A 60,948-nucleotide genomic window follows, 5' to 3' on the forward strand; every position below is an offset into this window, starting at 1 on the left:
GATGTCCGTCTCACTGGTACTACACACTGATGTTGTTGCTATTAAGGATGCAGTTTGGAGGTAGATGGGCAGTAATACTGCCTCCTTTACAAGAAGAGTAACAGTTATTATGGCTAAGGCGTCAGCTTTTACATTTTCTATGTGGAGGACTCTCGTGACGGCCCATTCGCTTAGTTTGTTTAAGTCAGCTTGTACTTGTGAGAGGTAACGAGCCATACATTTGTCCTTAGCTTCTTATTTTCCCTGGATTTGTCCAATGATTAGTTAGGAATAACTATATATTTTCAATTTAGCTGCTGATAAAGTGAGGGCGAGGTTCAACCCGACTAGGATTGCCTCATATTTAGTTTCATTATTAGAAGTAGGAAAATCAAGCTAGATGGCTTATTCTAGTTGTTCCCCGATTGGTGATTGTAAGAGTAGGCCTATCCTGGAACCTAAGGCTTTGGACGCTTCGTCCACATGAAGAACCCACCACCCTTTTTCAGGGGATTCCTTGAAGTGGGATGACTGCTAGGAGATCTCAACTATAAAGTCAGCCATGACATATCCTTTCATCACCGGTCTAGGCTAGTATTTGATTTCATACTTACTTAACTCTATGGCTCATTTTAGAACTCTCCTAGACAGATCTGGTTTATGTAGAATGCTTCTGAGTGGTTGATTTGTGAATACAATCACTTGATGGGCTTGAAAGTATGGGCGAAGCTTCTGAGCGATGCATTTCAAGGCTAAGGTCGTCTACTCCATCTTGGAATATTGGGTCTCTACATCAACCATTGTCTTATTTACGTAGTAGACGGGCCTTTGTTCTTTGTCTTTCAGGTGATGAAATAGTACAGCGCTAACCGCGTAGTCAAACACAACTAAATACATGTAGAGTTGTTCACCAAGTTCAAGGTTACTTAGAATGGGCGGCTGGGTGAGGTAACGTTTGATTTCTTCAAATGCCCGCTCGTAATCATTCATCCATATGGTCGTGTTCGCCTCCTTCAGTGTAAGGAAGAAGAGCCTTAGTTTGTCTATGAAACGGGTTATGAAACACCCTAGTGCAGCTAAGCAGCTCGTGAGGCACTGTAGCTCCTTCTTATTACTTAGGGCAGACATTTCCATGACAGCTCTTATTTGGTCCAAATTGACTTTTATTCCTCTTTGTGTTACCATAAACCTTAGAAATTTGCCCACATTAACACCAAATGCGCATTTGGTCGGGTTGAGATTCATGTTATAAGCTCTCATTAGGTGAAATATTTATTCTAACTGCAAGGTGTGTTCACTCCTGGTTTTGCTTTTTACCACAATATCGTTGATGTAGACTTCCATGGTTTGACTGATTAGAGGTTTAAAGATCTTTGTCATTAGCCTTTGATAGATGGCTCTAACATTCTTGAGCCCAAATGGCATGACCTTGTAGCAATACAACCCATATGGCGTTACGAAGGCGGTTTTCTCTTCATCTGGTTGGAACATAGGGATCTGATGATATCCATAGAATGCGTCTATGAAATAGAGCATTCTATGTCCGACAGTGGAGTCAATTATCTGATCTATTCAGGGTAATGGAAAGCTATCCTTTGGACAAGTGTCGTTCAGGTTGGTATAACCAAAACATACTTGCCACTTTCCTCCATTCTTTGGAACGACCACCACGTTCGTCAACTAATCCGGATACTCCACTTCTCTGATGAACTCGATAGTCAGCAACTTGTCCACCTTAGACTGGATGATCTTTTGCCTGTCAGGTGGAAACGTCAGACCTTCTAGCTGATGGGTAGCGAGAAAGATATAACATTGAGCTAATGTGATGCTACCAAGGGATGGATTCCGGGCATATCAGAGTAAGTCCATGCGAAGACATTTTATTCTACTGAAGGGCACCTTCAAGTATTTTTAACTCTTTCGGTGATAGGAGGAAACTGGTGTAGGTGACATGATCACTACTATCTGAGAGACGTAAGGGTTGGAGTGGATTAGTTGTCGACAAATCTTTGTCCATCAAATTCTGTAATTACTATTGCTGATTCATATTCGTTGGTCCTATGCGCGGCTCACTGCTGTTTAGGGATCCAAACCCAAGCACCACTTGATAGCACTGGCGCGCGGCTAGCTAACTACCAAAAAGGTCGATCTGTCCATCCTCGGTGAGATAACTTACCATATGATGATATGTGGAAGGGATGACCTTCATCCTATAGAGTCATGTGCGTTTCATGATGGCATTGAAAGGGGACAAATCCTCCACCACTGAGAATTGCACATCCCGGGTAATTGGGCCAGCCTAGACAGGTAACTGATTTGTCCCTAATTGGTGTCTCAGCTGATTCGTGTCCAGCTGGTGTTCCTTGATTGAGGGAGTAATCAACAAAATTTATAACCTATTACACCATATACTAGGGTAGCAAAGACAAAGCTACTATAGCATAGTGGCTCTAGGATCGTTCACTGGGATGGGTTTTCACTTTGCAAATGATATTAATTCAAAGCTGAATTGGTGCCTTTTCATTTCAAGGTTAGCTTTAAAAGAAAACATAAAGATGAGTTGGAAAAGGTTTGGTTTTAAACTAACCACAAATAGTAACTGATTTTACTTACAAAGAAAAGTGTTTCTTGGAGTTCAGATCACTAGGCTCAGGTTCCTCATACAAAAAGGGAGTTCCGGTCACTTGTTTCTTTTCCTCGCATTAGAGAATTAACATATAGTTCCTTCTCCAACCGGTGTTGTACAGATGCTTCCCATTAATGGGTTCAAACACTAAATCCCTCTCACTGATGCATCTTGCAATGGCTCATACCTCTCACCTAGAACTTGCCATTCAAGGTGATCTTTAACCTTGGATTACCCGTCAAAAGCTCGCAAGAGATAACTAATGGATGTCTCATCGGAGTCCAAAAGTTTACCAAGTGTTGGCTATTCTAGAAAATCCTACCTTCAAACCACCTCCCAAAGGCTCGCAAGGGGTAAACTAGTGCATCTCCATGGACGGAGATCACTTGCCTTACCAAGTGTTGGCCCAGGTGATTTAAAGGCGTTTTAAGTTAACTAAAAAGATAAAAACCATTAACGGGTTACACTTTCTCTTTATTAAAAACTAAAACAACAAAACATCCAATTTATGCATATGGAAACTTACCCGGCTTTCCTCACTCCAAGAGACAAAAAGCTTAGCCTCTCATCCTCTGAGGAAAAATCCTCAAAGTTTGGTTGGCTAGAAATAAAAAGAAATGAAAAAATGAAAGAGAAGGAAAAACAGAGCAAGGCTCTGTATATTCTATATATTGATTGATGGATTACATGATTACATGATTCTCTTACAGTGGATGCAAGAGAATATATATAGAGACGTTTTTCCAACCTTCTTAACTAAGAAATCTTATGGTTGGTGGATTACAAGGAGAAGAATGGAAATTCATACAAAAATATCTGAAGAAAAATATCCCAAAGTGTCGGTCACAAATATCGGGAAGCTCCAGGGACCATTTCGCAAGAGAAAATGGTGTCTGCGAGATTTCGCAGGCACTCAAGAAGGGCTGCGAAATCATTTCGCAACAACATGCTATCTTCGCAGGGCTACGAAGTTGGCTTCCACCTTGAGGTTCTCAGCTTCCAGCGTGTCGCATATATCGGGTAACTTCAGGAGGAAATCCACAACACTGTGCAAAAAGGCTGCGAAATTCTCGCAACAAAAGGCTGATTTCGCAACAAAAGGCTGATTTCGCAACACTTTGCAAAATTCTTCCTTCAGCTTGGAGTGATCGGTTTGCAATGGTTGTAACTCCTTCATTTCAACTCCGAATTGTGTACTGTTTGAAGCATTGGATTCTTGACTTCCTGAGCTTTGAAATGGTATATAGAATGTAGAAAATGGACTTCGGGAAGTACTCCAAAAGTGCGCAAGAAGACTGCAGCTGCTGTCCTCTGTTTTCTTCACTCTGTTTTCCTCTCTCCAGTGCTCTTTCCTTGCATACTTTGAACGACTTTGGCAAAGGGCTATGGAGCTCCAAAGCTTGGTTCTTCATGAATTTGAGCTCTTCATTGCTTTGCCATGGATTCCAAATAACTCTCCTCAATCTTGGATTGTTTTGGTGATCAAATTACTAACAAAAACACCAAAACTTACACAATTTGATTAGAAATGATTGCAAGGGTCCTTAACATGTTAATTGAGTTAAAAGGCAATAACTACTACTCAAAAGTGTTTAAAAGGATTAATTACAAGCTATCAAATAGCACTTTTTGAGTAGTAATCAGTAACATGATGTCCCCTATGGAAATTATCGAGGCTCTATTGAATCCAGACAGTATACGCCTGGGGTTCTCCATTGCAGATGGTGAAAGCCCTATTTGCCTATATGTCAACATCTACAAGAGGTCATCTGAGCTGCCCGAATCAACCAAATTCTTCTCACGTCAAAATCACTTATCCCTAGTGTTAGGATCAGGGCATTTTTGTGTGGTTGTAGTACCCGATTAGGTCTATCAGAGGGAAGATGATTGTCCCGTCCACTAGCATGCACCCCTACTTGGCGAGTCGCGTTGGATGAAGCTGACCTATTCTCTTACAGAGGCTGCTTGGATCAGTCTTTGTCTTTTTCATTTGGAATTGTATTTCTCATCAACGGGGCCCCAATGGATGTAGTTGATGACAAATCTAGGAGCTGTTGAGGTTGTTGGCACTTGGGTGGCCAAATTCTAAGTTGTTTCCCTTCACTCTTCGTCAGAACGGATGTACTATTTCAGATGTCCAGCCTTGATTAGTCTTTCCACTAAGTAGTGGAGACTTCTACACTACTCTGTGGTGTGGTCATGATCTTTATGATAAGCACACTTCCTATTTCGATCCCGTTTTATCGAATCTGTCTTAATTGGCTTTGGCCACCTGAAATCGGACAGATCCCAGATTATGGAGAGAAGTTTGTGGTATGATATGCTGAGGGGAGTTAGGCCAGCTTGGCTGGGTTGTTGCTATCCGTCCCACCTTTTTTCGGCTTGCCTTAGTTGGTTTGAGGGTTTAGAGCTTCCGACATGGTCGTTTTTGGTAGGTCGACTAGTAACCAGGACCTATTGTGTGGTCGCGCGAACGTTGTCTTCGAGCATAGAGTATTTGTTTGCTTGTTTGAACAGGTCGTCCATTATTGCGGGTGGTTTTTTAGCGAGAGATTCAAAGAAAGGTGTATTGGGACATATGCATCTTTTAAAGATTTGTAAGATGACATCCATGCTACACGATTCTACTTGGAGCATGGCCTGTCCGAACCGTTTCACGAACTCTCTCAGGGATTCATTTTCCTACATCTTTATGTTTTGTAGGGTACTTATGTTCAACTTATGTCATGTCAAACATAAGTAATGTTGCACAAAGGCTTCTGATAGATCTTGAAAATTACTCATAGAATTCTTTGGGAGGCGGTGGAACCATGATAAAGTCCATCCGTGCAGGCTAGCTGGAAAGACTTTACATAACAACGCATCATTCCCTATGTCGAGGGTCATGACTTACCTGTAATGCAAGATGTGATCAAACGGATCACTTGTTTTGTCGTATGTCGTGAATTTCGGCACCATGAACCCTCTCGGGGGCTCGTAGTCAATGATGTAAGGGTTGAAAGGTGTAGAGATCATGTCATCCAACCGTCCGTTGACAAAGCCAAGTGGGCCTCGCTCTATCAGAGGCCTACATGCGGTTGTGCTGGTGGTTAGGAAGACCAGTTTGGCATGACCACTATAGCTGAGGGACCAAAGCAGACCTCTTAGGTTATTGCTACACATTGTCTTCCCTCCATGCTAGGTGTTTGAGGCCCTAACCGTGCACTCATTACGTCAAATAGCTATGACCTCCTGTCGCATCTCCTTTTCGTAGAGATGTGGGTGGAGTTAGAGCTATCATCTAGCAGAGTTGGGCAAGTTAGTGGGAGCTTCTCTTCAGGTCGTTCCTCCTGAAGAACTTTGCATTTCTGGGAAAAGACACATCTTCGTTTTGTTTGGAGTTCGTTCGCTGGCTTTTAAGCTATCGACTACGAGAGAGGCCTGATGAAGATACTTGGATACGCAACATGTTGTTCTCTTCTCGAAGTCTCCTTGTCTCACGAAGCAATCTCTCCATGTTTTCACACCAATCAAAGTAGTCTTCGCTACCCATGGCTAAAGATCAGTTTCTCGATGGCGTCAACATCCTTAACTCTTTCCCATAGATAGTGCAAATGTTGATGCAAGGTCAACTGGAGTCAGATCCTCCCTTTGTTGTGCCACTGAAAGTCTCTACTCAGCAACTGGAGACTGTTTTTTACTGCACAAAGGATGTCTGAACAGATTGTCCGGGCACACCCTTCCGAAGCTTAAGTTAGGCACAGATGGGTTAGAACCTTTTACTAGGAGAGTAAAGGGGTTCGCCCTTTTCTGCATACCTAGAATAGGTTTGAAGAGGGTTTTTATAGTGCTCAGGAGGGAGTCACTGTTGTGTTGAGTTGGCACTTTGACTTCCACTACAATGATGATTATCCTATTGATGGCAAGGTAATCATCATGATTTTAAAGCGACTGGCAGGTGTCGTCAAATGGTGTGTCATGATGCAGCTGCCCATTGTTTCAATCTGTTGGTGGTATGGGGCAGTGTATAAGAATCCATTGACATGGACGTAAGGGTTAGAGAAGGTCTCAACAGTCACTCCCATGTCAGATGGGAATGATTATATGTAGCAAGGAGGACTTAAGGATGGCTGGGAGATGATGCCCGCTCAATGTGCCTACATGGCCTGGATAGAGCGCTCCAGGCACTAAGGCAATTATCCGGACAACGCCGAAGGAAGTAGTACACGGACTGACATGTGTACCAACACGAAGGCAGACATGTGGAGGGTCTCTACAAGCAGGTTTGTCAAATTACATTCAAACCGTATTTATTTTTATATGTAGATTATTTTATTTTTATGTTTTTGAACTAATATGTCAGCATTAAAGTTTTTACATGCATAACAAATAGTATCAGAACTTTGTTGAAGATTTTCATTAGCCATACTAACTTTTTTTTTTCTACATACTTATTGTTTGAATGATTTAAATCCATGACACATTAAGAGATTGTGGTGCATGACGGGACTGTGGTGCACGAAGAGAACTGTGGCACACAAGGGGATTGCAGTGCATAGGGAAATTATGACATGGAATAAAGATCTAGTTTAGACAAGCTTGTTGTATAATAGAAAGATGTAAGATTGACTTGATGGAATGTTATCTAAGGTAAAGATTGTTGGAATGTATAACAAATTCTTAATTAGTACTTTCTTGTAAAGAATATTATGTTAGAATATTTCATATATTAATGTCATTGTAATATTAGATTTCCTTATAAGATAAAGAAAGCTAACATGAATATTTTTATAAATAATCTAAGTCATGAAAGAAAAAAATTATGAGATGAAGATGGACTTATGAAGACTATAAGTGGAATATAGAGATGTGAGGAAAAATAGGGGACACTTGATGGAGTGAAGACTCATGGTTCATGGTATAGATACAAGGAGTTGAGTAATATGGAATGTTCCAGAACTCAATACTTATATCATGTTTTTTATCCTCTATAGTATTCTCTATAATATAATGAAATGAACCCAATGGTTCATGGTAGGCATGTTGGTTGAACCATCTTAAAACTTTTTGTATCTTTGTATATGTATTATTATCTTCATATTCTTGCACTGATATGTTAGCATTAAAGCTTCTACATTCATAACAAGTAATATCAAAGTCTCAATTGAAGATTTTTGAAAAAGTTATAGAAAATAGAACACACGAGGATAACAAACGGAATTTTAGTTGAAAGCAAAGTCAATTATTCTTTTCTTAGAATGTGATACAAGACTTATGTTTTTATTATCCATAATATGTGTAGCTTCTCCTAAACTTATTAAATCTTGAAAAGTGGGAACTATGAAGTGTCTAAATGGTTTAAATCCATAGCACATAGGAAGATTGTAGCATCATAGTATAGAAGGAAACCATGGCACACAAGGAAGTTGTGGTGTGGATAAGAATTTAGTTTAAACAAATTTCTTATGTTATAGAGAAATGAGCAATTGAACTTAATGGAATTTGATCCAAAATAGAGATTGTAGAAAAGTGTCTCAAATTCCTAATTGGTATATGTTCCTTTTTTCTAAAAAAAATATGTTGCATAGAATATTTACTATATTGATTTATGATCATAATATTAGATTTCCTTATGTAATAAGGAAATTTATTAATTAGGAATATTTTTATAAATATTTTAGGTCATGAAAAGAAAAAAATTATGAGATGAAGATGTTAGACTCTTAGAAAAACTTAATACAAGCCATGGATGTCTAAAAGGGTGCATGTATTTAAGATCTTAGGCGCAACAAAAAACTAGATAAGTCATTTAAAAATCATTCTAGGGTGATAAATGATGAGAACACATATTTTGGATTTTGATGTTCCAAATCATTTTTCTAGTTAGAGTAGAATAGCATCGAAGACTCATGGATCTTCCATTCCATGGTTGTCTCCTACATCTTAGCAATGGAAAATGGTGGACTTAATTATCTCTAAAGGGATTAAGGCAAGGGTTTTTTTTTTTTTTTTTTTTTTTTTTGTAAACTATTGATCACTTAAGGTTATCAAGTAGTCATGACTTCACCACGCTACGTCATTGTGTTATCTCTCATCCTTGAGAAAATACTGAATTTGTACTAAAGTTAGTGATGACTTTAACCTACAGGTGAAATCGTCAGCTAATCATATATTCCCTACGGATTATGTTACTATTAATGCAAGTCGATAACAATAGGTATTATCAATAGAGGCACCATAATATCTCATGGGATTGAGACAAAGTGTCCTCTTGGGTGATTTTAAAGAGATGTGTTCACGTAAACTATGGTCATAATAGTTTCTTAAGTAGAACTTGACATAGACTCTTGGATAGCTAAGATATGTCAATTTAACACACAATAGGAGGATCTATAACTTAAAGATAGTAGAGGTAGTCTTGAAAACCTGATAACTTTCACCCTATTAGACTATAGACATCAATTCATGGAGAGACTAAACACAATGGATAGTAAGTCACAAATCCAAGAATTTAGTGTCTCATTATTATTTACATAGGATGTTGGAGTATAGTTGATTTTTTATAGTGCGATGTTAAATTAACTTCAAAATTGGATTTTAAGGGTGTCAATAATGTCCTATGAGTCCTAAAGGTTCCTGCTCAAGCTTATATACCTTAATGTTACAATTTATAAGGGTTGGATTGGCTTTAGGTTCACTTTATGCATAAGATGATTTTGGCAATTACTCAAGGTTGCACAAGGGTTAGTGAACAAAATCTGTAGATTAGGCTAATTGATTTATTAATTGGCCCTATTGGATTAATTAATCAATTAGGACCCATTTTAGGCCAAATTAAGTAATTCAAGCCCTTGATGGGTTCAAGTCACTTAAGCCTAGTTAAGGAACCTTTTAAATACCCCCTAAAGGGTTAGAATTCTCAAAAAAGTTATCTTCCAACTCCAGAGAAAAAGAGAACCATAGCCTTCATTGTCCCTTCATCCCCATCAATTGAGTATTAAGATCACAGAAGAGCCATCGAGTGGAAGATCTTGGGCGTACGAGACTTCTGAAGGATTCAATCTTCATTTACATTGAAAGGAATAGATTTGGGAACATTCAAATCCAAGGTAATGTTTTTATTTGCACAATGCAATTTATTATTATTTTGTGCATAGGATTTTGAAAAGCCTAGGAAAGTTTTCATGCTCCCACCCTAATCTAAGGATAGGGAATAGAGAGATTTGCGATTCCCTACACTCAAACTACTTTTATTTGAACTAATGATGATTTTGTTCTCCTTCTATCTTTCATTTTTCTTTGTCGATGGGTTTTTAGTTAGTCGGCTTTGTTTCTCATTTATTTCTTATTTATTTATGTTTTCATAAGCCTAATTTTAACATTTCTATCATGACTAGAAAAAAGAAAATAAAAATGAGGATCCCCGATTCTATTAAGGGTTTTTGGGTGGAATTTAATATTCTTTCATCAATCGGTCTTTGATTTGCAAAGGGTAATATGGACATTGTCGTTAAGAACCATATAAAATGGGAATTGTTTCTATCAAAAAGGTACTTCAAGGCTAGTTTGAGGTTACCATTGGTGCCTCTCTTTCAAAACATGATTTATTACCTTAATCTTACTCCCAACCAACTTACTATCAACACAATGTGCTTGATTATGGTATTTTAGTGAAGAAAACTCTTTATATTTACCATATGAAACGATCTTGTATTCAACTTGAGTGCTACCTTTGTCTTCAGTCTGGTATGAATAGATTCATTACCAATATGCCTTCAACCAATAAAGACCTCAATCATGACATAACGGTTATTTCTAGGAAGTAAGAGTTCGCTATTGCTAAGTCGAATGGGTTACCTAAGGTTCCCTATCGTCATAGTTTCCTAAGTGAATTTTTATAACTGACTTTGTTTTTGTTATTGATGTTAGTGTGAAGGTTCCTTCTTCATTCTTTTTTTTTTCAATTTCTAAGGAGATCAAAGTTCCAAACCTTGATCAAGTTAAGAAAGATGAGATTCTAAGCTAATTTTGAACTAACGTGGTTGTTCGAAACCAGCAATTTCTACTAAGCCTTCTTAGTTGTATGCAACTTTTTTTTTTATTACTAGGATGATCTCCCAACCCTAAGTGTTTCAATAGTTAAGATGGAAAGTTCCTTTGAGATGAAATTTGTTCTCTCTTCTTCTTCTTCAATGGAAGATTGTACTAAGAAGAGTTGGGATACAGATTCCTCGCTTCCTCATTTCTTTGAAAATAAGTCTCAAGGTACAGGATCTAGTGTGGGTGGATCTTTTAACTTGATCGTAGGTAAGTTGAACAAGGATTGTACTAGTGGAAAGGTTACTCGTTCTTCTTTTGATACTTTAAAGGGTAAACAGGTGTTTTCTTTCTCTTAGGCTCCTATTGACTTGACCTTAAGGGAAGATGTTGATGTTAGAGATCCTAGTTATCCTAAAGATGTTGGAGATTCAGGTAGACTTAATGATTTATATACAGAGGCCCCAATGAATAATTCTCACCCTCTTCTCATAGCTAATCTTGAATTAATGTTCGGTTTTCTACATCATTGTTATAGATTAGATGGCGACGCTTAACTTTTAGGCACTTTAGTTTGGCATGAAAATGAGCATGAGGTTTGTTCTTCTTCAAGCGAATGAAATTGGAACAAAAGATCAAATTAATTCTCTATTCTCCAGGGTTGGGCATTTGTCCAAGGAGTTGAGGGAGACAAGGCTTCTTTAATAGAGACCTAATTAAAGATTACTCATATTTAAGTTGAGGCAAAGGAAAAAATAAATGACAAAGTGGCCATCCAGATTGGAGGTCGTTTTAAGGGAGAAAAAAAGCTTAGCTAACCTTTTGGATGAAATGAGATATGAAAAAGTGATTTGTGAGCTTAACCTAGTCCGTCTATAGGAAAAGAAGGTTTGAAAGAAAGATGAAATCCATAACCAATTGTTCAACCAACTTACTATGGACCTATTGATGAGGGATAAACAAAACTAGAATGAAAGATATGTTAGCAACTCTGGATTACTTCGTTCTCAGGTCTTAGATCAACAGGGTGCATGCGATCTATTCCTAAGGTTCTCTAGATCTATCACAGTGAAAAAAAATGGATTTAAAAACCAAAACAAATATAGATCTAGAGCTACAACGCTCAAACCTACAATTTGGATGTTCGTGAATCAATTTCCATTCGATAAAGACTTTGAAACTGCGGTGATCATCGTAGAACTTGTCTGTCTAACGATCTTCCACTTAGTCTCTCACTCCATGGGTCTTAGCTAAGAGAAGGGTAGGCTTCTCTCTTTCTTTAGAGGGTGGCTAGGGTTTCTCTCTCTCTCTCTCTAAAAAAATGATGAAAGTGGCAAAAGCCTAAACCTTAAAACCTAAACCCCTAAGAAGGTTTATATAGGCTTCCATGTGGGTTTAAGTGACTTAAGCCTAAATTAGGCTTGGGTAACCTAATTCAGCCCACTTAGGTAACCCTAATGATCTCCAATTAATTAGTTAGTCAAATCTAGAAAGTCAATTCATAAGATTTAGTGCAACCTTGCATTTTTATCAAAATGCCCTTATCTACACATATGAATTACATATCCAAAATACCCTCAAAGCGTTCGCCACCATGAACTAGAAGCTCAAACAAGGATCATTGAAATACATAGGAAAACATTGGCTTTCTCATAATCCAATTCTGAAGTTGACTCAGCACCTTACTAAAGAGAGTAAATTGCACTCCAATATCCTATGAAATTACAACAAAACAAAGTTCAGGTATATGACCTACTATTCATTGCATGCAGAGTTCCCATGAACTAGTATCTATAATCTAATAGGGTAGTGCTATCAATCCATCAAGATTACTTATTCAATCATTGAGTTACACATCATCATATTATGTGATCAACTGACATAATCTAGCTCCAAAGAGCATATGACAAATTTCACTAAAAGAATTACAACGACCACAAATTTCATGATCACACGTTCTTTGGATCACCCAAGGGGAGACACTATCTCAATCTCATGAGATATCAACTGTCTCTATTGAAAATACGTGTTACTACCAACCTCTATTGAAAATACCTGTTGCTACCAACCTCTATCAATAATGACCAAATCTGTAGGGAATATATAACCATTTTTAGATCCCGTCCATAGGTCAAAACCTTATGTTGATTTCAACATAGGTTTTATATCCTCTCAAGGTTGAGAGTCTATGCAATATAGTAGCTTGGTGAGTCATGAAAATCTAATAGTTTTACATCATGATTCACTATAAGTCTTATTCAATATGTAACCATACAAACTAGTGCAGTCACCATGGGAAACTCATCCCAACAAACAAGATAAGTCATCCCTCCAATTAGGAAGGAGTGCACTACAATCTCTATTGGATTGCCCAAATCCATGAATCGAATTTAAATAACTTATTATCTTGCAAGGAACCTATGACTTGTATCTTCTATACAACTCCTAATGCACTTAAATCATATACAATGCAAGTGATATGAGTTAAATGTTTAACTCAATGTCAATGCATAAAAAGGATAACAAATGGATAGTTAAGTCTAACTTTGTTACATCATGTGTTACTTTTAGGGACTTAATCCCAATAAGATAGACCTTAGATTAGGTTAATGCTCATGTGAAAATGGGTGTCAAGTCTTTCAACCTACCTAAATTTGGTTGAAGTAGTCGTTTTGAAGCCTCCACATGTCAATATCTAGTGGATGACTCGACATGAGGTTTGTCTAATTTTGACTTAGAGATGCATTTTTTTTTCTCATCTTGGACCTTGTTTTTTGTTTTTTTGTTTTTTTTTTTTACTTTGGCTATGATTTATAAATATTTATGGTAATAGAAAGAGCTAAGCAATTTTGGATCACAATTAGAATTAGAGATAGATAAAGAAGGTTTGGTTATCAGTCTTAGGAATATGATAAAGATTACCCAAGAGGTGTTAAAGATAAAGGGTGTGATGGTGATTGAGCCTACCACTAAGGATAGGGAATTTTGTTGGCCCTTTTTTTTTTATGTTACTCCAACTCCTAAAGTCTTCTAAACATATGATGATTTTTTTTTTTTTTTTGTTGGTAGAACTTTTGTATGCCTTTGAAGAGCTATTTGTTGTAGTATATTTTGCTACATTCTGAAATACGGGCTTTGATGGAAAGGAAATTTTGGCACCCTTGAGTTATTTGTTTATTTATTAAGTTTGGAAAATGTGTAATTGGTTACAACCTTCTTTAATTGGTTGTAGCCTTCTGTTCTATTTGGCTAGGAGAGAAACTAAGTTGTGATTAGGGCATCTCAAGGAAGTGAACTACTGGCATTATACCAGTGGGTTCCTACCTTAGCATGTAGGAAGTGATCATAGCTTTGAGATTAATAAACCAGGTTAGTCATTCCTCGCGAGAAGTATCAGGATTACTCCTTAAGATAGGGCTTTTAGTAAAAATCCAGATGTGGTAGGAGGTTTTTCCCAGTGTTTCTAAAATGAGAGATAGAAATCATGAGACTTTATTATATTGGTACAAGCAAGAGTGTAGACCCTCAATTTTGTCCCTTGACACTTGCATTTATCCTATGAGTGTCACATATACCCATGTTTTCATATGGCACCACTAGGGCCTCCTTTTGAGCTTAGTGGGTTTTTTTTAGCCTTGTTTAGGTTCGTATGTGGTTCATTGTGGTGCGAGTATGGTTCATTTTGGAGTGCCATCGTGGCCATTTTCCTAGTTGTTGGCATCATGCCATAGGAAGGAAGTGGGGTCATCCCGAAGTTTTAGCTCAGTTGGAGTTTATCGGAGTGTGTCTGAACTCGGAGCACTCAAGTTTGTTTTGGCCATATCTCCCTCATCCGACCTCAGAATTGTGCACCATTTTTTTTCATGGACTCCTTATTCTTTAGGGAAACTTCTTTCAAAATTTCATAATTTTTCTCAACCGGCTCGACCGGTCCCCAAAGTTTCAGTTTAGGCATAATGCATGGGAGCAAGTCTGAATTCGGAGCACTCGAGCTTGTTTTGGCCATATCTCCCTCATCCGACCTCGGAATCGTGCACCATTTTTTTTTATGGACTCCTTATTCTTCAGGGAAAATTCTTTCAAAATTTCATAATTTTTCTCAACCGGTTCAACCGGTCCCCAAACTTTCAGTTTAGGCAGAATGCATGAGAGCAAGTCTGAATTCGGAGCACTCGAGCTTATTTTGGCCATATCTCCCTCATCCGACCTTGGAATCATGCACCATTTTTTTTCATGGACTCCTTATTCTTCAAGAAAAATTATATCAAAATTTCATAATTTTTCTCAACCAGTTCAACTGGTTGGCATCTGGTTCAACCGGTTCATCGAGCTAGCTTGTATGGAGCACTGGTTTTGATGATTTTGAAGCCTAATTCCTACATGGCTTGGGTCCATAAGCTCCAGATCGTTCTTGGGATAAATTGTGGGTCCATTTTGGGCCTTTTTTTGGGTTCCTTGCAGCCCACCATGAATCCATATGGATCCTTGGTGGTGAAGCAAGCTGAAAACTTAAAGGAGTCAGCTTGCATGGAGAATTAGTGAGGAGAGTTATTGGGGAGTGTGGTTTCGAGGTTGAAGGGCTGTTTTCCAGAGCCGAATGCATGGGAAAATGAATGGAAGCTGAAAGAACAAAGAGGTCTGATATAAAAGCCAAAAAAGGGGAAGAAGAGAAACACCTCTCTCTAGATTCTAGGAGGAAACTCTATCAAAATGGTGAAAGCCAAAGGAGAAGAGAGTGAGAGCTTAAAAAAGAGAGAGAGTGGGGGAAGAGTTTTGGACCTGAGAAAGTTTTGTGTGTTGGGAGAGAAATGAAAAGAAAGAAGAGAAAAAAAAATAGAAAAAATAAACAGAGGAAAGAGTGAAGGAGACGGAGATTTTAAGAGATTTTCTGGTTGTAGAGGTAGTAGTTTCTTGTTCGTGCTATTGAAGGGGAAGGCCTTGATTTCTAGAAGCGGAAATTAGACGTTTGCTACCCCAGTGACTTCATTTCTACCTCGGCATCTTCAACGCATGCATAGGTAACTCTTTGATCCTGCTTTCTGCTATTTTATATTCTCATTCTTTCTGAGGTTTGTTGCAATAATCTGTTTAGACAAGAAAATGAGTGTCTTTGTTGATTAGTCTTTGGGTCAAGTTTGTAAGTTGTCTGAGACTATGCATGTTTGATTCAACTGAGAGTGAGTTTGTTATTTTTTGAGTATTTGAAACGATCATTGGAGGTATATGAAAGATAAGGTTGGGATCCTTGCATTTTCCTTATTGCATGCCTAAGCTCCCATGTATGGTATGATTTGTTTTGTGAACAAAGCAAGTATTTCTCTCATTAGCAACCAGTTCTGGTGCTCGGATTCAGGTTTGGAATGAGGGTTCCTTAGCCCTCATTTTAGGTTTGTTTTGCTTCCTTCATAAGGTCTTCGTGGTTCCCCTTGTCATTGCATCTAAAGGACCTTTAGGGTTTTGGTGCCCATTTGTGGGTAAGGTTCTAGGTTTTAGAATTAAACTGATCTCTTGTGTGATTTGGTTGTTACTGGAGATCCTTTGTTTTTTTCCTTTATTTTTTATTTCTTTTTTTCTACTATTATTTTCTTCTATTGTTACTTGTGTGTGGTTTTCTTGGCTAACTGATCATTGATTGGGTTTCAAAGGCTGTCCAAGTTCAGTTTTTTTTATATTGGCCCCTGAGATCTTGACCTTAGTAGTTTGCAAATAAAAAGGGGATATGGTGTTCATTTCCTTTGATTGTAGGAAATACGATTAATTTTTTTGGGATGTAGGCCCTTTCATTTGTGGCCTTGACCTTTTAGGCATGCATACTAAAGGCTTATGGAAAAATTGCATCTACTAAAGCATTGGATTAAGTGGAGAATTTTAAAGAAAACAATGCATTTTGGGTGGCTCGGGTTTGGCCTTTTATGGAACACATCGCATTGTTTCAGCCGGTTCTCCCTCATCCAGGCTCAGAATTGAGTGTCGTTTGTTTTGTTGGATTCCTTATTCTCTGAGGAATACTATGGTAAAGTTTAAATTTTTTTCTCAATCGGATGGACCAGTTGGGAACCGGTTCAACAGGTGGCTTGGTGGCAGCCTTGTTTTATAAATGCTTTGCATTGTTCCGGCCGGTTCTCCCTCATCCAGGCTCGGAATTGAGTGACGTTTGTTTTTTTGGATTCCTTATTCTCTGAGTAATATTATGGTAAAGTTTCAGATTTTTTCTCAACCAGTTGAGCCAGTTAAGAACCAGTTCAACCGGTTCTTCTAGGTAGTTCCAGTTTCAGCGTGTTTTGACCCCCATTTTTGTTATGGTTTGGGCACTTAGGCTCCAAGGCACTTGTAGGCCATCTTTAGGGTCTAAATCCATATTTGGTTTGAATTAATGTGGGCCCATCTATGAGTTAAGGGTATTATTGGCTAGGAAGGTCGGGGGAGTTTATTGTGAATGTTTGGCTTGGGCACATTTTGATGTTTGTTTAAAAAATGCTTGCCACGTGTTGACTAACCCCTCATTGCAGCTCTTGGCTAGGGACCCAAGGTACGTACTTTGACCCATGGTTTGAGCTCATTTGTGGGCCTTGGTATCTATTGATTGATGTTTTGACATGTGATTGTCATGCATGCTTGTTGAGTATTTATTCCTATTGGCTAATCAATTATGCAGCGCTTGGTTGGGGACCACAGGCATGTGTTTGATTGTTGGATTTTGTATTAGTATGCCCACATGGCATTTGGATTGCGATGCTTGTTTTTTATTGATGCTTATTGACTTATCTTTTCTACAGCGCATGGCTAAAGACCTCAGGTACGTCATTTGTTGATTTATTGAGTGCCTATGCATGCTAGATATCGAGTAGGTTTGTGTGATTCGTGTTGTCTATGATTAGCCTAAGAGGCTATTTGATCCTTGACCCATATACTCCCACATGCCCAATTCAATAGTAGAGATCGAGTTCCGAGCCTAGAGGGGTGCTACCTCACATGAGGTACCTTCCCGATAGGTAACCTGATCCCCAGACCCAAACTCAAGTTTCGTAGACCGCTATTTCCATACTGGATTCATCAGGGGTTTTTGTTCTTACTTAATTTTTCCCCTATAAAAAATTAAAATAAGAAGTAAGTGGCGACTCCAAAACAAAATCGTTCCTCATCGGGGACGGGTTTTTTTTTTTCAAAACTCGAAAACCACTTTTCCATTCCATTCCACACTACTTTTTTTTTATAAAAAAAAAAGATAGCGAGTTGCGCCATCCGAGTGGATCGGGTGAGGGTCCACAAAGAGTTTATAATTAGACTATTTTTTATCTAGGTATAATACTTTTTTTAAATAGGCTTGGTTCTAAGGGCAAGTTAAGGTTGTTTTCTTATCATAAACTAGACAACATGCTCTAAATAGAATAACCTCTTTGACCTTATAATGTCCTTTTCAGTTAGGTCTAGTACTTTAAGGTTATGTTTGAACCCTTTTGTTGTAAGCTTAAGGGAACCTTTGTTGGTACGCAGCCATTTTGATTATTACCACCTTTTTTTCTTTTCGACAAAGTGAATGTGTGCTTTATGGGTGTATCATCACCATGTGGGTTGTTCTAATGTATTTGTAGTTTCAATATCCCTATTTCTACTATATGACAGTTTTAGCCATAGGTGACGGAGTATGGGGTTTCTCCCAAAGCTATATGGGGGGTAGTGTAATATGCCCATAAAACTATTGGTAATTGGTTGACCCACCATTTTTTTTTCCAATCTTTTCTTGAAGGCCTAGTAATGGTTCTATTGCTAACCTTTGTTTGTCCATTCCTTGTGGATAAGCTGACATTGAGAAGTGATGCTTGATTTTTAGTTCTTTGCATAATCATTGCACTTTGCATCTCTCGAATTGTGTCTCATTATTGGTTATAATCTCGTGCAGAATTCCAAAGCGGCAAACTAAGTTTATCCATAAGAAGTTTTTCACATTACTTCCTTTTACCTACAGAAGTGCCTCAACTTCTATCTATTTGGTGAAATAACTGGTTGCAACTGACAACAATTATTTCTACACTATGGATATAGGTGGGGGTACAATCACTTTTATTCCTTAGTACACAAAAGGTCAAACTAATGTGGTCAAATGGTATTAGGTCGTCGAGAGATAAATCGTTGGTGCATGCTTCTGACAGTGGTCACATCTTCATGCGTAGAGTGTATCACCTTTCTGCATATAAAGCTAGTAGTACCTCATGTTCATAGCTAGGTGAGCTAGGGTTCTTTTCTTAGTGTGGTTTCCACATTGTCTTTCATGTACTTCGATCGGCACATATTGACCATCATATTATGACAAGCATCATAGATAGGTTCTACTATTTGACCTTCCATTAATACCAAATACCATGTAACTCTTATTCAAATTTTGTAAGCCTTATGCTTACTCGAAAGTAGATCTTCATGCAAGAGATAATTTAGAATTGGTGTTCACCAATCTATGACATCAACCTCTTTAGTGCCCAAGCCTAGTATTATTTCGATATTGAGCTTTATGTTAGTCAATTCAGCATATTCTACTTCAATTGTCCTATTTTACTCTTGATAGTTAGTGATGGCCAGGTTAGCTAGTAAGTCTGCTATGGTGTTTTCTTCCTTAGCAATGCAAGTGATACTAAATTCAATGAAATGCTCAAGTAAGGCTTTTATAGCTCATAATTAGATTTCCATCCAATCATCCTATGCTTAGTACTGGAGTCTCACTTATCAAACCACAAATTGGGAGTTCGAGTATGCTCAAACCTTGGTGGCCCCAATGTTTTATGCCATTCTTGTTCCTTTAAGGCCTTGTACTATGCTTCATTGTTTGAGGCATCAAATCCTAAGGTTGCATATTTCTCTATCACTCCAAATAGGGTCTCTAGCATAGGGAACCTCAGATCACTATGTTCCTTATCCCAAGCTCAAGTTAAGTACATGAATGTTCCCAAGGGCTTCTAGATCCTCGCAATGGAATCAAAAAAATACATTTTTTATCATAAGGATTTAGAATAACAGTGTTTTAGAAAACTTTACTTCTAATTTGGACGTTGTCAAATCAATTCCTTTCAATGAATAGTGGTTTCGCAATAGCCAGAAGCCTCATAAAGCCAAGGTTTTTCGTCCAATGGCTTTAACTTGATCGTGGCACGCCAAAAGGTGGGTCTTTGGAAGGGAGAAAGCTATGATTCTCTCTTTATCTGGAAGTGGAAGACAACTCACACAAAAGGTGATGGAAACTTTAATACCCAAAGGGGAATTTATAGGGTTCCCTAGCTAGGTTTAAGTGACTTAAGCCCACAAAGGGCTTAGGTCACTTAATCTGGCCCAAAATATGTCCTAATTGATTAATTAACCTCAAAAGGTCATTTAATTAATCAATTAACTCAATCAAGTGAACTTGTTTATTAACCCCTATGCAACCTTGCATAGTTACCAAAACGCCCTTATGCACAAAAACGAACCTTGAGTTAATCCAACCTTTATAAATCATGTCATCAAAGTATATGAGTTCAAATGGGAACCATTAAGACCCATAAGAGTAATAAATCCCTCATAATTCAATTGTGAAGTTGATTCAACATCCTACACTCTAGTACCCTATGCAAATAAAAACAAGATGAAATTCAAGTATGTGAGCTACTATCCATTACATGCAAACTCCTCATGAACTAGTGTTTGTAATCCAATAAGGTAGTGTTATCACCTATTTAAATTACCTCTCTAATCCTTGAGTTATAAATCCTCCTTATTATGTGATCAACTAACATACTGTAACTTTAAGAAGCATATGTTTTTCACTAAGTAAAATGTTATGATCATAGTCTTCTAGATCATATGTCATTTGAATCATCTAATGGGACATACTATCTCAAAACCATGAGATATCATCTATTGTCACCAGCCTATATCAATAGTGATCCAATACATAAGGATATATGATAACTTTATGATCTCACTCATAGGTCAAAGTCTCTTATTAATTTTAGCACATGTTCAATATTCTCTCAAAGTTGAGAGTTCATGCAGTATAGTAGCTTAGTGAATCATGACAATTGATAGTTTTATGTCATGATTCACCATAGTTCCAGTCCAATGTGTAACCATATATACTAGTGCACTCATCATGTGAAACTCATCTTGATGGTCAAGACAAATCATCCCTCCAATTAGCAGGTAGTACATTATAATCTTATATGGATTGCCTAAATCCATGAATTAATTGTGAACAACTCATCATCTTATAAAAAAATCATAACTTGTACCCCATGTGCAACTCCTAATGCACTCAAGTCATATACAATGCAAGTGATACGGGTTGAATGCTTAAATCGATGTCAACATAAGACAAATTTCAACAAGTTTTTCTCGGTAAAGTACTTTGATAATTACTCAATAATAATTGAATTAATTATCACAATATACTTAATATTCAAATTTTCAAAATCTAATATTAATCATTTGATAATTAAATTTTCTTTAAATTTAAATTTAATTCTTGAATTTCTCACTCTTTAAATTCTAACATAGCAAAAAATTTAAACTATTAACTTTTTTAACCACTTTTTAAAAAATTCTCCTAATTAAACATTGACATGTGAATCTTCATCATTTTTTTTAACCATTTAACTAACAATTTGAGGAAAGCTTTTTTTTATCTCTAAATCTAACGGGTCATTAAAAAACTCGGATATTACAACTACTAGAAGGTGGTGAAGGGAAAAGGGAATCATCTAGGAGTTGGTCCCCAAGTATTGGCACATAGTGATTTCATCAACCAAACTCAATGTTGTTCCCTATAATTTCTAGTTTACCATATTTTTATTTTTGTCTTTTTTCTTTTTAAATGGGATAGGATTAAAAAAGACGGTGCTAAGGAAATTCGTAAAAGGAAACAAGATACTTGTTGTTGGGTCCAAGAGCTGAACATCGTACCATTTGCCAATAATTATTTTGATAGTACATAGTTTTTTACCTTTAATTTTTGACATAAATTCAAAATTATTGATGCTGGGGCACAAATAACACACAAAAAATCATCCAAATTTTGCAATACCATTCATTGCCAACACATTGTCCTTCCAAAATTACTTGTGACGGGGGTATGTCAAGCTACCTTCTGGTTGGCTACTTTAATTGTATTTGATTGCATTCATTTATTGGTCCTGTACATATCAGACGGTTGGTAGTTTGGTGGAATCTTCCTTTTTCTTTTTCTTTTTTGTATAATAATTAAGTATGAAAAGACAGGAAACTGAATGACGAAGATGCATGCGAACCTTAAATTTAAAATTTTAAAAAAAATATGCAATTAAAATGAATAAGGAAGAAATATTGAATCTAATCTTCACAAACATCATATCATATATGATTTTTTTATATATTTTTTAATTTATCTAAATTACATAAATTATTATTTTAGAATTAATTTTTGTCACGTATTACATATATGTTATTGTCCATCATATAAATTCTAGTATACATATATTATTTACTAAAAAGCTTATTTTATAATTTTTTTTAAAACCTTTTTTTAAATATTTTTATAAGTTTGAGTCTTTTTCCATTTCATCGAAATATTTTCTTGAAATTTAAGTACAATATTTTCATAAAATCCAACTACTAACAAATAAGATGAAAATGACATGATATGCAAAATTATATATAGAAAAATTCAATGAAATAAATCTCTCAACCAACCTACTAACCAAAAAGATATCTTTAATAAGTTTGAATTTTTTCATAAAAATTGAAGTAATATGGATTCCTCTCAACAAATTCATTTATGTATGCATGTTCAAATCATCTACTTGAACTTATCAACTAAGTGATAGTTACGTTTAGATAGTTTTAAAAAAAAAATATTTTACTTATCAAATAAAATTATTGTTCAATATCAATTACCAATAAATTAATTCTGAAATTCATCAATAAAAATTCATTTCCTAATTATTTAATATTTAAAAATTAAAAAATGTGTGTATTTTCTATTTTAGAAATAGTAAAAACAAGAGTGCATGCATGGAAATTAATCTCACTTAAATAAAATTCATCTCTTAAGAATATTTAGGTTTGGCAGCCAAAACTACACTAAAATAAAATTATCAACAAAATAAAATAAAAATTGAATTTCATGGATTGAAAATTCCATTTTTAATGTATCCACCAAATTTTCAGGAAAGTTCCAAAGATATAAATATAGGTAGAGAGGGTAGGTAGTGAGCAAATAAAAGAAGTCAACGTTCCATAATTGATGAATAATTTACATGGTAATAGTTTTATTATATAAAACAGTTAGTGGTTGGAATTAATACAACTCCCAGCTGTATCACAAATCACACACGGGTGTACGGTGTACCTTGAGCCACGTATTTTATTCCACATTTTGTATAAGCTCTACTTTTAGCTTTTATAAATGCTTTTCTACAAAAATAATGCTCCATACCTGCACTATTTATTGCTTTGGCTTGTTTATTCCTCCTAATTCATCAAAATTAATATGAGAAAGGATTAGGGTTGATATACATCTTTCGTTTATTAATTTATTAGTTTGATAATAGTAGTGTAAGTTAGCTTTAGTTTTCGTTGCATTAAATTGATGACCTAACCCTTGTACAAATATGCAAATATCACTCATTATTTAGATAGAGGAATCAAAATTATTTGAATAATAACACATTCTTCACCTCAGATGCTCAATAGTACCTCTTTGTCAGTAATTGGAAAAATCATTCTACACGTGACCGACAAAAACTGCCTAGGACGATGAAAAAGTCTATTGATGTCACATCTCTCATCCCCTGGCAATGAAGCTAGACAGGAATAATTTTCTGCTACGGCATGGCAACCATAAGAGGTCACAGTCTCCACTAGATGCCCTAACATTCACTACTCATGTTGTTTATGAAGAAGATCAAATATTGCATGTTCTTGTAGGGCTAAGTCCTGAATATGATTCATTTGTTATTTATGTCACCACAAGAACTGAACCTTCTAAGTTTGAGGACATTGCAGCTCTCCTAATGACACATGAAACGCGATTAAAACAACATCTTCACAGCTCAGTTGAAATTAATTCTTTGGATATTAACACAACCATGTCTAATCCAAACATAACAACTCATTTTGGACCAGGCAAAAGATCTTCTCCAAATGCTATGCTTCGTGGCAATCCCCAACAAACACAGTGTGGAAGAGGACAAAGTCATGGCAGGAATCATGAAAATTCAAAACCACAATGCCATATATGTTACAAAATAGGCCACACTACTGCTAAGTGTTTCTACATGTTTACTAAGAATTTCAAGCCTCAACTTACACTACCAACAATCAATCCATGACTGTCATGCTAGCCACTCCTCAAAAAACCAACACTCACCGTCACGACCCCCTCAAAAATCACAACTTATGAGGTGGGTTAATTTCTTTTGTCACATATGTGTTAGGGTAGAGATGTATTAATGGTCCTTAACCTATTGCTTGACTTTTAATTTAGGTTAAGTGTAGGCCGGCTTGATATGATATTGGAGGGCCTCGTGAGAGTTCAGACTTTACCCCTATTTACTTTTATTTATTTTTATCAGAACAACTTGTAAGTCCAAAGGAAATCATCTTCTTTTAAAGGGATCAATGTTAAGAGTTGATCATCTCAAACTAAGTCAATTTGATATACATCATTTTTCCATTACGTGCCTAATAGCACTTTGAACTTCGGATATTGGATAACCTTCAACAACTACATAAATTAAATGCTTGGGCTTCATGCATACAAATCATTCAACCGGTTTGATGGTCCTGAGAACAATACACATTTTTCTATAATTAAGTTCCATAATTGAGTAATTGCATGTCATTATACCTAATTCCTGTTTGGCTAACACACCTTGAATTTTCTTTGCATTTCTGTTCTTTATACGAGGCATGTGCCTTAATATCAATCTTGATGGTAGCCAACTCAAGAATTTACTTCCATACCATCCATCCCAAGTTACCAACTTTCCATTAACTGCATATGAACCATAGAACTAATTACATGGATTCTGTTAGCCTCTGACCGAATCCTCTAGACAGCAATTTCAACACCTCTGATCCTGAAATTCCTGCAAGCAGACCTCTTCAAGATCAATTCAGATTATATATTTGACAGATTTTTAATTTGGGGAGAGATTTTCATACTTGTTTTCTCTATCATTCTTTCTTAATTCCTATTTTATAGAGTTGAATTTTGTAACTTTCAGGTGGTTTTATGACCCCTTTAAGTCACATTTACTCCTTCGCATGACCCTAGCTATTAATGATGTGTAAGGGACCACAGCTTAAAGCTGCTTTTAAACTTCATTGGTTTGCTCCAACAATCTTTGCCTTAACAAGCAAACTCTACTCGGGGCAAGATACCGATCCGATACGCTCATTGCCCTGGTGCCCACATTATCCAAAATTCAAAGTCATAATACAAGTACGTAATAATACTTCACCTGCATACATTTGTGTAATATATTAAAATTGGTAATTTTGTTTCATTAATGCACTGATTATGATACATGATTTGCATCCCAACCTGAAGTTGTTTGAGGGTCTAATTCATTTGAGAAGCGTACATAGGGCATTATGTAAAAGTTCATATATGATTGAAAAATTCGAATATATATCACTTGAACTACCAATTCAATGCCCCCAATATCTTTGTACGTAATTAGGATCCAACTTTCATTTTAAGAAAATTTACCTAATATGCATTGGACATGGTGTAACTCTTCACACAAAATGTATATTTGTTCGAGAAGAGAAAGTTACAACCACAAACAAAGCCTTAAAAGGAAATACTAGCTAACTAGGGCCGAACCCTAATTTATTGGTGGGGTGATGCAGCGAGTTAAGACGCTGGCTTGTTGGTTCATTTATTTATGGTCTCTGTGTGGCGTCTTTCTTCCTTATATAGGGTTGCCACGGCTGTGGTAGATGAATGATCCCTTGACCACCGCCACCTCCACGAATTTGATTTGATATCGGGCGCTAGCTACTGAGTATGGAGAACCGAGAACAGGAGCATACACTGATTGAGTTGGGGGTTGTTGAAGCCCGCCAAGAACTGTTAAATGGAGGAGGAAGACAGCTTTACTTGAACAAGCTCTCGTCGCGAGAAATGGAGTCCCTCATTGCCATCAGTGACACCTTCTTGCCGTCCGTTGAGGCCCCTCACAACGCCGCCCATGCATACGTTGACAAGTTCTACCGGACTTCTGCCTCCATGGCTGGAACTCCACATATTGTAAGTGGCCCACAGATACTATTATTCAAATTAGTATCTTGATTTTGAATTTATGGTTCATTTTAATTTTGGTAGGTTGGAGGGTTGATAAGTGAGAGGCTGGAACACCCAAAGTTATGGCTGAGTAGAGTGGTGTTATGGCTGCTGTCGACATGGTTTGGAACCTTCATAATATGTGGGTTGGCAAGCATGTCAAGCCATTTTCCATACTTCCAAAGCTTCCCTCAGGTGTCTCCCCATAAACGCCATGAAATAGTGTTGTCCTGGTCCCTCAGCTACTTCTCCCTCATCAGGATGCTCTTCAGATCCTTGAAGCTTGTCACTCTCCTTGTATTTTTCACCCAGGTTGGTAAACCATTAATTTTGTGTGTGCATATCACTGATCATATATATCTATCTAAGAAGCAATCATCATGTAAAAGACTTTTACAACAAAAAAAATAAAATAAAGAAAAACTGCTATAAAAAATATGCAGAAACTAAAACTGTGCCATACATGTAGAAATACTTGACGGGAAAGATACTTGATTCATTTCTGGGTGATGAGCAGGGGGCCTTTATGAAGGGGGTCCCTTTTGTCATTTATGTCATCTGCCGTCTCATTTACACATTTGCAACTTGCATGCACATCCAAACAAAAACCTCACTACCACATGGAGTTCAAACCAGTTCTTGAAAACAAACAGATTCATAAATTGAACAACGTTATTGCCTCTTTCTGTGAATCTAATGGTTAAGGCTCTCTATCGAGCAGGTCAACAAGAGATGCCATGTATAGAATTTAAAAACCAGAGATCTAGTTGATCCAAGGAGTATATTTGATGAGGATGATAATGATAAGGGGAGAGATAGAAGAGCAAGATATATATACTAACTCCATCTTAAGGCTAACTAGCTGCTTTATGTGTCATATATGTATATGTTCCCTTCCCATAAAAAAATTCGAAGTATCCTCATGTCTATGAGGAAAAGAAAATAAAAGAAACTTGTTTATATTATGTTGGACCTTTTAATCAAACTCTTAACCATTTCTTTAAAATAGAGTATGGTTAAATGATGCAAAAATGATTTATTACCATCGTTAGAAGCAGTTTGATGTTTCTATCCGAGGAAGAGATGATTTATTATTATAGTTAGAAACAGTTCGATGTTTCCATCCAAGAAAAAGATTATTCTATTAACTCAGTAGTCAGTTGCAGTTCAATGTTTCCATCCATGAAAGATACTGTACTAATTAACTCAGTGATAGAAGCAGTTCTATGTTTCCATCCAAGAATGAGATTATTCTACTTTCTTGGAACTGAGGGGACCATGCATATGAGGAAGGAGATCAGAGAGCTAGATTTGGTTTGGACCTCTCAATCTCAAAATATTAAGATTATGTTTTAGAACAATGTAGATGTTCCTCAATAGGTAAAAACCCATCTGATAGTTTTCATTTGCATTTGGATAGATTAACCCAGAAAACCCTACACCTAATTAACTTCTTTGGCATCAAATTTAGTGAAAACTGATCAGTCCAAACCCTTTGAGTTATGTCATTTTTTTTTTTGTATTCAATCATTCATTTAATCCTGATGAGATCATATTAGTTTGGTGTGGGCATTGATAGTAACCAGAGGTATATATCCCACCTAACAGACAAATAACAAACAGGCATATATAACATCTGAAGGTCGTGTCAATTGATAATATTTACAATCTTGTATGTAGGTTGTGGGTCATACACCTTCCAATTTCTTAAACCATACCCGCTCTGCATTTAATTGCATGCTTGCTTTTCTTCATTTTTTAACTTTTTTCAAAATCATATTTAAGAACCCTAACCTACCATTTCTGTGTCACAACTGTAACATTAATCATGCCTCTAACCCAGTATCATTCTTGCATAACAGCACAAGAAATTTGAACTCCCAACCTCTCAAAATTGAAGTCCAGCCTTAAGAAATTGACGGGTGCTAGCTGGTATATAGATTGGTATATATCCTAACAATTTAAGATATCGTGTTCCGTTTGAAAAGTGTTTATGAAAAATAGTTTTGAGAACAATTTTATAATGTTTTGCATGACAAAAACCTATTTAGGAATGTGAAATATTTTTAAACTATTTTTTATGTTTTTAATTTTTTTTTAAAAATAATTTTTATGTGTAGTAATTTATTTCTAATAATTTTTCATATTTATATAATTATTTTAAAAAAAAAAAAGCTTAAAACAATAAAGCACTATTAGCTAGCTACCATTGTTGGAGAATAAAAAATAAAACAAGTTTTTCAGGTGACAATGACTTTAAGAAAGGATCATTAATGAATAGGGTTGGATGGCAAAAAGGAAACTGTGGTCTAGACATTGGTTTTTTCCTACAAGAACTGACTCACTGACACGTCTTTGGGTTCTAATTAAAGTGAAAGTGCCCCACAAATTTCAAATCTTAAATTGATAGTGAATTAAAGATCGAGTGTCAAAGGGTGCTGTTGGCGAAGGATTTATTATGGATGCTTTCTGGTTTTTTTTCCAAACATTTATTATAGAAATAAATAATAATGTCAATTGAAGGATAAGTTGTGGCTTTCATAATTTGGACTGTTAATTTCAATGTTTCAAGCTCAGAGGTTTCGACTTTTTCTGACCTCTCATGTCACTAAGAGTTGCTAACACTAGCAAGTCACGCCGACAACTTGAGCTCTGAATGAGTATTAATTAATACTGCTCGTACTCTCTGCTAGGGTTAAAGTCTATTTTTATCTCTTAGTGAAGATGTGAAGCAAAGTATACCGAAAGTGAAGATTCAAGTCTATTATTTCAATTTTTTTTTTTTTTTTTTTCATATAAAGATTATATATTTTATTCAAAAATCAAACAGGGAACCATTTTCTTTTATAATTGTTTTCGTTGCTGAATATATGTTTTGTCAGAACCAAACGTAACCTTTGTATAAGAATTGATTTACGTGCAATTTGACCTAAAGCTTCGTACCATCTTACATGAAGTACTTAAATCATTTATAGCTCTAGCACCCTGCCTTACAAGTTACAAGCAATCTGATCATTTAATAGCACCTGCCCTACAAGCAATCTATTCTAGGCTCAAATCATTTAAGGCTCTAACAAGCCTGTCTTACAAGCAATCTATTCCAGGCTCAAATCATTCCCACATACACAATATTCTCATGGTATTCATAGGATTAAGGTCCATAAACACCCTTTATAAGCTCAAATAAAATCCCAAATCAAGATCAAATATTAGCTTTAATATTATTTATAACGACTCACTCTCAGTAATATAAATAGTATTTATTTTACACCCAAAAAGATCTTCATGACTTTAAAATGTCTCTATCTAGTTAAGAGAGGTTTATACTTATATAATATTAGAAACTTTTTCCTCTATTTTACATAAGATGTCACATATAATATAAATTCTCACAAACCAAAAGTCTTGGATATTATATTAACCTGTCAATTTAACCTATGACTAAAACTCTAGTCATAATGCATTCCAATGATATAACTTTAGTCATCACTAAACATATTGAAATTCAAAACCACGGAAATAATTAAGGTTGAACTAAGGTGTTGTCTGCGTGAAAAATATACAAAATGGAAACACAACTTCCATATTATGATACGCTACCTCAAGTGTTTTTTCTTGTGAAGATACAAGCTAATATGAATCAGTTTTCAGGTAGATGAGAAGAATGAGAACCTGACATGGAAAGCTATTGGCTACTGTGGACCAGACCCAGATTTTAAAACCCTATATCGAGCCAACAAAACAGCACAACCAAATGGCTATGGAAGGTCAATATACCAGCGGGAACAAGAGGAAGAAGATGATAGAGAAGATTTCAATGGACCTCTTTACAGAGGCCTCATTAACGTAAAGCGTCCACGAGAAGTTGTTGCAGAAGCCCTAAGACTATCAGGATTTTCCATCTCAATTCATAGCCGAAAACATGAGACACCAAACTCATCTTCTCCTCTAATCATTCGTTGTGATGCAGTTGTCATTGGTTCCGGCTCCGGTGGTGGCGTTGCTGCAGGAGTTCTAGCAAAAGCAGGCTACAAAGTCCTTGTCTTAGAGAAAGGAAACTACTGCGCCAGGAGCAATCTTTCGCTTCTTGAAGGACCCACATTGGATCAAATGTACCTGTACGGAGGGATGTTAGCTACTGATGATACCGGGGTGATTATACTCGCGGGCTCTACTGTTGGTGGAGGGTCAACAATCAATTGGTCAGCTTCGATACGAACCCCTCAACATGTACGTAAGGAATGGTGTGATCAACATGAGCTGGAATTATTCGACAGCCAATTATACAAAGAAGCCATGGATGTTGTCTGTGAGAAAATGGGAGTTCAATCCGAAATTTATGAAGAAGGATTGAACAATGCAGTTTTGAGAAGAGGGTGTCAGGAATTGGGGTACCCAGTGACCGATATCCCCCGAAATTCGCAGCCCAAACACTACTGCGGTTGGTGTTGCTTTGGGTGCAAGGATGGGAGAAAGAAAGGCACTGCTGAGACGTGGCTAGTGGACATGATGAATTCCGGGAATGGTGTGATTCTCCCAGGGTGTGAAGCAATAAAAGTCCTGCACAATAGAAAGAAAGGAAGAGCTCGGAGTACAGCAACTGGGGTTGCTTTTGAATTCGAATACAAAGGCGTTAAAGAAGTATTCATGGTAGAGTCCAAGGTGACAATTGTGGCCTGTGGGGCTATTAGTACTCCAGGGCTCTTAAAGAGAAGTGGATTGAAGAACCCTAACATAGGCAAAAACCTGCATCTTCATCCTGTGGCAATGGCGTGGGGACACTTCCCTGAGCCGACGCCATTGTCACCAAGTCCTGGATGCCCAGGATTGGAGAAGAGGAGCTATGAAGGGGAAATAATGACAGTGATGTCCACTGTCGTCGCAGACTTTGAGGGCTCAGGATATGGTGCAGTTATCCAGACACCGTCTCTGCATCCGGGTATGTTCTCAGTCCTTATGCCATGGATTTCAGGCCCTGACATGAAAGATCGAATGATTCGGTATTCAAGAACTGCCCATATATTTGCACTGGCAAGGGACAAAGGGTCAGGAACCATATCGTCCCCGAGCACAATCAGCTACCAGATGGATGAAACTGATGAGGAGAATCTAAAGAGAGGGATGGAGAAGCTACTGAGGATACTAGCAGCAGCTGGTGCTGAAGAAATAGGAACTCATAACTGCAATGGGAGAAGCATAAATGTAAAGAAAGTGAGTTCACATGCATTTGAGAAGTTTGTGAAGGAGGAGAGCTCAAGGGCACTGAGAGACCTTTCAACACCAGTATGCTCAGCTCATCAAATGGGGAGTTGCAGAATGGGGGTTGATCCCAGGAGCTCAGCAGTGAATCAGATGGGGGAGACATGGGAAGTAGAGGGGCTTTATGTGGCTGATACAAGTGTGTTCCCAACTGCACTGGGTGTTAATCCAATGGTTACTGTCCAAGCCATCGCTTACTCCACTGCAAAATCTGTTGTTGAAGTTCTTAGGAGGAAGAAGAAAGAGACTTGTGCCAGCTAGCTCATGAACCCTAATCAAATTTCATGTGTTATATATATGTACTCACTCTTGAGCTTAATTTTCTTCCATGTTAGTCTGCAAGATGTTAAGTAATACAACTAAGGATATATTAAACAATAATGATCACAATTAATTCCATTTCTCCTGCCAGTCTCCCACACCCATTGATTGAATCAAAACTTGTTCAAAATTGTTCACTTTGGGCAGTAACCATTGGTTTGGCACCCAATGCTATTGGAAATATACTTGTATCAGCCACATAAAGCCCCTCTACTTCCAATGTCTCCCCCTCCTGGGATCAACCTCCATTCTCTGCAACTCTCCATTTGATGGGCTGAGCATACTGGTGTTGACAGGTATCTCAATGCCCTTGAGCTCTCCTCCTTCACAAACCTCTCAAATGCATGACTCCTTGATTGATTGGGTAGCCTTTAGGTATGACTATGGGCCCTTTGTTTGTCGGCTTCTTTTATTCTTGTTTTGGGCCTGGTTTTAAGCGTCTACTGTGGGCTATTGGTTTTTGTTTTGATTGGGCTTATTTTTAATTATTGATCGATTTTGGGCTTTCTTATGTTATGCCCTCTTATGTTATGCATGCATCCATATCATACATTTATTAGATGTCTTAAACAATTTCAATGCTAATTTTGGCTAAAACAAGATATTAAGGCTATTTTGGTTCCTAGAAAATGTTAAGAAAAGGAAAAAAAAATCATGTGGAAAATTATTTTCTTTAGTTTGGGTGACATGGAAAATATGATGGAAAAAATTAATATAAAAAAATATCATAATATTTTCCCTACTATTTTCCTTAAAAAATAATGAGGAAAATAAGAGAAAAAATGAAGGAAAAAGTTGAGGGAAATTATATCGGGCTCATGGTATCGTCTTCACCAAGTCTCTTGTTTACCTCTAACTTCTCCTTCACCGATCGCTATGGCTTCTCGCCACCATCAACCCTTTCAACAGCCACTACTATCGCTTTAACCACCTTTCAGTGCCTTTGAAAACCTGTCCTTTTTAGGTACCCAAATTCCCATGGATGAAGTGCATTCTTTAAATCGAGTTCCCATTGATGAAATGCATTCTTCAAATCTAATGAATGTGTTCAAATCCATGTCTTCAAATCAAATATGAATTGAACTCCTTTCTCTTAGTTTACGTTTGCTTCCAGGAAAGTATCAAGGAAAGAAAAAAAAATGTTAAGGAAAATGGTTTTCTCATATTTGGTTTTACTATAAAAAATACAAAAGAAAATCAAATATAATTAAAATTAGTTAGAAATGTATGTATTTTAAACTTATTTAATCTTTATATAATAAAGATAAATAAATAAAATGAATTTATAGAAACAAATAAAAATAATTTATTAACTTTGAATCTATTTTTTTTTCCTTCAATTTTTCTTTTTTTCTACTTTTCCTCCCTATTTTCTTTCCCTCACGTTTTCTTTTAAATTTTTTGGAAACCAAACATAGCCTTAACCCCACACCTTATGTTTTGTATATCTAGGTCTTTGAACTCTTTTTTTTTTTTTTTTCTCATTTTTGGAGATCTAGACACTCGAATTTTGCAAGTACAGAAAATTTGATGCTACTTTTTGTAACTCAATTTCAATTTTTCTTGTGTTTGCATTTTTTTTAATTTTCTATGCTTTCATTTGATTTTGAAAACTATAATTTAAACTTTTTATTTGCTACTACACATGTTTGAGGAATTTTAATTCTAAAACCTGATATTAATGTGCTTCTATTTTAATTCTAGAACCCACTATTTTGTTTTGTTTTAATCCACTTTTTTTTAATATCAGAGGAATGGGTGATCTATTTTTTGAAGCCAAATTAGGCATAGCTAGCTCAAGAATATTATTTGGGTTTGTGGCTTTCCAAGTGGGGTCATTCTGCTTCTTGGTCATGATCTTTTAGGTTGGGCATTTCCCCATTCTTTATCTATTTGGGATGGGATCTATGAAATGGTATTCTATGAAGAAAGAAGAAAAAACAACAAGCACCTAATGAAGTGTTGTGTCATAAAAATTCTTTGAAATTTTTAAAGAAACCTTTGAGGCATGGAAATAATTTGATGCAGACAGGTTCCACAGGATTTATAGTCACAGAAGAATGCATTGAAAGTATGCTCCATCACTCAAATGTTTATCATTCTTCTTTTAAGTCTATTTTAGCTAGGATTCTATTGACTATGTAGTAAATACATCATTATGCTCCAGTTGTTGGTGCTAGAATTCCATATGGGGTTTGTCTAATCAAATTAGATGTTGAGATTTTTCCTTATAAGAGACATCCTTATTCTGGCACATTCATTAGTTTGAGGTGATTTTTAACCTTTTAATTAATTGTATTTTGGGAGTGCTCTAATGTCAATGCAATTAGTGGTTTTTTTATGATCCTAAAATTGATTAGGAGTTGCTTACTTGTAATTTTGCTTGAACTGTTGCTTACACCAGTTGTTCAGGGTTAAACCAGCTTTGTTTCAATATTTTGCTTCGCTTAGGCCCCATATATATGCCATACATGGGTACTTTTAGGGTAATGCTGACAAGGAATTAACTAAAGGTCCTTCACTAGTTATTAACCTAATAGAAACCTTTTCCTATTTTGATGTCGTTTATCTACTCTATTAGAGATTGGAATTTTTACAATCTGTCTACTCTATGCTAAGAATAAATTTCTTAGAGCCAAATGCAAATAAATTGAATGAAGAGATCTACACTCTCACTTTCTATTTTGTTGACCGAATGCCTTTCTAAATTTGCTTCATGGTTAAGGCGATTTGCAAGATCATTTCTGAGGTGGTGGTAAATGTCCCTTGTTCCACAATTTCCATGTTTGTTTCCCCTTGATTCTAAGTTGAAGTTTAGAGTAAATGTGGTTGAGTGGGTTGTATTTGTCTTGAAATTTGCAATCTGAGATGTAATCGAACAAAATAAGGTTATTTGTGAGTATGTCAGGTTGAGCACATTAATGAACAGAAGACCCATTGCAAACATTTATATTTTTATAAACAAGATTGTTAGATTTTATTCAAGAATTAGAAAAATTGGATTAGCTCCTATACACATGGCACCAACAGTAGGCAAAGACCAAGTTACTGTAAGAAAGACTGAATCCAAATTATTTTGGTTGCAATAATACTAGAGCCTCATGGCATTGTATATACGAATTGCAATCTGCATACACATGAAGTTCTAGCACAACCATTGTCACAATCACACCCTCTTCAAATTCTAGCACCTATTTCACAAATTTGCTCTCCCAAATCTTCATAGAAAAATGTGTTGGTTCCCATAAGCTTTCTTCCTAGTCATAATACTTCAGTTCCTCTTACTTTTCCTAATGACTTTACTGAATCATTCCTCTTACGTACTTTGCTATCATTTAGACTTATAATGAAGAGTGGCAAAGACTTAGATGATGGGTTGCAACTTGTGTAGCTATGTATGCTGCATATGCAACAATTCTTGTTTCAGTTTATCATCACTCAAACTATTTGGAGAGATCAATCTCTAATGAAGGAGATTATGAATGACATGCTTTGATGGAAAGACTTACACTGACGGATAATGAAGATTGTCATAATCAACTACGTATGGGAAATGATGCATTCGCAAGACTAGTAAACATTCTTCGAGGAATAAGTCATCTTAAAAATAGTGCACATAGTAATGTAGAAGAACAAGTTGTCAAATTCCTTCACATTGTTGGTCATAATTTAAGGAATAGAACTATGAAATTTTCAAGCGTTCTAGTGAAACTGTTAGTCGTCATTTTCATCAAGTTCTAAAAGCTATAATATCTTTAGATGATGTCTTCTTAAAGTAGCTTGATGGATTAAAGTGCCCTCAAGAAATCAAGGACAATACCAAATTTTGGTCTTACTTTACATAAACTTACTTATCTAATAAATATCATTAGAATATTATTTACATTTCAAAATAAACTAATAAATTTGTTTCTTTATAGGATTGCATAATGGCGATTGATGGGTCACATTTTCATGTAAAAGTGTCAAATGATGTTGTACAAAGGTATTGAGGGCGAAAGTACTATCCAACACAAAATGCTTTAACAGCATGTTCCTTTGACTTGAAGTTCACATATGTTTTACCTAGTTGGGAAGGATCTGCGTCAAACTCAACAATCCTAGATAATGCATTAATGAAAGATTTTGATAAATTGATTGTTCCACAAGGTGATTATTGGTGATTAGATAATAACATAATTTATTAATTCAAGTGACTATTACTAATAACAAAAAATCTTTTGTCTATGCTTCTTAGGTAAATATTATTTGGCTGATGCAGGTTTCAGCTAAAAACTTGATTTCTTACCCCATATAGAAGTATTTGTTACCATTTAAAAGAGTATAGTGTTGTTCATCAACCAGAAAATACTCGAGAGGTTTTCAACCTTCGACACTCATCCTTGAGAAATGCAATTGAAAGAGCATTTGGTGTTTTGAAGAAAAGGTTTCCAATAATAGCTAGTGGGACGAAGCCACATTATCCTATTAACACACAATCTGATATTATACTAGCATGTTGTATCCTCCATAACTATCTCATGAGTGTTGATCCAAATGAAAGATGAATAGCAAAAGTCGACAAAGAGCTTTTTAGTGAAGAAGCGAAGTTTGAATCAATGGTCTTAAGTTTAGCTGAAAAATGCAAGGAATAGGAAATCTTAAGGAAGAAAATAGCCATGGATATGTAGAAAGATTACAATAGAAACCGTTGATGAGTCCTTTTATTTTATGGTTCTTTTCTTGTATAGTTTTTTGTGATTAATATTAAGTACGATGATTGTACTTAGAACTATAACTCCTTTAGTTAAAATCACATTTTGAATGAGTTACAATGAAGTTATTATTATATCCATTACTCTTGACTTTGCACTTTAAACATACATATATATATAGTGAAGGCTTTGAAGTACACAAAAGTGTAAGTGAAAAAAGAAACTTGACTTGGACTTGGATTATAATAGCATAGAAACTAATTTTGAATTCTCTATAAGAATTAAAAATCTTTTTAACATTCTATCCTCCATAAATGGACTAGGATCTAAAACATCTAATTCTATTTATTTTAAAGTCCTCCAAGCTATGTTTGATTCAAGGAAAATATTAAAAAATATATATATATATATGAAAAAAATAATAACTTTCTTTTTCATGTTTAATTTTACTACAGAAAATATTAAAAGAAATCAAACATAACTAAAATTAGTTAAAAATTTAAATATTTTTAAATTATTTAATATTTATATAATATAAATAAGTTAAACGAATTTGAAAAAACATATAAAAATAATTCATTATTTTTAATTTTTTTTTTTTATTTATTTCCTTCACTTTCTCTTTACTCTCATTTTTCCTTTCTATTTCATTTCTCTTGCTTTTTCCCAAGAATTTTTTGAAATTAAACATAACCCAAAGGTATAGTCAAATATTTTAATGACTATTCCTACAAAAGGAGGATGTTTCATTTTCTAAATTCAAATACAAATATCCCCACATAAGGATGACTTTCAATCCACGTTGGCCATATCTTCCACAAGGCCATGCCTAGGGTTTTGGTTAGTAAAATTAGGTAAGCCATCAATTCAAGGTTAATCCCTTCCAGTCTTGCTTGACGTTTTCGAGAAACTTGTGCCAAAAACGCTGAGGTAAGCCCCACCCGGCAACCTCCCAGATCATTCATTCATCTTGTTGTTATGCGTTGCCCACATGTATACAATACAATAATAAAATTATGGAAGGGATGAGAGTATTTATAAAAATATCATGATGATGAAGGATAAAATAATTAATAATATGTGGATTAAATTAGGTTTTCTTAAGAAAATAATACAAATATTAGACGATAAAAAATCAGCGTTGATGTCCATGTTCTCAAAGCTTATCTATCATCCATAAAAAAAATTACTTTGAATTTTTTTTCTATGTTATTATTCAAAACTGTAAATAACACTTGTAAAGGAAGATACTCAGATAACAAGTAAAATGATTATGGATATTTCGATGAAAATATCAAAGATATTGTGGGTATTTTCATTCCTGCATTGCAAACAGCATGTGAATCCAACCCATACACGCCATGAGATAACCCTGTGTTCAGTCTTCCATCATCAGCATCAGCATCAGCATCAGATGCAATGGATGATAGGACCCACCCCACATATCTACCTTTCCATATTCTGAAAATTTTAATAATAATAACGTAAAACAGGCCTTTCATAGTGAGCAAGCTTCCTACAAGAATCATTAAAGCATTGGCTAAGTAGAGTTGAGTTGTTTGAAGACAACGAGTGAATTTTTTTAGTATTTGTTTGAAGCCACAAATCCGTTGGGAGTGGTATCTCTCCTTCAAAGCAATGAAAGAATTGTTGGGAAGAAAGCGCCGACAACAACAGCTCAATGGAAGAGGAAAGAAGCAGACACCAGCATTTCCTTCTTTCCCTTGAGTGATCTCCAAGTCTTGCATCCTCTATTCTTCTGTTTATTGTTTCTCAATTTTCAAGCCTCCTCCACACCACGCCCTCCTATGGAGAAACACAGATTCGCTTCCCTTCTAATCCCCTCCATCATTGCCTTCCTTGGCCTCATGGCTTTTGGGTTGTGTGTCGCTGCCGAGTTCAAGAGATCGAAGGTAAGATGTTTAATGTTAGGTACATTTACACAAAGCTTGTGATGGTTTCTGAGATTTGTGTGGGTGTCGTTTTTTGTAGAAGAAGGATGTCAAGCTGAACGGGAAGTTGTGTTATTTGGCTGAGAGCGGTGCATTTCAACTGGGAGTTGCAGCTTTGATCTGTCTCTTCATCGCTCATATCCTTGGGAACATGGTGATTTGCAGAAGAATTTGCTCAGGGGAGAAGAGCAGCAGTGGCAAGGCTAAGACACCATGGATTACAAGCACTCTTCTGGTTGTGTCATGGTAGGTAATCTACTTCACTCTCCTACCTAGTTCTGTTGTTGTTTCACTTTCACAGCAACGTATGCAAATTCACAATAAAAATCTAGGATTAAGTTCATTTTTGATGCTTCTCGAAAACCACCAACCAATCGTTCTTTTTTCCGTCTTTTCTGGTGGTGATGTAATACACTGACTGGCCACAGGTGGGCAACTAGAATGGTTTTTGGAGGCGAAACAAACAGGCAGACAGCTGGAGATGCCTCAAATTTCTTAATAAACCTACTCTAGAGATTCTCGACAGCTAGCTAGAAACATTAATATGGGTCTCTAAGATCATAATATAAACAACGGTTTCAACTTATTGATGTCACAGGATCAGCTTCGGGGTTGCACTTATTTTAATGGGTACAGCCACAAGTATGAACAGACGGCAGCCCTACAGACGAGGATGGTTGGATGGGAAATGCTACATAGTCAAAGACGGGGTGTACGTTGGCTCAGCAGTGCTAGTCATGCTTACAATAGGCTCCACGCTTGGCTCAGTCATCATGACAGGAAGGAAGAGTCAGGTTGAACAAGGCCGGAGGATACACGCACAGCAGCACAAGTAGGACACAAACTGATCAGATTAGATACATATAGAGAGAGCATTTTTTGGATATAACAGCTACACACTGAAGAAGAAAGATGAAGAAAACATCAAACAAAGAAATAAAAAAATACCATTCGGGCGTATTTGGCATTGGGGGTAGGGGATGTAAGGCGGTGAATAAAGGGATGTCCCACTTGCCCACTACTTTTTCTGTTTTCTTCCTAATGACAAAAGAAATCGTTTTCAACTAAAAAAGAAAGAGACGGTTCTTTTGTACATATTCTGGGAAAGTTGGTGACTGATGTGGATAGACCCTCCAACATCATATCCACACGGTTATTGGGATTTATCTAATATGATACAACTTTACCTCATGAATAAATGAATAGATGAAAAGTGCCAAGTGGTTCTCTGGTCCCTCACCCTATTGTGAAACCATAGAAACACAAGGCCATCTACCTATTGTAAGTAGTTCACAAGCATATGGCAATTAGGAAAAATGACACCATTTTGAAATGGAAAAGATACGATGGATGCACAATTGGGTTATTCCATATTTTCCAGGGAACAAAATTGGGTTATTCCATATTTTTCCGGGAAAAAGGATACCCCCCAACGGTCCACTAGCACTTCTTTTTCCATCCTTCAATCCCCACTTGGAGCCACTCCAGAAATTGCTACACTAGACAATAAAAGTGTGACATATGTAGTAGGGAACCATTTGTTAACCTGAACCTTTTTCCTAAGGAGAAAAGTATAACATCAACATAAAAATTAGGGATCAGGGCTTGCTATGGATATAGAATAATACCACCAGGAATGAGGGTAATTGAAACCAGCCTGAGGTTAAACCTAAAAAATGATTCTATGCATGCAACAGACAAACTTATTTCAAAATACTATGATAAAATGGGAAAACTCAATAGTGCAATGTGAAGGTGTCTCAATTATTACGTTTCAATGCAACATCCAAAAATCCCTTTAGAATCTGAGCGTAGTTTCCTATAACAATTTTTGAAAAACAATATCTTCTTATTTACGGTTTAATTTTAGTTGCATACGAGTGTATGGAAGGATTGAGGAGAGTTGCACATCACAAACACGAATATTAGCTACCATAATGTTTATTTAGGTAAATCTAATATCACTACTATAAATCCATCACAACAAGAGTACTTGACACTGCTAGATGTAAGTTCTCCTTGGGGGAAAAGGGTTTTAAAATTAATCCCAATGGTTTGTTCCTGGAAAACGATTGATTAAAACAGTAAATGACAAAGGCCAGCTCATATAATAAAAAAAAACATGAACCTGCCATAACTTCCTATTTCCATGTTTCTACTCCACAAAATGAAAGCCCCAAGATAAGATATTCCAAATCACTTAATTTGAGGATTTGTGGTTCATTCTTCAAAAATCTAACAGTAGAGTTGACAGAGAAGGAATCAAAACTGGAGGGAAGATATCTGATGGACACTCGCAACCATGTACCTTCCGGAAAATTTTGAAATCCAAATGGCATCACATGGGCATGTCCCAACCACCCCCTCTCCCACCATAGGCAAATCCTCTTCCCCGGTTATATGAGCCACGGTAGTTCTCACCACGCCCAGCTCTGTAGCCACCATAACCTAGATGAGGTCTCTGCTGAAAATTGCCAAAAGTCTGAAGAAAAAAATAAGAAAGAAATCAATCCACCATTCTTTTGCATGTAAGAATGATATAAAGAATCAACAAACCTCAGTATCCATCTTCATTCGCGCAGAGAACCTGTTCTGTCCATTCCTAGTCCCGCGGGCATGAGAATTACAAGAAATTGTGTCAAAGAACTCATCCTTATTATAAGCAGGCTGCATAGAAAACAAAGGGTTATATTAAGTTAGTAGAACTACTGGCACAAGATCAGGACATGTTTTTGCACAATGTAACAGCCTGAATGATTGTGATATTGTGTGGTTATATTGTCTCACTAGAAAATATAGAAACATTTGGGACCTACTTTAGCATCCGATTTGGGTACTTGTCCATAACCCTCTCTGTCACCCAAGCCTTGACCAAGTGCATTGTCCTCCATCCCTTCCTTTTCATCCCTTTGCTTTGCCTTTCCAAGATAACCCCAAACTTCATCCTTTTTAAACCTTTCATTCATCGCTATAAAATCGAATTCTTCAGTGAACTGCACAGCAGACTTCTGAGACTGCAAAAATTCACCAGAGCAACAATTTGAAACTTCATTCAGATTTATACAGTGATTAAAATCACACCAAGCAACCTGAAACTCTGTGGATGTGTTCTTCATTTTACTTTACAATTGTAAGGAAACAAAAGTTGATAATAAAATTGAAATATATGTAAAGAATAATGAAATAATTCAGAAGCAATGAGTTAGAAAATGCACAGAAATATGAATCAAAACCCAAGCACATCGTCGAGCAATGACAATCCTATTTATCAGACCAAGAAAATGACTGTATCTGCACTCATATGGATATCAATTTCCGATAGCATGCCAAGGAGAATCATAATAACTGTATGCATCTACAATGACTTGGAAGAGTTGCATGTTGCCAAAGCATTTTTTAAAAAGAACCCATCTTAATCCCAACATTTATGCTCCTGTTCAATCTATTACATCCAAGAACTTATCATCATACTTCCAATTTCAGAATTCAGCAGGCTATAAAATGTTCACTCAAAAAGTCTACTTAAAGCTCATTTATATTTTCTTAAGCACCCATCCACGTTTTACAAGGCTATTAAGGCTTACACCTCGAGGCTCGCTCAAGACTAGGTTCTACAAATTAGCCTTGAGGTTATAGCCTGTCGAGGCTTATAGCTTTGAGGCTATAGCCTCAAGGCTGTTGAGGCCAAAGGAACAAAAATCAAAAAAACCATCATACCTTATTGAGTGGGAATAAAATGCGAAGAGATTTCATGCCTTGTAATAGCATTTGTCAGATATATAACTGTTCTTAGAAACCTTGCAGACTAACTTATGCACCCTCCTTGTTACAACCACATTTTGAATACTAACCAAAAATAAAATAATCATTTCCAACTCCTAGTCATGAAACCTTTTGACAAATTTAGGATTCCAATGATCACTAACACCTTAGGAGGTGGCTTCTATCACCTATCTTAGCATGTTAAAGTGGTCCCTCTTTCATTCATCTCATGAGGTGGAGCATACTTGTTGTACTTTGTGGCTAAAAGTGTGCTTCCTGATTTTCTACATCTGATTGTTACTGCCTTGAGGTTTGGGTTATATCTTCTGGCTATCTTTCTTTTAAATTTATCTAGCTGTATTTTTCTTCCTTTTTCTCTTTCACTAAGGACCTCTCATATTTCAGCATATTTTAACTTATTATAATTAAAATTTCTGTTTCGTATCAAAAGAAAGAAGTGGCTCAACAGATTTAAGGTATTGTTAAACCGAACAAGTAAACTTGCATGTGTTATATTTTCCTTTATGTTTACAAGGTTATATTTTCCTTTAGGCTAGTGTTTTGGCATCACTTCTTCCAACAATATTTTTTGCTTAAATATAATAGGTAAGATTGCCATTATTTAAATTGCTCAAGCTAAATCCTCTCTTAATTAAATAACATCACTTTTTCAGGGGAAACAAAAAAATCAAAGAAAAGAACCTTTTCTTATCCGCTAATTAAGCATCCTAATGAAATAAGATCCAAGCAAGATGGCTATTTCATATACATTTAAAAAGCACCAATGTAATGAAATAACAGCTTCTGAACTTTCATAGGAGACTGATTCTCAAGATTGGCATTATACATAGATGTAAAACAGATTGTAGAGTAAACTCAAAATGTAAAATTTTTGCAGAAAACAAAAACAAGCAAACAAAAAATAAGGTTATCTGACCTGTTGAGCAGAGGCTGGCAATGGCAACAATGGTGCTTGAAGTGCTGGAGTAGACATTGTGCTCAAAGTATTAGGAGATGTTGATGTTGGAGCAACCTTATCCCTCTGATCAGGGTATACTTTCTGTGAGGAAGAAAGCATGGATGACATGGGCTGTGCTAATTGATCAGGAGTTAATAAAGTTGGTGGTGGAGTCAGAAGGAGGCCAGAGGTGGAACCCCCTATTGTGGATGCAGAATGATGCAGGGGATGGATAGGAGGCACCGATACCAGATCAGAAACTATTTTACCAGTAATTGGAGCTTCAGTGGTGTTAACGTCTTGATAAGATGAAGGAAATGAAGACATGTTTATTATATTCGAATTTACAGGTGCAGAGTAGGATGGCAGAGTTGCCTTCGCAGACAAGAAGGACATTGTATCAGAAGAAGTAGAAAACTGTTCCTGAGTAAGAGAAGATGAAAATTTTGAAAGCGCAGAATTCAACGGGATAAGTGAAGGCACAGAATTAGATGGTATAAGTGAGGGTGCAGAATCAGATGCTATAAGTGAAGGTGCAGGAGCAATGCATTCCAATGTATTTGTCAAGCTCACAGATGGAGATGCCTGAATTTCAGGAGCCTGCAACTCATTCGGCAATGCTGAGGGAAATGACGTTGTGGATGTTGCCTGAGGAGAAGGCTGCTGTGGAGCATGAGAGGTACTGATTGATGTTTCATTATATCCTTGCCAATACATTGACATGGCGTGAGATGGCACACCAGCAATTTGAGTGGTTTGCGGTTGGCCCAATGGACCCACCGGCATGCCAGATTGATATGAAGGTAATGCACCAGGATAGGCTCTATGGACCAAAGCAGGGGCATCCTGGTAACCACTTGATTCTGTCAAAGCTCCACCACCAACTGAAGCTGATGCCAGAGAACTTGAAAGCCCGCCAGAGCAATGTGACTACAGAGAAAAAGAATATAAGTTGTGTTCCCCCAAACCATCACAATTTGTTTCCTTTTACATTTCAAAATGTCAATACCTGAATGATAGCAGGATCATCATGAATCTGATCTTCTTTTTGAGCAGGTGGTGTTGACTTAACTTGCAAATCCTGAAACACAGATTCATAAATATAAATATAAGGCATAGGTTAGTGAACCAAACCTGCCCAGTTGTAGTTAGCATCAAGATTGCAACATCCAAGTCATATAAACTGTTAACACGCATACTTAAAAAGAATGAGAAAGCATTCCCAGAAAAGATGATTTGGAACTCAAAAGCATCCTCTAAGGTTCGCTTTCTTGTTTGGGAATGGAGGAAATTCTGACTATTAATCATCTTATGAGGATGGGGTAGAGTCTAGCATATAGGTGTTGCCTTTGAAATGAAGAAAATGAATCCGCTGATCACATGCCCAACCACTAAAAATGGACTTACAGATTATGGTATTTGGTGTACTACTTGTTTGGTATTTTATGAGTTCTGGCTCATTTAGTCAGAGATGTTCTCCTAAGTTGGTGCAGTGAATTAATGGGAACCAGCCACAAGGCTATGTGGAGATTGATTCCTTTGTCTCTTTTGAATCCCTTCAAAAGAGCCTAATGGGAGAATCATTGAAGGTGAGGAGTAGTCAAGCCCCATGATGAAGGACACACTCCATAAGGCTTTGTTTTTTTGCTTGGGAGAGGATTTAAATCCTTGTTCATTTTTATTGGACTTTGTTCATAATAGGAATTGGTTGGCAATATAGTGTTGTTTTTTTGCTTTCTAAGTGCATGGCTTGTATACATCATATGTACAAGGGAGCCCTCTTTTTGTTAGGCACTTTAAATCCATAATTTTTATTTGCCCATCAAAAAAGTCCATTCAAAGCTTTTTAAGAAGTATACTTAAAACATATATGATATAGAAAGTGCAAGAGAGAGAGAGACCGAGAGAGAGAGGAACTCCATTCAAAGCTTTTTAAGAAGTATACTTAAAACATATATGATATAGAAAGTGGAAAAGAGAGACAGAAAGAGGAACTTAAGTGAAAGTGATGCTACTGAATCACACAAACTCCCACATATAAACTAGTTGCATACAACGCTAAAGTGTGTTTTAAAGGACAAAGATAGATATCACACTTCCACCATTCTAATATTTCATAATGTAGAGAACGGAGAAGAGTGCATTAAGACTGTTGAATATAATGAATTTATAATGTACAATCTTTCTTTTTTTTTAATATAGGTCAGATGTATGGTAGTTAGGACTCCTAACCTTGTATATATATATTTTCTCAATTGTAAGTAGACACTACATGAATGATAGATAATCAAGGTTTTCTTCTCTCTCTTAACATGGTATCAGAGCCAAGGGAGAAAACCTAATTCTTTCCAGTTTCCCCATGTCATCAATTCCGGGAAACCTTCCTGTGACCGTGTTTCATTCCGGTCACCTTCCCCAGACCCCAAAGCTTTTCGGTCGGTCGAATCGTCGTCAGAAAACATTCACCGCCGGCGACTTTTCCGGCGACGTCTTTTTCCGACACCACAAGGAGCGCCTGGAAGAGATCTCCAATTTTTCCCAAAGCACCGAAGCCAAAAAACCATCCACGAGCCGGCCACGCGCGTTTTTCCGGCTGACGACTACATCTCACGCGCTGGCACGTGAGGGCGCGTGAGCCACTTTCAGGCGACGCGCTTCCTCCTCCAGCCTCGCCTGACGCCGACTAGCCACCCTTCATACCTGTTTCTGCCATCCGAGCCCTGCACGTGCCTCTTTTGGGGTTCTTTTGCCTCCGCCGGCCCTCTAAACAGTTTTTCCGACGTCCTCCGGCTATTTTTTCTCAACCCCAATCCCTGCACGTGCCTTGGGAAGTGTTCTTCTACCTTTTCGGTGGTGTCACGGTTGTTTTTCTTTTCTATTTGGTCTCTCACACGAGCGGTTCTTCAGTTTTTCCTTCTTCAGCCACATCTGAAGCCGTATTAGGGCTCTCTTCGATCCAAATATACTTCATTCTCCAGATAAGTGGATATGGCTACTAAAACTTCCATTTTTTCCTCTATCATATCTGGATCTCCTATGATTACTTCGAAGAAATTGGTTGGTAGTGAAAATTATCTTTCTTGGTCTGCCTTTGTTGAACTTTGGTTTATGGGACAAGGATATGAGGATCACTTGGTTACACAGGAGGCAGATATCCCTGAGGTTGAGCACGTACAGTGAAGAAAGATAGATGCCCAGTTATGTAGTGTATTATGGCAATCAGTTGATCCCAAGATCCTTCTTCATCTTTGGGCCTACAAAACTTGTTTTAAATTTTGGACTCAGGCCAAAGGATTATACACGAATGATATCCAGCGTCTTTATAAGGTGGCTTCTGCTATTGTCCATATCAGCCAACAGGACTTGGATCTATCTACTTATATTGGCCAGATTGCCTCTCTTAAAGAGGAGTTCTTGACTGTGATGCCTCTTACTCCTGATGTTGGGGCTCAACAAACACAGCTTGATAAGTTCTTCAAGGTCCTTACTCTTATTGGCCTCCGTTCGGATCTTGAGCCTATCCGCGATCAAATTCTTGATAGTTCATCAGTTCCGTCCTTGGATGACGTGTTTGCTCGCCTCCTTCGCATCTCGTCCACTCAGACTTTGCCATCTGATAGCATTTCAGATTCTTCTGTGTTAGTTTCTCACACTACCTCTCGAGGAGGACGCAGTGGTAACCGAGGTAGAGGCCAATGTCCTCATTGCACCTATTGCAATAAACTTGGCCACACTCGCGATCATTGCTATCAGTTACATGGACGGCCTCCTCGCACTGCCCATGTGGCCCAGTCCTCTGATTCTCAGCTGCCTCAGCCTCCGAGCTCCTCCGCATCTCAGGCATCTCAGGCTTCTGTTGCCTCTGTTGCCCATCCTGGTAATGCTTCTGCCTGCCTTACCCACACATCTTCTCTTGGACCCTGGATTCTAGATTCTGGAGCTTCTGATCACATATCTGGTAATAAGGATCTTTTCTCCTCTATTACTACTACCTCTGCTTTACCTACTGTTACCTTAGCTAATGGTTCTCAAACTGTAGCTAAAGGTATTGGTTTGGCCCTTCCTCTGCCTTCTCTACCTCTCACTTCTGTCCTTTATACTCCTGAATGTCCTTTTAATCCTATTTCCATCAGCAAAATTACTCGTACTCTTAATTGCTCTATTACCTTTTCTAATAAATTTGTGACCTTGCAAGATCGGAGTACGGGGAAGACGATTGGCATAGGACGTGACTCTCAAGGCCTCTATCACCTCACCTCGGATTCATCTCCTGCAGTTTGCATTTCCACTGATGCTCCTCTCCTCATTCACAGTCGTTTGGGCCACCCTAGTCTCTCCAAGTTCCAAAAGATGGTCCCTCATTTTTCCACTTTGTCATCGCTTTCGTGTGAGTCATGTCAGCTTGGGAAACATACTCGTGTCTCGTTCCCAAAGCGTTTGAATAATCGGGCAAAGTCTCCTTTTGAGCTTGTCCACACTGATGTTTGGGGTCCTTGTCGGACTGCGTCTACTTTAGGATTTCAGTATTTTGTCACTTTCATTGATGACTATTCTCGATGTACTTGGTTATTTTTAATGAAAAATCGAGCTGAGTTATTCTCTATTTTCCAAAAATTTTATGTTGAAATCCAGACTCAGTTCAATATTTCTATTCGTGTGTTACGCAGTGATAATGTCAGGAAATATTTTTCAGCCCCATTTACTTTATTTATGTCTCATCATGGGATTCTTCATCAGTCTTCTTGTGCTCATACTCAACAAAATGGGGTAGCTGAACGCAAGAATCAACATCTTGTTGAGACAGCTCGTACTATCCTCCTCCATAGTAATGTTCCTTTTCATTTTTGGGGGGACGCTATTCTTACCGCTTGTTATTTGATTAATCGTATGTCCTCCTCTGGGTCATCAATCCCCAAGTTCAGTCAGCAGGTTCTAAAAAGCCCAAACCACCCCCTCCTAAATTCCATTCTCCTTTGAAAACCATGTACCATTTATTTTTATTTTGGCCAAGCAATTCCTCCTTCTATGAGCACTAGCCATATAATGGAAGAAACTAGTGTTTCTATCACCCTCCTTCAACCACACTTCTCTTAAATTTTTGTCTCTAGGAAATTTCCTCCAAAAAGACCCTTTTTTTGAAATCCTCCCTTGCCTCCTTTCTAGCCTTCACCTCCTCCACCGTTAAGGCTCTCAACTTCTCCTTCTCATCCCAAAAAGCCACTTGGTGCAAAGCCAAACTCTTTTTAACCTCAACTTTGCCAAACACTTCTTTGTTCTATATTTTCAAATTGGCCTTTAAAGCTTTTAATATAGTTTAATAAAGATTTGGATGTTCAAAGAAAAGGTAAAAAAATCTTTGCATGTTACTACAACAAAAAAAGTCACAACGCATAATTATGGTTTTGCAATTATCTTACTGTCACAACAATGTTATTTATTTATGATATTTTTATTCATTTCTCTCTAAACATACTTTTTTTTTTTTTGATAGATATTTCTCTCTAAACATACTTGTTATTACATTTCTTGAAACCTCCACATGAATTTTCATGGTGAGAACCATTATGCAATAATTGAAAGTATTCATGATTGACAATAAAACCTCTTGCAAGTTGCAACATAATAATTGACCATAGTCCACTTAGGGAAGGAAAGGGATCTGGAAATTTGCAATCTCTAAGTCTTAAACAAGGTTTCGATTGGTAAGTGAAATTGGAGGTTTGCTACTGAAATGGAATCCTTACGGAAACAAATCATAATAGGGAAGTTTATATAGGAGGAAGGAGGGTGGTGTTCTAAGGGGTGAGAGAGGGATATGAAGTTGGGGTGTGGAAAGCCATCAAAAATGAATGGGAGGGTATAAAAGGTAGGTCTTGCTTTTCAATTGGGAATAGGAGAAGGGTTAAAATTCTGGAGAGACTTATGGTGCGAGGATTTAACCTTGGAAGCAGCCTTCCTAAACTTAATTCTCTTTTGCTTCTAACAAAAATGAAGGGGTAGCAGAGGCATAGGAGCAGGTTAGGGAAGGGGTTGGTTGGAGCCCCCATGTTTTAAGGGGGTTTAATGATTAAGAGCTTGATTAAGAGGAGACTTTTTTATTTTTTTTAGGGGGAAATTACAATTATTGTCCATTAAAAGGGAAGTGGAAGACAATTGCAATAAAATGAGGCCAGGAGTAGCAATTTCTCAGTTAGATCCCATTATTTATCCTTCTCTAACGTAGATAGAAAGCCTTTCTTGGCAAGTGTAATGTGGAGCACATGGGCACCAATGAAGCTTAGTTTCTTTGCTTAGGAAGCGTTTTAGTATAGAATTCTAACTCTTGACCAGCTCAAAAGGAAGGGACACGTGGGAGAAGATCCTCACTTTGGATAGGCTCCAAAAACGGGGGTGGCACCTCCCTAGTCATTGCTTTTTGTGTGGCTATGAAGAAGAAAATGTAAATCATATTCTTTTACACTGTATAGTGGTCAGGGTCCTCTAGGAGATCGTCCTTGCCTTGTTTGGGGCTCAGTGGGTGTTCCCAAAGACAGTCAAAGAGGTGTTATTTAGTTGGAGGGGCCCTTTTGTGGGGAAAAAGAGGAAAAAGATTTGGAACTCCATCCCATTGTGTATTTTTTGGACGGTATGAAAGGAAAGAAATAGATTAGCTTTTAGGGAGGGCTCTTTAGCTATACAAAAACTCAAAAAAAAAAAATTATATATAATTTGTGGAGTTGGGTTATATGGGAGAGGAGTCATCTTCGCTTTTAGGCTTTTTGGAGTGGCTAGCGGCTCCTTAAGGGCTAGTGAGGTTGATTGTTCATGTGTTTTTTGTTTTTAGGCTGCTATGTATACTACTTGTATGCTTTGTGGCTTTTCGCCCTTTAATATATTTTGTGCTCATTTATCAAAAAAAAATAAAAGGAAGGGGTTGGCTTTGCCAAATAGGTGCAATCTGTGCAAAGGTGAGGAGGAAACAACAAATCACTTGCTTCTACAATGTTCCAAAGCAAGTATGTTGTGCCAACTAATTTTTTCTCTTTGGTGTGGTTTGGATTATGGACTCTTCAATTAGATGGAACCTTTTGAGTTAGCATGACTCTTTTGTGGGGAACAAACAAAAAAAGGCTTGGAGGGCTACTCCCTTTGTGCTTATTTTGAACTCTAGAAGGAAAGGAACATGAGGTCTTTTAATACATTGAGCAACTTGACCATGCAATCAAATCGGATTTTACATATATTTTTGTGAATTAGGTTGGGGTGTACATAGAGGATCACTAGATTAAATAAGCTTAAAGTAAGGAGAGGAGTTGTTTTAATTGTCCTTCTAGCCTACACTGGACGTGTATTGTATACTTTGTGTATACTATGTTGCACCTCCTCTTAGGTGTTTTTAATATATTTTATCATCTGCCTATAAAAAAACATAAAAATAAAGATGCAAGATATCCTTTAACCTATCCTATTGTATTTCATATTGAGAAAAAAAATGCCTATAAAAAACCTTAAATTACAACAAACACAAGCATGTTTTTGAATCCTCGTCACAAAGTATGGCAGAGGAAGCCATGAGGTATGATTCTGGTCTAAGGATAGAGAGGGAAAGGGGTTATGGGTCTTCTCATCTCATCTTGTATTCTTTTGATCGGACTCCGATGGGGGAGCCTTTCAATCACTCTGGGGTGCTAAAGGAAAGTAATGAAGTTGGTCCCGGAATGGATGACAAGGGATGCTAGGACTTGGTAGAATTCAATAAGGACCCCAATTTGGCTAGGGGGGTGGAGTGGAATTCAGAGAGGACAGAACTTCAAGAAGCCAGAAATGAGAAAGAGGATAGATGGGAAGAAAGCAGCTTGGCCAAGTTCAGTCATTTTTTGGGCTTTTCGACAGAAGGGTTGGAAAAGGAAATTTTGAACTTCTTGATCAAAATAAGAAAGAGACAGGAGAGAATTCATAGTAAAGAATTGATGGAGAAGTCAAAATTTGAAAGGGAATTGAAGAGACTGGAGTGCTCTGTTAATTATGAGAAAGGGTGTAAGCAAAAAAGTCTTTCACAGGGCAAAGGGGATCAGCTTGCAGTAGATTAATGAAGCTAAAGCTGTTAAGTTGGAATGTGAGGGGGGCAAATGACAGGTCCAAGAGGAAAATTATTAAGACCTTTATAAGGAATCAAAAAGTTGACTTACTGTGTATTCAGGAGACAAAAATTCAGCCAATGTCGGAGGGGGTGGTGAGAAGTTTAGGCTCGGGAAGATTCTTAGATTGGAGGGCTTTGGATGCGGATGGGGCGGCAGGAGGACTGTTGATATGCTGGGATAAAAGATCGTTGGAAGTTGTGGATTGGGAGGAGGGACAGTACTCCCTTTCGTGTAGATTCAAGAATGTGGAAGATGGGGCTATTTGGGTGTTTACGGGAGTCTATGGCCCATTCACCAAAGAGGAAAGAGATTGCCTGTGGGAAGAGCTTGGGGCTGTTAGAGGAATCTAGGACGAGCCTTGGTGCCTAGGGGGTGACTTTAATAGTACCCTCTATCAAAGAGAAAGAAGCCGCCAAGGGAGAATAACCCCGACCATGAGGAGGTTTGCTCATACTATTGATGATTTAGGGCTGGTAGATCTCCCGTTGCAAGGGGGAGTGTTTACTTGGAGCGGGGGCCTGAATAACCAGTCCTGGGCAAGATTGGATAGGTTCTTGGTGTCTCCTAGCTGGCTAGATAAGTTCAGTGGGGTGATTCAAAGAAGGCTGCCTCGTCCTGTTTCGGATCACTTTTTTATTCTGCTAGAAGGAGGCGGGCTAAGGAGAGGTCCATCTCCCTTCAGGTTCGAAAATATGTGGTTAAAAGTTGAGGGTTTTCTAGACCTTATCCGGAGTTGGTGGAGGGAAATTGAGGTCAAGGGCACTGCTAGCTATAGATTGGCAGCAAAGATGAAGGAGCTCAAACAGAAACTGAAAGTTTGGAATAGAGAGGTCTTTGGAAATCTGGAAGGCAACAAAAGAGCAGCCCTGCAGCAAGTGGATTATTGGGACCATGTGGAAAGCGAAAGAAGATTGTCCTTGGAAGAGACAGAATTAAAAAAGGAAGCAAAGGAAAGCTATAAAAAATGGGTCCTTTTGGAAGAAAGTCATTGGAGACAACTCTCAAGGGAGGTATGGCTTAAGGAAGGGGATAAAAATACGGGATTTTTTCATCGGATGGCGAATGCCCACCGTTACAACAACTCTTTGGACAGAATTAAAATTGATGGGGTTTAGCTGGTAGAGGAACAAGACGTAAGGGAGGGGATTGCAAATGCTTATCATCAGAGGCTCTCAGAAGACTTGGGGTGGAAGGCGGATATTGAGGGGATCCAATTAGATCAAATTAGTCAACAAGAAGCAGAGAGTCTTGAGATTCCATTCTCTGAAAATGAGATTCATTCAGCCTTAATGGAGATGAGTGGGGATAAAGCCCCTGGGCCGGATGGCTTTACGATGGCGTTTTGGCAAAGTTGTTGGGATTTTGTGAAAGAGGAGATCTTGGAGATGTTTAAGGAGTTTCATGAGCAAGGCTCCTTTCTCAAAAGCCTCAATAACACCTTCCTGGTTCTGATTCCTAAGAAAGGGGGAGCAGCTGATTTGGGAGATTTTAGACCCATTAGTCTCCTGGGGGGGCTATACAAATTGATGGCTAAAGTGTTAGCTAATAGACTCAAGAGAGTGTTAAACAAAGTGGTAGCCCCAACTCAGAATGCATTTGTGATGGGAAGACAAATCCTTGATGCTTCTCTAATTGCGAATGAGGTGATAGACTCATGGCAGAAAAGAAAAGAGAAAGGGCTCATTTGCAAGTTGGATATTGAGAAAGCGTATGACAGCATCAATTGGCAGTTCTTGTTGAAGACTCTACACAAAATGGGTTTGGCTCAAAGTGGGTGGGGTGGATATAAAGTTGTATATCTTCAGCCAAGTTTTCAGTTCTTGTTAATGGGGTTCCAGCTGGTTTCTTCCCGAGTTCTAAAGGACTTCGTCAAGGGGATCCATTATCTCCTTACCTCTTCGTCTTGGGAATGGAAGTGCTAGATGCCCTAATTAGGAGGGCGGTTGCGGGGGGCTACCTTTCAGGTTGCAGTATCGAGGGTGATAGGAGACACAATCTAAAAATCTCCCATCTCTTCTTTGCTGATGATACAATAGTGTTCTGTGAGGCTAACAAAGAGCACCTAACTCATTTGAGCTGGATTCTTTTGTGGTTTGAAGCAGCTTCAAGCTTAAGGATTAACTTGGACAAAAGTGAAATTATCCCAGTTGGTGTGGTGGAGGAGATTGAGGAGATGGCAGTGGAATTAGGATGTAGGGTGGGTTCTCTTCCTTCTCATTACTTGGGCTTGCCGTTAGGGGCTCCTAATAAAGCCTCTTCAGTTTGGGATGGGGTGGAAGAGAAAGTGAGGAGGAGACTAGCGAGGTGGAAACGTCAATATATCTCAAAAGGGGGGAGAATCACTCTTATAAGAAGAGTTTTGGCTAGCATGCCAATCTACCACATGTCTTTGTTCCGAATGCCTAAGTCAGTGGCTAGGAGATTAGATAAAGTTCAAAGAGATTTCCTTTGGGGAGGGGGAAGTGCGGAAAGGAAAGCTCATCTAATCAAGTGGGAGGCGATTTGTGAGGATAAGAGCAAGGGAGGACTAGGCTTAAGGAAGCTAGTGCTCCTGAACAAAGTTTTGCTTGGTAAATGGATGTGGAGATTTGCTTATGACAAAGATGATCTTTGGAAGCAAGTGATAACAGCGAAATATGGGCAAGAAGGTCATGGTTGGAGAGCAAAGAGGGCTTATGGGGCTATCGACGTGGGGGTATGGAAGGAAATATGGAAGGAAACTGATTGGTGCTGGGATAACATGGGGTTCATAGTTGGGAAGGGAAGTAAAATCAATTTTTGGACTGATGTTTGGTGTAAGGGTACAAGGCTGTCCCAAAACTTCCCCCACCTATATGCTATGACTTCTCATAGGAATGCGACTGTGGAGGAGATGTGGGATCAGAATTTTGGTCAAGGGGGATGGAATCTAAGATTTTTGAGGGACTTTAATGATTTGGAGATGGATATGATAGGGAACTTGTTGCATGTTCTGAGGGATTACAAGCCCTCTATGGAGGAAGATTCAGTCTGTTGGAAGGGAGGAAGGAATGGCAAATTTAGGGTCAAAGAAGCCTATAGATTGGTGGTCAGACCCAATGATATTGTTTTTCCTTCTAGATGCATTTGGGTGGATTCTGTACCAACCAAGGTTGCATTCTATGCTTGGGAGGCTACATGGGGGAGGGTGCTCACTCTTGATAGACTTCAGAAAAGAGGATGGCAACTTCCTAATTGTTGTTTTCTATGTGGTCGTGAAGAAGAAACTGTAAATCATATTCTTATTCATTGTATAGTAATCAGAGTTCTGTGGGATATTGTTCTTGGGTTATTAGGTGTGCAGTGGGTCTTTCCAGAAACTGTAAAGGAGGTCTTAACTAGCTGGAGGGGCCCTTTTGTGGGAAAGAAAAGGAAAAAGATATGGAAATCCATTCCGTTGTGTATTTTTTGGACGGTTTGGAAAGAAAGAAATAGGCTAGCTTTTATGGGGGGAGTGTTAGATATCCAAAAGCTTAAGAATTCTTTTGTTTGTAGTTTGTGGAGCTGGGCTAGATTGTATATTGGTGAGGAGCGTATGTCCCTTATAGGGTTTCTGGAATGGTTGGCGTCCAACTAAGGGGTGGTGAGCCTTGTTTTTTTGGCTTTGTGAGGGGCTTGTTGCTTTGTATACACCCTGTATACTTGTAACTTTCTGTCTCTTCATTAATATATCTTGCTTTACTTATCAAAAAAAGTACCTTGTTTCAATCCATGTATGAGACATTTTATCTTAAACCAAAAGCAAGCCTCAAGGCAAGAAATAGCTCTTACTTGAAGCTCACCTTGAGAAGTCTCTCTTACTTGAATCTTGCCCATGAACCATAAGTCTAGCCCTGCGAACCCTAGGTCTCAAATGACTCACCCTAAGACACCTCAAGACATTCGGGGCATTTTACTTGAGCCTCATCATCACAAGGTGAGTCATAAGGCATTAATCTAAAGCACCCAAAAACCTTGTTTATGACATGCCACAACCAACCCAATGAATTGCAGCTAAGAACTTCAAAAAAATTAAATTCAACATCAACCATGAGTAAATGATGTATCAAACAACACTGACTGTCAATTGACCAACTAATCATTTTTCAATTCCAATCATCCACCCTACCTTCTTTGTTAACAAGTGGCATGTGCATGGCTCAAGATAAAATGTTTTTTAATTTTTTTTTTATCATTAAAAGAAAAAATGACTAGTATGAGGTGGTTGTGTGGTGATTACATATACTCTGCTGCACAATGAAAACAGTTACCACCTGACTAGATTTAATAGACATTAATTATGTTAGCTTTTGTCAACATTTTATGATATCTACCTTCCATACCCCTTCAACTGCTATTCCAATTTAACCCCAATTGGAGTTAACGCTAAGGCAGTTCTGTTTTTCTAACATAACCTTAGCTGTTGGAAGTCTTGTATGCAAACAAGGGTGAATATATCAAAAATTGACAAATTATTTGTGATTGGATTTTACAGAAATTTCAGAAAATATTGGAGGAAAATCCAGAAAAAAAAAAAGTTATTAAAAAAAAAACAATATTTGTACAAAAAAAAAAATTGTGCCATTGTAAAATAATATGCAGTAGTTGAAAACACACATGAAGAAAATTATCACGTTGATTTTACATTTTCAACAATCAATTTAATGGAATTTTAAAATAAGATAATTAAAATTTATTTATTGATTTACTAAAGCTTTATTTTTAATATTTCATTTTTTGCATGAATGTAAATTTATCAAGGTTTAGGACACAAATAAAGTATATATGGTATACATGCAAAACCATATATATGGTGATAAAATCACCACAATAGTTTGCAAAATAGGGAAAATCACTAAAATATCAGAAAAATCACATAAATTCACAAATAATGGCTGATTATCGGCCAGATGAATTCCTTCCATTATTTCATTTCCACAGAGGCCGAGAACCGATATTTTGAAAAAATTTCATCCCTGTAAGCAACTGACCATGTTTCACTCAAAAGCCAAAAACAATAAGGTCAAGCTTGGTACACTGGATACAAGGACTAACTAGGATAGCATATATCCAGAACATGATATCCCTTCAAATAGGATAGAAATGGATATCTGGTTTTTATATCACGAACAAAATTATGACTTAGATTTGGTTCGGTACAATGGTGGAACTGTGCCTTCAACAGAATATGGTAGTCAATGCCAGCAAAGGTGATATAAGGAGAGATGGCAATCAGACATCTGGGTGCATTCTGGTCAGGCAGTGTCCAGGTTAACCTGCCAATCTGCTATATATATTCAAATTTGAAGTGGCACTGAAAGTAATAAACATAATTGGACTAGCAGGTTCCATAGGCTCAACTTTGAACCCAGGCCAAATATATATAGAAGGGGGCAGGGCATCAATGAAGACCCAATTGTAAGCAGGTTGATAAACACCTTTTTTTTTCAAACTAAAAGTTACACTCAAAGTTGATTAAATATTATTGCACTAACAGGTCCAGTAGAATCCAATTTTCTGAGGGAAAAAAAAAATTGTAATTAACAAATCAATGTACACTAATTACAGCTGAGAGTTGTTGTCACAAGAAATGTATCTCATTTTGATAACCTGACAAATCATTTCTAATAAAGTTGGTGGTCAATCTAGTCCCCTAAGAGAATGGTGTTGAAAAAATAAAGAACTTAAATAACAAAAACAAGATATAAGCAACCCACAAGTCAGCAATCGTAAGCAAGATATTGGAAGAATCACCTGTAGCTTCTTTTACTTACAATAAACAGATTCGATATTTGTCCAACAAGTAACAATAGAAATGGAGAAATAGGTAAGACAAACCAAGAAGTGCATTCCTATTCACCTTAATGTCACTTCCCCGGAAAAGAATGAATTCATACACTTTATCACTTGGAGGAATTTGTGTGCCATCTTTCTTTCGTCCCTCTGTCCCATAAGACCTTACTGCAATACCATACAAAAGGCAGAACATGCGAAAAATCAATCCCGATAAAGTGAAACAGAACATCAGGAATCTTTCTGAAAAGTACCTAGACATTCTAACTCATTCATAAACTAGAAGTAACAAACATGATCAATTCTGTAGCATCTGAAGGAAAAGACTTGAATCAATCAAGAGCAAACACCAGCAAGTTATTTTACTGTTATAGCAGCATAATATACCAAAAGGTATGTGCAAAATATAGGGCAAGTACATTTGTTTATTAAAGCTGCAAGATGATATTTTACACATCCATAACTAATGAAGACAGAGTAGGATTGTAATATATTGTTCTTAGTAAATAAAGGAAGGAAAAGAAAGGAAAAACAGAGATCCTAATCAAGAAATTCAGGAATCCCAGATTGAAACTAAATTTTCCAAGCATGTACTAAGAACTAACCAAAAAAAGCCCATATGTGTAAGCTATTCCTATAACACTACTTACCAAGTAAAAGAAGAAAAAACAGATATCTTGAAGGAAATAAGTGTGAAGTTATTTCTACAATATGGAGCTCAAACATTAGACATACAGGTGACAAGGTGAAATATTAAAACCATATTTCAAAACCATTCTCTTTATTACTTCGGTGCAGGGATATGTGTGTGAGCCTTTGTGTTTACATGCGTTTTAGAAAAATGTGTCTTCCTTTTATGCAAATAAATGAGTAGTCAAAGAGTAACATTTTCCAACATCAAAAGAGAGAGGAGTATCTTTCTTTTTTTTTTTTTGATAGGTAAATTTTGTCCCCATTGGGACTTGAACCTGGAACCTCCCCATCCCTTTATCCATGAGCCAAGCCTCAAGGGTGAAAAAGGTATCTAAGACTAATCATATTCTTAAATGTTGTTACAATAAGCAACTAAAGTTATCATGGATTCCCATTATCCTAGAAATTAAATTGTATTTCCAATGATGTAAGATGTATAAAAATAACAAACATAAGCCTAAAAAAAATAAAGATAAAAATAACAAACATGTTAATAATCAATGAAGCTTTTGCTAACCTGAAACTGCATAGTATCCATGGAAAATAAATAGAGATTACAGATGACCCACAATGATGCCAATCTAAAGACATTGATGATCCATTTGGGTGAGCATGTCACGTACAAGTATGTATCTAGGTGTCTGTTCTTTCACACCTACAACTTTTAGGATACAGTAACTCAGCTAAAACTGATCTAGTAACTGGTATTTGTCGTTATATACACTAGATAATGCAAATAATGGGAAACTATTAACAACTTCTAGATTAGCATGCCTTGGAATTCACACGAAAGGACAATCCATTGACTCTAGAATTCCATCATTTGTACACAAATTAGAGGTAGTTTTAAGAACCACCTAAACTTTCTCTAATCTAGTTAAATAACATCTCGGAAATCTCCCACTCCACTGCTCTTTCAAATTTCTCCACCTTTAACCACTCCTAGAGGCACTCATATGATGACAGAGATATACAACCTTGAATCCACCTTATTCACTATTTTACAGAATCTTTCCTTACCCCAATGGTTATCAAAAGGACAAAAACAACAATTAGGACAGCAAGAGCAATGATTTAACTAGCTTCAGTTGGTGGAACCAAAGGCCCAACAAGATTCCATCATTCTACAAAATTTCTACTAAGCTTATTTAAACCATAAAAGAGGACCAAATTGTGGAAACAAACTAAATAAAATTGACTAAAATGTAAGCATCAATCTAAACAAAGCCAAACCATTTACCAAAGCTTGATCTATAAATTAACCAAAGAATTGGCTTTGCACAGAAAGAACAAGGGAAGTTCAAACTAGTCAGAAACATATGCATTTTTAAATTATATATTTAATCTTTATATTCAAGAGTTAAAATACGTGAAATGAGTTTGAAGTAACATATATAATTAATTTATTAACTTTAAATCTTTTTTTTTCCCTCCACTTTTTATTTTCTTCTACTTTTCCTCTTTATTTTTTTCCTCATATTTTCTCTCAAATTTTGTGGGAAGCAAACATACCCTAAGAGACCAGAGATTTGTCCTTAATCTTCTATTCTAGGAGAGCTTTATTTGATGTGTCACTAATGCTAGACTCCCGGGCCTCTCACAACTTCTTTGGATCCTAGGGAACTGTCTATGGAAATTGTTTAGTGCCCTAAATTCATCAAACTTTAGTTATACCCAATAATGAAGAAATTTAAATAATCACTGAGAGTGTGACTGTTTCGGAAACCCTAAGTCAATTATCTGCTTCTCTTCTTTTTGCTAAAGTCAAATATCTCCATTCTTTTTCTCCAACAAACATGTAAAACCGCTCAGAAAGCTCCATTAAACCTTAATCGTACCCAAAAAAATCCTTTCTATCCATTCTATTTCAGACCAAAAACACCAAAAGCTCCTATCCTCAAAGATCCTCGTCTTCATTATACAACTCAAATTTTCTCCTATACCTAGACGATTCCCCCTATACATATACACAATTAAAAGCGAAACAACGTACACAAATCAGTGTACCGACCTAGCAAAACAAAATTTTCTCAAAGTTCGTTACAACATCAAACAGTAACATGTTAAACCTAATAAAACGAGTTTGCATAATTATACAAAATTCATTTGGTTAATACCCGCAAAAAAAAAAATAGAAATAAAGGTACAATTCTTTACTCTGCCCTTTTCCTCCGGTTTCTCGAGAACCAAACAGATCATCACAAAACAAAAACGAGGAAAAAGAATGAAAATCAAATGCCACAAAACTACAGAGGAGAAACAAGACGGCGCACCGTTTTTCAAGCCGATGGTGGAGTCTTGGGCGTTGAGGAAATAGAGGACGCCCTCGTAGCGAATCTCGCACTTGGATATCAAAGTGATGAAGCTGCCTACGTAGGAATCGGCGGAAGGTTCAGTAGCCATTGGGAGCCAGAAAATGCAGGAAAATGAGGGAAAGCGCAGGGGGTGCCAAAAAAAAGTAATAATCGATTGTGACTTGTGAGTTTGAGGCAAAAAGCAAAAGATTAGCTCCGAAGGAAAAGAGTCGGTTCTGCTGCGGTTCCAATGCCTCCAGTTATTACGGTGATCTTTCCTCTCCCACTACTTTATTCGATGGGTCTTATCTTATTTAACCTTTGATTAAAAAGAAAAAATTTAACATATTCAACACCAATCATAGGGTGCCATTTGTACATCACGGCCCCACCTAAGTTTCCTTACTTTATACGCCATTACATCGTTTTTAAGCTCTATCTCATTGTTCTGTACTTTAACTTCATTTTTGTATTTTCATTAAATATCAATCAAAAGTTTTAGATATGTCAGTTAGTGATTTTAAAAAATAAAAATTTTAAGTACTAACAAAATTAAAACTATTTCTTATAATCTTAATAAATAGACTCTTAGCAATATTTTTAATCAAAGTGTTTTTTCTACAAATATTTTTAGGACAATCATTTATCAAATGTTTTTTCAAAAAAAAATACTATAAGTGGTTTTTCAAATTTTTAGAAGTGTTTTTAAAATTTTACCTAACACATGATTTTTTTTTCAAATCCAAAAGTGTTTTTAAAAATAATGTGATTGACATAAACTAAGTTGATACCATAGATTTTTGTTTTTTAACCACTACTTTGATTGACGGTCTTCTTTTATTAACTTTTGATTATCAAAATTAATAGATTCAACCATCAATGAAGGTGTCGTTTGTATATCTCGATCTCACCTAAGTTTCACTACTTCACTTTATATGTAGTACACGGTTTTTCAACTCAGTCTCATTGTTTTGTACTTTAATTTCATCTTTTTATAGTTATGTCTCGTATGTCTATATTCTCATTAAAGTATAAATCGGAAGTATAAAATGAGATTAATTCATTGCCATCATTTTAAAAAAAAAATTGAATTAAAATTTCTAAGATTTGTTAGAGATTGTGTTAACTTGTAATTTAGAATAACAATTTTTCTTTCAACTTAATAAGAGGTAAAACCAAGTTGAAGTCTTGA

The 60,948-nt window shown here is 37.0% G+C and overlaps 3 protein-coding genes across 4 annotated transcripts; 2 read left to right on the top strand and 1 right to left on the bottom strand.

Annotated features, from left to right (window-relative positions):
- The first annotated feature begins 25,397 nt into the window (after positions 1-25,397).
- LOC100261349 (long-chain-alcohol oxidase FAO4A) lies at positions 25,398-31,571 on the top strand. The gene is made up of 3 exons (XM_002269593.4): positions 25,398-25,880; positions 25,956-26,225; positions 29,565-31,571. Exons 1-3 carry the CDS (start codon positions 25,638-25,640, stop codon positions 31,431-31,433), a joined length of 2,382 nt encoding a protein of 793 aa, XP_002269629.1. The 5' UTR covers positions 25,398-25,637; the 3' UTR covers positions 31,434-31,571.
- A 6,129-nt stretch (positions 31,572-37,700) lies between these two features.
- On the top strand, positions 37,701-39,479 carry LOC100266552 (protein MODIFYING WALL LIGNIN-1). 2 transcript variants are annotated; one of them, XM_002269543.5, is made up of 3 exons: positions 37,701-38,100; positions 38,180-38,385; positions 38,738-39,479. In XM_002269543.5, the coding sequence occupies exons 1-3, from the start codon at positions 37,996-37,998 to the stop codon at positions 38,973-38,975; spliced, it is 549 nt and encodes a 182-aa protein (XP_002269579.1). In that variant the 5' UTR covers positions 37,701-37,995; the 3' UTR covers positions 38,976-39,479. The 2 variants fall into 2 exon arrangements, with proteins under 2 accessions (XP_002269579.1, XP_010644493.1); XM_010646191.3 differs by having other exon boundaries at positions 38,568-38,851.
- Positions 39,480-40,064: 585 nt separating this feature from the next.
- LOC100244212 (protein decapping 5) lies at positions 40,065-60,053 on the bottom strand. Its single transcript, XM_002269508.4, has 7 exons — positions 59,736-60,053; positions 56,837-56,937; positions 43,869-43,940; positions 42,839-43,789; positions 40,956-41,153; positions 40,696-40,806; positions 40,065-40,621 (listed from the first exon to the last, which is right to left on the bottom strand). Exons 1-7 carry the CDS (start codon positions 59,863-59,865, stop codon positions 40,478-40,480), a joined length of 1,707 nt encoding a protein of 568 aa, XP_002269544.1. The 5' UTR covers positions 59,866-60,053; the 3' UTR covers positions 40,065-40,477.
- Positions 60,054-60,948: the final 895 nt, after the last annotated feature.

This window comes from Vitis vinifera, chromosome 2, assembly GCF_030704535.1.
Source record: "Vitis vinifera cultivar Pinot Noir 40024 chromosome 2, ASM3070453v1".
NCBI lineage: Eukaryota > Viridiplantae > Streptophyta > Magnoliopsida > Vitales > Vitaceae > Vitis > Vitis vinifera.

Coding starts and splice junctions, on each gene's coding strand:
- LOC100244212 (XM_002269508.4), bottom strand. CDS start 59,865: ATGGCTACTGAACCTTCCGCCGATTCCTACGTAGGCAGCTTCATCACT. Junction 40,807..40,955: donor TACCCAAATCGGATGCTAAA/GTAGGTCCCAAA, acceptor TTTTCTATGCAG/CCTGCTTATAATAAGGATGA. Junction 40,622..40,695: donor GAATGAAGATGGATACTGAG/GTTTGTTGATTC, acceptor TTTTTTCTTCAG/ACTTTTGGCAATTTTCAGCA.
- LOC100266552 (XM_002269543.5), top strand. CDS start 37,996: ATGGAGAAACACAGATTCGCTTCCCTTCTAATCCCCTCCATCATTGCC. Junction 38,101..38,179: donor CCGAGTTCAAGAGATCGAAG/GTAAGATGTTTA, acceptor CGTTTTTTGTAG/AAGAAGGATGTCAAGCTGAA. Junction 38,386..38,737: donor ACTCTTCTGGTTGTGTCATG/GTAGGTAATCTA, acceptor TTGATGTCACAG/GATCAGCTTCGGGGTTGCAC.
- LOC100261349 (XM_002269593.4), top strand. CDS start 25,638: ATGGAGAACCGAGAACAGGAGCATACACTGATTGAGTTGGGGGTTGTT. Junction 25,881..25,955: donor TGGCTGGAACTCCACATATT/GTAAGTGGCCCA, acceptor TAATTTTGGTAG/GTTGGAGGGTTGATAAGTGA. Junction 26,226..29,564: donor TCCTTGTATTTTTCACCCAG/GTTGGTAAACCA, acceptor ATCAGTTTTCAG/GTAGATGAGAAGAATGAGAA.